General features: G+C 37.5%; 5 protein-coding genes and 2 pseudogenes across 6 annotated transcripts in view; 4 read left to right on the forward strand and 3 right to left on the reverse strand.

Annotated features, from left to right (window-relative positions):
* Positions 1–1,748: 1,748 nt before the first annotated feature.
* On the forward strand, positions 1,749–3,118 carry LOC143612087 (putative F-box/LRR-repeat protein 23). Its single transcript, XM_077086153.1, has 2 exons — positions 1,749–1,999; positions 2,461–3,118. Exons 1-2 carry the CDS (start codon positions 1,749–1,751, stop codon positions 3,116–3,118), a joined length of 909 nt encoding a protein of 302 aa, XP_076942268.1.
* Positions 3,119–8,999: 5,881 nt separating this feature from the next.
* Positions 9,000–10,565, forward strand: LOC143612094 (floral homeotic protein PMADS 2-like). The gene is made up of 7 exons (XM_077086158.1): positions 9,000–9,286; positions 9,370–9,436; positions 9,826–9,887; positions 9,969–10,068; positions 10,170–10,199; positions 10,302–10,346; positions 10,432–10,565. The coding sequence occupies exons 1-7, from the start codon at positions 9,099–9,101 to the stop codon at positions 10,528–10,530; spliced, it is 591 nt and encodes a 196-aa protein (XP_076942273.1). The 5' UTR covers positions 9,000–9,098; the 3' UTR covers positions 10,531–10,565.
* An 11,111-nt stretch (positions 10,566–21,676) lies between these two features.
* On the forward strand, positions 21,677–24,474 carry LOC143612093 (PLASTID TRANSCRIPTIONALLY ACTIVE protein 6, chloroplastic-like). Its single transcript, XM_077086157.1, has 6 exons — positions 21,677–22,227; positions 23,039–23,107; positions 23,220–23,324; positions 23,690–23,809; positions 24,173–24,262; positions 24,346–24,474. Exons 1-5 carry the CDS (start codon positions 21,748–21,750, stop codon positions 24,203–24,205), a joined length of 807 nt encoding a protein of 268 aa, XP_076942272.1. The 5' UTR covers positions 21,677–21,747; the 3' UTR covers positions 24,206–24,262; positions 24,346–24,474.
* A 2,859-nt stretch (positions 24,475–27,333) lies between these two features.
* LOC143612088 (F-box/FBD/LRR-repeat protein At1g13570-like) lies at positions 27,334–28,751 on the reverse strand. Its single transcript, XM_077086154.1, has 4 exons — positions 28,146–28,751; positions 27,956–28,069; positions 27,719–27,874; positions 27,334–27,645 (listed from the first exon to the last, which is right to left on the reverse strand). Exons 1-4 carry the CDS (start codon positions 28,749–28,751, stop codon positions 27,334–27,336), a joined length of 1,188 nt encoding a protein of 395 aa, XP_076942269.1.
* Positions 28,752–30,885: 2,134 nt separating this feature from the next.
* Positions 30,886–32,344, reverse strand: LOC143612090 (F-box/FBD/LRR-repeat protein At1g13570-like; annotated as a pseudogene).
* A 36,298-nt stretch (positions 32,345–68,642) lies between these two features.
* On the forward strand, positions 68,643–70,634 carry LOC143612089 (BTB/POZ domain-containing protein At4g08455 pseudogene; annotated as a pseudogene). The gene is made up of 2 exons (XR_013149892.1): positions 68,643–68,921; positions 70,113–70,634. The product of XR_013149892.1 is annotated as a BTB/POZ domain-containing protein At4g08455 pseudogene (transcript).
* A 336-nt stretch (positions 70,635–70,970) lies between these two features.
* The window catches only part of LOC143612095 (TPR repeat-containing thioredoxin TTL4-like), a 3,601-nt gene continuing 2,482 nt past the window's right edge, over positions 70,971–72,089 (reverse strand). The window contains exon 5 of the mRNA XM_077086159.1: positions 70,971–71,281. Within this exon, the coding sequence (XP_076942274.1) occupies positions 71,150–71,281 (132 nt within the window). The 3' untranslated portion in view covers positions 70,971–71,149. The remainder of the gene's footprint in view (positions 71,282–72,089) is intronic.

Below are 72,089 nucleotides of genomic sequence, written 5' to 3' on the forward strand. Positions count from 1 at the left end.
ATAATGGTCCAAAGCAGTTGAAGATCTTAATCATCTATGAAAATCAAATTCGTCAATTATACACAGTTACGTATCATCAATAATCATCAATCAAATCATAACATCTTATATCATGTGTAATCAATGAAATCAAAAACAAGTAATAATCGAAGATCAGATTTCATACCTTTACTTTTACTACTTTTAGATCACGAAATCTGCTTAAAGAAACGTATAGAATTAGAAGCCTGTTAGTTTGGATTGATAATTAATAAGACGATGAAGGAAGGCGGGAAAACAAAATATATATATATAGGGAGGTTATTTAGGTAACTAAAAACCCTAAAAGGTTATAGATTTTTCTAAACGCTACTACGAAGAGCGCTTTAGTACGGAGCTTTTTCTCCAAACCTAGCTACTCCAACCAAACAATCCCTGCAATAAACCAAACAAAATTAAGGGTTTTTTATACCCAAAACGGCTAAACGGTTTCCAAAATCATTTTTTAATATATATACAGTTTTTTAAAGCCGTCCTCCCCAATTCTAATTCTAAACTTGAAGTCGCCGGAGTTCCATTTCTCAGCCCAAAATTTCAGGTAGGTTCATTAACGCATACTAAATAATGAGGGTTGTACTTCCATTACTTGCTACTACAGCTTAAGTGATATGATTTCTCTAGCTACAATGTGGCTAGACGGTCGATAATCATTTTATAACAGTATAAACAATTATTCTTTTCCATCTGTTGGATTGTTGTAGCAAAACCGAGCCCAACGGGTATACCCGAAACATTCTGGACATGTATACCCGAAACCCAATAGGTATTAGGTCGGGTATGAGTTGGTTTTATAAATTTTCATGCGTATGGGACATGTACGGGATTAGGTGATACCCACCCGATTACCCGAAAGTCGAAACCATATACTGTTTAGCTGGACAAAATCCCAGATTAAAGACCCAAAAAGTTGTAATATTTATATTTAGTTTTCCTTAACGTCTGTCTGGTATGCTTCATTTTAAATTCTGTAGATATAAAAAGTTAGTTGTTCTCTTGGGATATGTATTGAATGATATTATCTATATATTGTATGTTGTAAAATATATACATAAAATTATAATAAATATTATATATTTATGATAACTCTTATACGTATGTAATGTATCTTATTTTAATTTGTAATGGTTTTAATATAAATTAAAGGTATACAGTAATTATAATGGTATAAAAAATGAAATGTACTCGGAAATCTCAGCTAATATATTGCTAACAATTAACGGGTATACCCAATACCCGCGGGCATATGGGTAATTAAGCGACAAATACCCGACGGGCGACGGGTATTGGGCTGGGTATGTGACACAATTTTACAACCGGGTATGAGATTGAGATTACCGGTACATGGCCCAAACCCGGTATATTGCCATCCCTAAGCTAGTCACTAGTCGAAAACGCCAATTTGTTCGTAAAATTTGAACTCCTGCATCGCCTCCTACGAGTTCAGTGTATTGTGAATTCATCTTTGTCATCTATTCCTTTATATAAATCTGTCACATGTTAGGCGTTTGAACTTCATATACTGTATCTGTATGTATGCATATCAGTTGTGTGGTTAATGTTTCATTTGCATTGTGAATGTTAAAGTGACAATGCCATCGAAACCGAAATCAAAATCATAACGGCTAAAAAGCAAGAAGTTCAAATTTGTTCCAAAATCCAAAAAGCAATGGCAACCAACAAGGAACTGGTTGGAGCTTCCATCAGATTTAATGCTGAATATCCTCCAAAGAATTGGTGTGGTTGACCGACTCGAGAATGCCCAGTTAGTGTGCACTGCGTGGCGTGAAATCTGCAAGGACCCTGCCATGTGGAGGGTCATTCATATGGAAGGATATTCAGAGTATCCATTTAGATGGGCCAAGATGTGTAAGGTTGCTGTGGATAGAAGCCAAGGCCAATTGCTTGATTTAACCCTCATCCGGTGTTGCGATTCTAAGCTTCTTCAGTATGTTGCTGATAGGTATGACTTGTTACTGCAAATATATGCTCTGTAATCTGCATTAGTGTTTTTTTTAATCAATTTCATATATGGTGCTTAATTGTTTACTTTTTTTCAAAAGTTTCTTTTGTTTCTGTTTAAAGTCCAAGAGAGGTTAAATACAATGATTATATAATTTCACAAAAGTATCCAATTACAATAGAGAGGCATGTAGGCGGGCACAAGTTGCGCTTTCTTTTGTTAAACATATAAAAGGAAAAACGTAATGGAAGTTCCAATGGTCATATATCTATTGTATAAATCTTCACGTATGTTCTATTATGGTTTTCCATCTTTTCTAATTAGTATTGCAGACCTATGATGGTCGTTTGATTAGCCCGTTAATGGCTTTTTAGTGCTTTAATCCAACTTGGTTGATGTTATAATTTATATATCTATCTGTTAGTGGTGTAGCAGTTTATGTTCCTTATTTCTATTAACAGATCAAGTCAGCTTAGACGTCTAGAAATCGTATACAACTTTGATGAAGATGACATAATGATCAGTAAAGCTTTCAATAAATTATCATTATTAGAGGAACTCAGCTTTGTGGGAATATGCGTCATGGAAGATGATATTGAAGTTGTTGGCCGCTATTGCCCCTTGCTAAAAACACTCAAAATGAACCAAAATTCATTTATGCATTGGAAGGATGATGTTGATTATAATGGTGATGATGTGTACACGAGTGCTTTCGATGAGATAGCCAAAGCAATTGGGAAACACTTACCGAACTTAACTCACCTTGAACTCATTGGGAACTGCTTGAATAACATTGGGTTACAAGCCATTTTGGATGGCTGCTGTCACCTTGAATTACTCGACCTGCGTCAATGCTATTACCTTGATCTAAAGACAGACTTAGGGAAAAGACGTCATAGACAGATTAAAAATCTAAAACTTCCTCATCATTCTCTCGAAGGCTATCTGCGTGCTTATGATATTGTAGATGACTCTGATGATGAATATGAAGGATGCTCTGAGTGTGATTACACAGACTATGATAATGACGATGACGACGACGACAGCGATGATGATGATGATGATGCTGATTTTATGATCTTGAACGAGATGATGGCATTCATGAAAATGTTTGGATAATTTGCTATGCAGAAAGGTAAGTTGTTGTATAGATGTTACCTAAACCTTTATAAATGTATCATTATGTATTATTATTACAAGATACTAACCGTGGTTGATGTATTTCTTTTGAAGGTGTAGGTAGTTGCTGTCTGCGACTGCAAGAACAATACAGTCTTCTTTTTGGCCATTTTGAGGAAAGGTAATTTGTTTAACTAATATCCTGCTGGTGGCATCTTTAATTTTTGGAAACTTTGTTGACTTAGTTCTTTGTTTGGATTTGTTAACGGCTCTGGAAAGAATTTCATTGATGGTTGTAGAACTTTTTTAATCGGTCTTACCAACTATGAAAACATTTATTGTTTTGTTTATCTATTCATCGTCACTCAAACCACCCTCACCGCCTCACGCATAGCATGTTTGCGTATATAGGCTTGAAGGTTATCGGTACCCCAAAGCTCTAATTAGACTAAAAAACATCTCTCATTAAAACTTAACCTCTCTTGGAATTCAAAATGATAAAGAACCTTTCTATCCATTTTAAGCTCCTGGATCCTGCCAGATCTTGCCCTACGCCTCTGTAGGCTTCGCTCTCGCTTTTGAACAATGTATGGATTTGTCTATGTAGCGATCGACCATCTAGAAATTTTATTAGAAGCAAAGCAGCTAGTCGGTTTCCAAATGCCTGTTGCCTTACTATTGATTTTACCAAATATGAGTAACTGCATATGATATATATGCCTTTCAAATTTGATTACTGATCGGGTACAAAATCAGTTTATTTTATTGAGTCTTTGGGTGATTACTGATTAGGTGTGACCGGTTTGTTGGCTTTTCTAATTCTTAGATAAATTAAATTTAGGCTTTATATAACTAGTTGGAAATATGTTATTGAATGTGTGTTGGAATTAACTAATTGATTTTAATTAATGCATAACTAGATGGTGGACTTAACACATGTTTAACGTTACTAAATTTGTTTGCTTGCATCGGTCAATCAGGAGTAAGGGGGTTTAATCGGTAGTAATACTTTGCCACTTAGACTAGCCGTTATGGGATAGGTGAAAGAATCAAATCGTGACACATAAGTGATATGGGGTTAAATGTGCTTTCTCCTTTCACATTCATTAGAGAGTGTTATGGAAGGGGTGAGAGAAATAGACAAAATAAGGAAAATTGGATTTTAATAATCTAGACTATTATCTAGTGACCAATAATAATCCCAATTACCAACCTAACTAGCGGCAATCCTAACCTTCAACTTTGTTACCAATAACGATCCCTCACTGACGAATGGTTAACTCCGTTTATTTTTAATTACACAAATAGCCCCTCAAGTTTACACATATTATCTATCTAGTACACAAAAAAACCATTGGATCTTCATGTTACTATTCGTTAATGTAGGATCGTTATTGGTAGCAAAGTTGAAAGTTTGGATTGCCACTAATTAGGTTGATAATTGGGATTATTATTGGTCAATAGGTAATAGTTTGGATTATTAAAATCCAATTTTTCAAATAATAATTACATGGAGTGAGTAGGAGACTTGGGACTAGTTTGATAATAAATTGAAAATTAAAATAATAATAATAATAATAATAATAATAGTAATAATGATAATAACAACAATTGAAAAGCACGCTGATGGAGTGAAAACTGAAAAGCATTCATTAGAGAGTATTACGGTGATTGTGCTATGGTGGTGGAGTGAAAAGTGAAAAGCATGCTGAGCTGGCTTGGCGGTGGGATTTCATGACTCACAACGGGCAATCTTAAAGCTTAAAGTTTTGTAGCGGTTGGAGAAAAAATGTCACTAAAAGGCTTTAGTATGTAGCGTTTCTAGCAGCACTATTTGTATGCCACTAAATGACTTTTTCGTAATGAAAAAGAGCCACATTGGCAATTATGATGACAGGTTTAGATCTTAAAGCGAAATTCTCTGGCTTAGAGTCTAGGGTCATATTGCCAACTGTTAATATATTGACGAAATTCGTCAATGACATCTAATGCGAATTACACCATTTGTGCACGCAGTTTGCTGTGGCTTTTCACCTTTGGTTGTTTTACTCCCAAAAATGCCTGTATGTGACTCGTTTTTGTCCTTCATGTTGCTGGCGGATTGTGTACGTTTTGGTACGTTAAATTGGTTAATATTTATAAGTGGAAAACCAAAATGAATGGTTATTTTATAACACTTTACAATTTGAATTGTTTATTTCGATTAATTTCCTAGAAATAATATGGTAAAAATCATATGTAACAAAAGAAAAGAAAATATGCCATCAATGTTTGGATCTTGAATATCTTTCAGTATTCTCAACAAACATATGGTTTAACTTGATATGGGATCTTGAAAAGATTTAACTTGATATGGGATCTTGAAAAGAATATTATACAATGTTTGGATTCTGCAATTTAATTATAAAAGTTCATTAATTAATGATTTTCAAACAAATGGATGAGAAATGGTACAACCGGTTCTACCCGATAGTTCAACCAATCGACTAGCTAACCTTATAATTCCATAAAAATACAACATCTTAAAACTTAATCAAAAAGTACATAATTCCATGGTATAGAAAAGGCCGCTATCTTTAAACTGAACAGTTTGATAGTGCTGGAAAGACCGCTAGGTTAAAAATTTTAGTCAAAGGTAAATATGGGCCACTTTGTCTTTGGTATAAAGTTTAAACAATAAAACTTAGCTTGGTCTTAACAATATCACCGGTAATACTAGCGGTTCAAATTATAAACCGTTCGCTCAATTTACCGAGATAAAACGTACCCATCACTTGCCTAGCATCCGGTTTAACCAGTATAAACCAGTTTTTAAAACATTAGTCCCACAAGAAAAGGTGGGTTTCTCTTTTTTCTTTTTAAACCTTTGTGCCTCTTGCTTTTTCCTTGAATGATCTGGTTAATTGGGAGTTCTCACAGTGGGTTTGACATGGGCTCTTTGTTTGCCAAAACGACGTTGAATTCTACGGCAGATCCACATAGGAATGAGATGTCACATCAATGAACAGTCTGGTAATAACTGATGTTCTCTAAACATCCTTATTTGCAAAAACCTATGATATCTAGCCTTTTATGCTTTATTTGAAATGCATAGGAACTGAAATATACAATCAATCCACCTTTGACATGTAGGTTTAATGCATCTTCTCTTTTTTTCCTAATTTTTTATATCATGGGTGGATTAAGTCAACTCGTAAGCCAAACCATTAACAATAAACTTTTACATTTTAACCAAAGTTTGAACATATGTACATAAAAAAATACATATGGTTAAGTTAACTCGTAAACCAAACCATTAGCAATAAACCGTGACCGGAGAGATTTGTGGCCGGTTTATAAGTAATGTCCCACCTCAATATCATCAACGTGTTTTGGGCCGAGCTAGATGTGGAGCAGAACGATACTTCACAGTTAAATATGTTTATGTGGGAGTACTATCAGGATAGATGGCCACCCGAAAAATCTCCACCAGACAGTGGCGGATTCAGAAAATTTTCTTGCAGGGGTCGGTAAACTTTTGGGTCATTACTCAGTTGCTTATCGCTATATAAATTTTTCTTCGGTCTGGTCCGGTTGTACGGGTCGGGTCAAATCGGTATATAATTTCTTTTTCGATCCGCTTTGGTTGTTTAAGTCGGGTTAAATTGGGCTGGGTCATATGAAAAAAGATAATCAAACAACATATCATATTACCATATAACCAAAAAAAAAAATACATGATACGTCATTAGTTATGCATAATTAAAAATTTAAAATACAATATATTTATAGTTGTTTTCTACGAGTTTAAATTTTTTGGTATCTAATCATAACATCATTCGTTCGATATTCATATATTAAAAAAAAATATAAAAGCAAAACAAATGCTTATTAAAAGTTAAAAGGTTAATTAATCATATACGAAATAAATGGGTAAGTGATTTTGGGCAAAAGAGCATACTGACTTTTATTTTATATTATGTTATAAGTAAACTAACTCAGAAATAACTAAATGTTTTGTTGACATTATCTTTATTTTCACATGTCCTATTAAATTTTGGTAAAATAATGGGCTGTGAAAGAGAGTTAATAAAGACGCATTACATCCTTAAAATGTTAAATTAGGTCACCTTCTTTTTTTTCTTCTTTAACTGTAATATGAGAATACTTCTTTGTGCTGGCTGCCGGAAAATATGGTAGGTTTACTCTTTTCTTTTTTCATCTCAAGTTCTCTCTGTTGGTGGTCGTTCTCAAATCCATAGGGATCAGTGTCAAAATTTCATAGGGGTCAACCAGATTTTAACACATATATACCACTAAAAATTTTTTTCTCACAGGGGTCGGTCGACCCCCTAGCACTAAGGTAGCTACGCCACTGCCACCAAAGCAACCAAAACAAAATCATGAATTTGTGGATGGCAAATAAAAAATATATGTAGTATGAGAGGCCGGATGTTACAAGTTTTAAAAACAGTTTACAAACAAAATTACTATTTTCAATCAAAGAAAATTTTAATAAAACATATTCTTTCCCTTTTAGTTTTATATATATTTCCAGTTTCCACCTTCGATTGAAAATAAAGGTTTATTTATTTATTTATTGTAAACAAAAATTTGAAACTTATATAAAAACCAAAGATGTTAATCTTTATGAGATTATTGAAAATGGTGATGATAAAGAAAAGGTTACAATACCACCCTCATAAAATACATTGACATTTGATGAAAAGATAATGGTTTTCAAAAACTTTGAAGCTAAGCTTATTCTTTAAAACTCATTTCCTAAACAAGAGCATAAAGAGTTTTTGTGTTAAAACTGTTAATGATATTTGGAAAACCCATGTTATAACTCATCATGGTGAGCCTCAAGCAATAGACAACAATAATGAGCTATTTGTTGTGCTTGTTCAGGACTTGCGGATTCGTCGGATTGACCGGCTAGAGGACATACTGATGCAGCTGGTTGAGTGCGAGTCTGTGAGGTCATACGCTGCCGGTATCGAGCCTCCACCCTGCCAGCCCCACAACAGTATCCAGATCCTCGCCAGACACATCAAGATTCTGGTCGGCGGATCCCGATCCTGGCCAGACAGATCAGGGTGCTGCCCGACGTAGTCTAGGTCATTCAGTTGTATTTATTGTTATGTATGTACAAATTGATGTTGTATATATACACAGTTTCAGTTATTCACATATGCAATGTTTTTGGTTGTGTGTTTGCATTATAGTTTTGTTTCAATTAAATAACAAATTTATTACTTTATAAAACTCGCTAAAACGATAAATATTTTATAAAAATGTTTCTAATTAAAAGTGATGATTACTGTGCCTTGTGGGAGTTAAACTCCACAGGCAAAGACACATCAACACAATTATGGGCGTTAAACCAAACGAGCGTGTCAAAGTTGGACGCCATTTCAAACCAACCAACCAATCATATTTTTTTTTCTTTTATTTACTTTTTTAGTTAATCCATGATAAGCTTTGTTAAAGAATAGATTAGTTAAAGCTTACTGTCTATATAACATTGAGTTATGCAACTTTTAGTTAAATTACAACACATATACCCTTACGGTAATAGCTAATTAAAGCTAACATTGAGTTATGCTACTTTTAGTTAAATTACAACACATATACCCTTACGGTAATAGCTAATTAAAGCTATTAAGTGGGTAAGAAAAACTTTAATTAATTACCTGTGGAAGATTTTATAGAGGGTTACATTAGATGAAATAGACCAAAGGATATTGAGAAGTGTCATGCATCTAATCACAGGAACTAATTAAATAAGATTAAATGAATAGAGAAGTACAAGAGATAATATGAAGTTGTCTTGGGCATGTCAAAGCCCCACAAGGAAAGAAACTCTTATTCACTCTTTTGGAAAGTCTCTTGTTTCCCAGCCCTTAATAGAAATCTCTCTCTCTCATATTCTGTGGTTCATTAAATCTCTTCATTGTTAACAGAGTTCCTGAAAGCAATTTGAGAGAGATCTAGAATAATGGGGAGAGGAAAGATAGAGATCAAGAGGATAGAGAACACAAGTAACAGGCAAGTCACTTATTCAAAAAGAAAGAATGGAATCATCAAGAAAGCTAAAGAGATTACTGTTCTTTGTGATGCTAATGTCTCTCTTGTCGTCTATGGCTCTTCTGGCAAGATGTATGAGTACTGCAGCCCCAAAACCAAGTATAGATCCTTCATCTTTTACTCTTATCATTTTAGGGTTTTCTTTCTTTTTATGGGTTGATGCTAATTTTAATATTTTATAGCTTGATTGACATGCTGGATCGATATCAAAGGCTTTCTGGAAATAAGTTGTGGGATGCTAAACATGAGGTAGGCTTTTGTAACTCTTTTGTGTTTTCATGGGATTTAAGATCTGGTTGTTCTTTGTATGCCAAAAAGATGTTAAGTAGCTTGATACATGAGTTCTACGGCCAGATCTATAAATAGGTTAAGATCCAGGACTTTATTTTAACAAGGGTGTATGAGATGTTACATCTATCAACAGATCTGGAAATAAACTGGTGTTCTCTCACTTCCCTTTACTTGCAAAAACCTGAGATATCAGCTAGTGCTTTATGCTTGATTTGAAATGTATAGGAAGTGAATATATTATTATCCACTGACATCTAGGTTTATAATATGTCTTTACTTTATCAAAGAATTTCTTGAATGGTGATTGATGTCTTTTCTTGATGATCGATCTTGGCAAATATTTATAGAATCTGCAGAATGAAATTGACAGAATCAAGAAAGAAAATGAGAGCATGCAAATTGAGCTTAGGTAATCAATAATCTCTCTCTCTCTCTCTCTATATATATATATATAAATAAATAAAATTTGTTCATAAATGTTTTGTTTCAGGCACCTAAAGGGGGAAGATATAACATCTTTGAACTATGAAGAACTAATTGGATATGAAGATGCACTTGAAAATGGACTTACTAACATCCGTGAGAAAAAGGCAAGCTTATTCAAAGATAACTTAAACTAAACATACACTAATTTTGGTGCATATGTTTCAATATATGTTCTGATGACTTGTATTTTCTAAAACCTGAACAGGATGAAATCCCCAAAATCATGAGAGAACGTGTAAGTTTTGGTGTTATTACAATTTACTAGTTTCAATCACATTATTTAAAAAGTACTTTACTTAGTTTAAAGTAAGCTAAATTTCTGTACCATGTGCGTTAGGAACAAGCTCTAGAAGAGGAGAATAAGCATCTCATGTATATGGTGGTAAGTTCAGCGATCGCGCATCTAACAACTCTATTATCGTGTCTATCGATCATGTTTTTTATTTTTTATATTTATGTATATGCAGCAACAAAGTGAAATGGCAGCCATGGGAGATTACCAATCAAATGAACCCTTTTCCTTCAGGCTCCAACCAATGCAGCCTAACTTGCATGAGAGGATGTAGTAATATTATATTTCCTTGGATGCAAGCCTATATATCTAAACTTATGGAAGCTATAATGTGTTACTATTAAGGTTTGTAACACGTTAACTATGTATGTGTTTTGTAAGGTTTGCTGTCAATAATGGTACACTCCTATGAGTGGGATGTTTGTTGTAACTTTGTGTTTTAAACTCATGATGATGGTCATCATTAAACTAGTACCTATATAACCAGCTACCAAGTTTGTAATTTTTGGGAGAAGTTGCAAGGTGCAGAGTTCAGGCTTATAAGCACATAGATTGGTCGTGATATTTGGTAAGAAAAGCTTACTATGTTGTTTTTGTTATGTTATAATTGTCGAATATGTAGTTAAATATATATTTTACTTATAGGCTTGGCGATGTAGGGGTTGTTTGGCCTAACTTTTATTTTTGGCTTATGCTTATATTTTAAAACAACTTATAGCTTATTTTCTATTATTTGATAAGTTCTTCTTAAGTGTTTAGATTAGCTTATATTCTACAAGTTGATAATAAGTTAAATCCAATATTCTTTAGTTTGTTAGAGTAATAAGTTGCTTCAATAATTATTAATTCATTACCATTTGAAGGCAAATGAGTAACTTACACCCTTACACAAATAAGCTTTTTCAAATTAGCTTATATAAACTTATAAGCATAAGCTTAAAAGGCTAAATCAAACACCAAATTAAGCTTATTTTAGCTAAAAAATCTATAAGCTTTGTTAAAAAAGCTAGGCCAAACACCCCGTAGTCATGTATATTAAGTGGGATATCAGTGGGGTGTGCATTAAGAGATGTAAATATATATGACAAAATTTATCGTATGATTTGAGCCCAAACTAACATTATAAAATAAAAATGAAAAACAAGATTGATACATAATTATTTAATCTTTGTCGGTTTTGTATATTCCACATATGACTTAGACAGCCTTCTGAATAGTGTTTGGAACTTTCAAATTTAAGTTTTTTGCATATAAGAAAATCATTATTGGAAAAGACAGGAAGTGATTTCTCCAAATAATAAGTGTTTACCAAATGATCCCTTTATATAGGTATGGAACCAACACTTGGATTGGGGTGAAACATAGTAACGTTTACTAAATAGTTATTGGTGTAACTGTTGCATTTACATTGGTATATATCAAGAACTCCACTCAATAGCAAACTCTGTAGCTATGGAAGTTCAATAATCCTAGTGAACTACAAGATGTATCACAATTTTGTTGCTATTAAGAACACTCTCATTTATAACCCGAAATATTTCATTAAAAACAAACCAATTTCTGCCTCTCAATCATCTAAAAGTCAACCGAACTCATTTTTTTAAACCAAAGACCAATTAATTAGTCCAACGGTAGCCTCGTGACTTCTCTTACGGGAGGTCATAGGTATGAGTTTCTCCTAGAGCAAATTGTTTAAGGTGGAGCTAAGGGGGTTATGTGAGTTGCGGATTTCCTCCTAGGTGGGTGTGTGGGTCGGGTGATCACATTTGGTTCTTCAGACGAAAGGTTGATCCATTTTTTTCAACATGACCCTGCTTGTCTGGGCATTTCTTGTAAAAAAAAGGTAAAAACACCCTTGTTTATACTTATTAGTAATCCAACCTAAACAAACCTTTTTATTAAATACATGAGATTTATGGTCATTTATTTATTGTTTAAAAGTTATTATAGATATTTAAAATAATTATTTTATTTTAAATATAAAACTGAATTGATGATAGAAAATACGAGATGGAAAGAAGTTAGAAACTGAGAATCTAGAATAGATAAAAAAACCATGTCAACGTTATACACTATAAATTTATCTATCTATAATTGTTGGTGCATTTTGTGACCGTCGCTATGCAATTCTGACCAGCGGAACGCCACAGGCGAAGTTAGCACAACTTCGCCTGTGGCGAAGTTAGAACAACTTCGCCAACGGCGAAGTTGTACAACTTCTGCCTTAGGCGAAGTTATCACAACTTCGCCTTAGGCGAAGTTAGCACAACTTCGCCTACTGAAGCCCAGGCCCGTGAATGTTTGTCTATATATAGTTGTGTCTTGTTTAGTTTTAGGTATCTAGAAATCAGTGTGTGTTTGAGCAGCTTGTTTATTGAGAGAGAGTAAGAGACTAGAGTCGTGTGAGACGACCCGAGGTAGAGCTCACCTCGGGTCAGTCGTGTTTCTGTTTTTGTTACGGTATGTAACGTGATTATTTTATATATGAATCTGCAGATTTGTTTATGCCGTTCTAGTATTTGTTTGTGTATTTGATCGTGTACGTGTTTGTGTTATTCGTCTTGTACACCATTAACGAGTCTAGGAGGATTCCGCACTCCTAGACCTCGTGCGGATCTCGTATCGATCGGCGACGCCCCAGCGGGGACCTACAAGTGGTATCAGAGCCTTAGGCTCTTACGCTATGGTTCGAGATCTGCGTTTTGGTGTTTTTGGCACGTTTCTGTGCGTTTCTGGCCGAACAGTTCTTCAGGCGAAGTTATTGTTTATCAGGCGAAGTTGCCGTCACTGTTCGTAGGGTTTCAGCGAAGATATAAGGTCCGGCGAAGTTATGAACAGGCGAAGTTGACTTTAGGCGAAGTTGACTTCTCGGCGAAGTTATAGCCAGGCGAAGTTATAGCCTGGCGAAGTTATAGCCCGGCGAAGTTATAGCCAGGCGATGTTAACTTTCGGCGAAGTTAACGAGATTAAAAAAAAAAGAAAAGTATTTTGGAGTTTTCCGTCTGTATGGCCAGGTGTACACGATTATTGTGAGACCGAAGATGTTGTTCCGTCAACGAGTGATCTTGTTATCTTTTGGTTTTACGTGTGAACAAATACGTGTCAACTCTGATTTGGAGTTGAGGTTGTGAATGGGTTATTGTTTGAAACTGGATAGTGACACATATTCGGGTGTTTGTGGGAAAGGAAATTGTTGTTGTTCGTGGTGACCAACCGAAGAAAGTCAAATTGAACTGAAGGTTTTTCGTCATTACTGGATTGCGGTCAGAGCATATTATTTATGTTATTTTCAAGGCGTTCGAGAATTGGATCCTGAAACGTGATGCTTATTTATTAGAGTGAAGATTCTGGAACAAGTTGGATTTAACCGGGAATTAAAGTGTTTATGTTCCTGATCGTTATCCCTGGTGATTGAAGATGCTTCAGATTTTTTAATGGTCATGTGTTAGATTCTGTCAGGGTGGTTTTGTGATGAAATTGATCACTTGATGTTGAGTAGTTGAAGATTAAACCTTATCGTATGCCGACGAGTTGGTGAAGTTGTGGAGGAAGCCCAACTTCATGTGTTGGTGAAGTCAGATGGACTCACGTGATTGGTTGAGATGATCTATTGGCACGGGGATGCATGCATTACAAAGACCTCAATCGTTATAGTCGGAGAAGCTTACACTGAAGGGGAGATCTGATATGGAAGACGCTGGGTGATTGGTAGATTTGTGAAGCTACAGGACAGTTTCAGACACGGCTGGTTGACTGCAAACAGAAGATCATCAGTTAAGAGGGAGTCTGTTGGTGCATGTTTTGTAACAGATGATCTTTCGTGTTTTGTTAGAATTGAGAGCAACGGTCAAAGGGGAGACTGTTGGTGCATTTTGTGACCGTCGCTATGCAATTCTGACCAGCGGAACGCCACAGGCGAAGTTAGCACAACTTCGCCTTAGGCGAAGTTAGAACAACTTCGCCAACGGCGAAGTTGTACAACTTCTGCCAACGGCGAAGTTATCACAACTTCGCCTTAGGCGAAGTTAGCACAACTTCGCCTACTGAAGCCCAGGCCCGTGAATGTTTGTCTATATATAGTTGTGTCTTGTTTAGTTTTAGGTATCTAGAAATCAGTGTGTGTTTGAGCAGCTTGTTTATTGAGAGAGAGTAAGAGACTAGAGTCGTGTGAGACGACCCGAGGTAGAGCTCACCTCGGGTCAGTCGTGTTTCTGTTTTTGTTACGGTATGTAACGTGATTATTTTATATATGAATCTGCAGATTTGTTTATGTCGTTCTAGTATTTGTTTGTGTATTTGATCGTGTACGTGTTTGTGTTATTCGTCTTGTACACCATTAACGAGTCTAGGAGGATTCCGCACTCCTAGACCTCGTGCGGATCTCGTATCGATCGGCGACGCCCCAGCGGGGACCTACAATAATCTATATCTATATCTATCTATCTATAATATATATAAACGAAAACCCAAAAATCTTATGTGTCGTGATGTGGTCGCTCTTACTTTTATGGAACCCACCAGATTTCTTGATTTTTAAATTGAGGTCTCTCATTGATTTAACCTAAATTTATGGGTATGGGTCTTATCAAACTAGATAGCTCTTAAACGGGTTATAACATCTCATGAAATTAAAAACTAATCTTACCAATTATTTGATATGAAAATCCTACAAAATAGGAATATACTAAAATTTAATATCCAATTTAAAAAGAAAAATATATTATTTATAATTAATAAACAATTTTATAGTAAAAAACATAAGCGGGTCATGGGTCACCAAATCCAGATAGCTTTTAAACGGGTTATAACATTTTATTTATTTATGAAAGTCTTTCATCATCAAACCCTAAATATATTATTAACTTTCTTACAATAAAGAAAATTAAAATCCAAAAAATAAATATTAAAAAACAAAAAATGTAAAACAACCATTCTCTCAAGCCATCATTGCTTTATTTGTAAATGAAGGTTTCTCACGCATTTGACCCGAATTCACGGGTAAAGGTCTCACCAAACCCAGATAGCTCTTAAACGAGTTATAACATCTCATCATATTAAAAAATAATCTCATCAAATATTTGATATGAAAATCCTATAAAATAGGAATATACTAAAAACTAATATTCTATTTTATTTTAAAAAAAGATATTATTTATAATTAATAAACAATTTTATAATAAAGAAAATAAACAAGTAATGTGTATCACCAAATCCAGATAGCTTTTAAACCAGATTATAACATATCATTTATTTGTGAAACCATTTTATCATCAAACCTCAAGTATATTAATTATTAATTTTCTTACAATAAATAAAACTAAAATCCAAATATACATATATAAATATTAAAAACTAATAATGTAAAACAACCCCGTAATACGGGGGATAATATCTAGTAATATATATATATATATATATATATATATATATATGAAACCCCTAAAATCCTACGTGTCGCGATGTGGTCGCTCCCCCTTTCATGGAAGCAACCAGATTGCTTGATTTTTAAATGGAGGTCTCTCATTGATTTAACCCGAATTCATGTGTATGGGTCTTACCAAACCAAATAGCTCTTAAACGGGTTCTCATTAAATTAAAAATTAATCTTACCAATTATTTGATATGAAAATCCTATATAAAAGGGATATAATAAAATTTAATATCCAATTTAAAAAGAAAAAGATATTATTTATAATTAATAAACATTTTTTTTAGTAAAACACATAAGCGGGTCATGGGTCACCAAATCCAGATAGCTTTTAAACGGGTTATAACATATCATTTATTTATGAAACCTTTTCATCATCAAACCCTAAGTATATTATTAACTTTCTTATAATAAAGAAAATTAAAATCCAAAAAAAAAATATTAAAAAACAATAAATGTAAAACAACCATTCTCTCAAGCCATCAGATTGCTTTATTTGTAAACAAATAAAGGCTTCTCACGCATTTGACCCGAATTCACGGGTAAAGATCTCACCAAACTCAGATAGCTCTTAAAAGAGTTATAACATCTCATTATATTAAAAATTAATCTCATCAAATATTGATATGAAAATCCTATAAAATAGGGATATACTAAAAGTTAATATCCTTATTTATTAAAAAAAAGATATTATTTATAATTAAGAAACCATTTTATAATAAAGAAAATAAACGGGTAATGGGTATCACCAAGCCCAGATAGCTTTTAAACCGGATTATAATATATCATTTATTTGTGAAACCATTTTATCATCAAACCTCAAGTATATTAATTATTAACTTTCTTACAATAAATAAAATTAAAATCCAAATATATATATATATATAAATATTAAAAACGAATAATGTAAACAACCCCTATAATACGGGGATAAAATCTAGTACTATATATAGCATGAGTGAGGGACCTCTACTACTTTTATTAGTGACCTCTTAGGAGGTCATGACACTATTTAAGGAATAAATAAAAAGATTAAATCCTTTTCACACTACAACCCGGGTTGCAACCCCAACCTAGGTCACAACCCACTTTTTAATTAAATATTATTTTGTTTTTTACTTTTAAACAACTTGTTTTTTATATAATTTGAGTTTTATTTAATAATTCATATTGTTTGACTTATATCAAAAATCTAAAAACATAGTCTTGTTTAGTTTATTTTTATGAATATTTTGATAACAATTTTATTAGAACGGAGCACTTTTAAAATATATTTTTAATATTATTATATATAAAATTTTGTTTTTTAATAGTTGTAAAAATTCAAGGTTTTTTTAATAGAATTATGATATTATCTTTTTTTAATGATTTTTATACTTAAAATAATATTGTTTAAAACATAAACATTTTTATTAATTTTACTAAATTTTATAGAATAAATTAAAAACTAATAAGATATATGTATTAAAATAATTTGTTTGGGTTGGGTTGGGTTGGGTTGGGTTATGAATAAAAGTGAACAGTTGGGTTGGGTTGGATTGTGTAGGTGGAAGAGAGGGAAATTAATTTTTTATTAAAAAGTTGAGTTGGGTTGGGTTGTGAATAAAAGTAGTCTTAAATTTTTTAAGGAGTACCAAACTTATTACTTTAAATACAAACCATAATGCATAAGTTTAAGACATTTTAAGGGCAATTTTGTCTTTTAACAGTTTTATCTTTTAGCAAAACCATGTACACTGATTTAATTTATTAAATAATAATTATAAGTTTGGTCCATTAATTTTAATCACATTTTGCAAATTTATTGAATAGTTACATATATAGCCCTTATTTTAAACCAACTACACCGTTTATAATTTTTCACACGTTAATATTTTTTAAAAAAACATTATACAATAGAAAATGAGTATTTTATTCTTTTTAATTTGAGTATGCTATTGCAATACTTTTCTTATTTAAAAACTTAATGTATTACATGATTACCGTTAGGAACCGTCAAACGGGTTGGGCGGGTTCCGTCGTTTGGGTCATGGGTCGAAAAGGTTAAGGTTGGAATGGGTCGATACGAAAAATGTTAATTTGGTTTGTGACGGGTTCAGGTCGAATGGGGTCAAGCCAAAATAGATTTCGGGTTAAAACAGTGTCAGGCGGAATGGATTGCGGGTCAAGACGCGATCATTTTAGCTTTACATGCACACCGACACCTAATTGCGCGCCTACAGTCATTGTGTGACGTAATTACTAATACTGGTTAAGCTTCTAATGCCACATTACGTGCATACTATCGTCGGGTTACGCGCGCACTGTTGTGAAGTCACGCACATACTGAAACGTGTAACACCAGTTACACATTCGATGTCATGTTTGTGTGCATACCTCATCGCATCGCATGGGCACCCAAGTTGTAGTCTATAATTCGTAACTTTTTATTTCTCTATTTATAGTATACATAGAGGGAAAAAAGTAAAGAATTTTGATAATTTTTAAAAAAAAAACTAATCAGATTGTACACCCCGACTCAGGGCCTGGGTGCGACACCCGTTAGTTAGTATCTGTTTAGATAATATATCAGAGTTGCGGGTTATTAGCAGAAGTTTTTAAGATATATTATTCATTTATAAAATATCGGGTTAGAATACCCGTTTGGATATTGTAAAATATCATATCAGTGGAAGTCTTTTCAGAAAAACATTATTATATTGAAATTTTGGGAGTTGAACACCCGTTTGATAATTTAAATACATATCTTTTGAAAATATTATTCTTTATAATATTCTGAATAAAATATCTGAGCCATCAGATCACCTCTAATGACTTTGTCTCCAATCTTCTATCAGTCTTGCCTGTCAATTCTATTCTTTACAATTTTCCCTGAAATATGGGGGGAAAATACGTCAGCACATAGCCGGTGAATAACGTTGACTCAATAATACCATTGTGTAAACAATAACAATATCTTTGTGACAATACTCATTAGGCACCCAACTCAATTGGGTTACAATTACCCTAAATACGTGTACAATTAATCATATACACAGTATCATTTCTCTTATTAGTCCTGTAGACTACCAGAGACATGTTTGATGATATGCATGGCCTCGGGGAAATCCGAGTCACCATGTATGTATGGATCCAGACAAACGTATACTATTAATTTGAGTATGCTCGTTTCTCATTATTGTAACACAAAGTTTTAAGGATTCGTAAATCCTATGTAAACAGTTTAGACTCTAAAAGAGTTGTAAAAGTTTAGGGCGCATTCACCTTTTTGATGATTGTAATCAGTTTCTGACACTGATTCCTGTATATTTGTTCAGTTTCGGTTGCTGACCCCTGTCTGTAAATCAGTTTCTGTTACTGATTCTTGTTTCTGTTTTCAGCTTTCTGTTTGATTGATTGACTGTTATCTCGGACCTAAAGTACGAGTATAACATTTATATAAATGTCTAGATCAATGATCTAGCTTCAGACCTCGTAGTCTGTTTTGCATAGCTGTAACCTCGACAAATCGTCTGTTTGTACAAAACATGTGGACCTTTAGTCCCTTTGTTTATTTATTAATTATATATCAGGTTTCTTTTTCAGGAAGAAACATTTATACCAGGTTTCTTCTTCAAGAAGAAACATTACTTTGTCTATAATCTGTGAATGAATAGTATATTTCTTAATCATTAAGAAATACTATTTAATTATACCTTTTGCATGAAAATGATTACGTTTCTTAATCATGAAGAAACTATAATTAACTATAACTTTTGCTTATGAAAATCTATATTATATTTAACAGTGATCAAGGTTTGGGCTATACCCCCGACTATGGTCTAAGCTATTAAAATAATAACTTAATCAGAACCCTACCTCGTACGGGTATTTGGAGTTAAATACTTATGATTGATCGAGCGGCACTTCTACTCTATATCGCGTAACAGAGCTTACACCGTCAGAGCTTCGGAGCTTGGCACGCTTCACGAGGTCGGTACGCCTTTCGAGGTCGGCACGAAAAACGATGCAAAACGTGTGAAAAGTGAAGTGGTTGGTGTGAGTTGGAATGTGCCGAACACCCCTCTATTTATAGCTGAAATCGTGCATCTTCGCGTATCGCGAAGCTGCTTCGCGTATCGCGAAGGTGCACTAGCTTCGCTGAGTCATCAGTAGGGTTGCCACGTGTCACGCGGTGCTACTACGTGTCACGCATGCAGAAATGCCACTTCGTGTATCGCGAAGATGCCTGGTTTTGCTTCTTCGTGTATCGCGAAGATGCTCCAAAGTCGGTTCAAGTCTTTTGTCTTTCGCGTATCGCGAAGATGTTGAGGCTTGATCCTTCGCGTATCGCGAAGAATGAACTTTTCATATTTTCATTTCCAGTCCTTGTACTTGTCCAAAAAATACTAAAGCGGCCCTTATGCGGCTTGCGACGATGCGAGCGTGCGAAGTGCCAAGTGCACCATCAAAATGCCACATTACGCCCATTGCCCGAGCACGAGATTGTGCGCGTGCGCGTGACTATAGAGAGTGGTTAGCCACATTAAAACATTTTTATGGAAGCTTGCTTCCTTATAAAGAGCTTCAATTTCTTTGTTTGTTTCCATGTGAGATGAAAATATCTTTTCCTTATTTATACTCATGTGAAATGCTTTCCATTTCTTCCATCTTTCCATGTGGGATGGATTTTTCTTATTTCCATGCTTATTTTTTTTTCTTATCTCATTTTTCTCATTGCTTTCCTTTAAGATTATTTTTAATCCTTCAACTTTCAAAGTTGGCAATTTTAACCCAAAATAAATATGAGTTTTTCCTAGATGTTACACAGATAGTGCTACTTTGTTAAGATAAAACCTTTTAGGTTATTAGTTAAATAAACTATTTATTTTCCTTTTACTTTGTTTTATTTGTATGAACAAGTTGTGTTGTTATTTTATGTTGAATGAAATGAATGAGTTGTTTAAATATTGTTGAGCAATCATAGTCGTGCCCCTACATGCTCCGCCGCTTTTGGTCGGGGTGTGACATATATTTCCTATACCATCACTGTTACTCACCTTCAAAGCAAACTCCACCGTAAGCCATCATCGTCTCCCCTTTGTAAAGCAGCCACCGTGAAATAGAAAGGGTCAATCTCATCCATTTTTACTTACATACTAATGGCATCGTTGGTTTCTGACCGCCAAACGCCACCCTTTTCTGTCAGAGTTGACTAAAACCAACCGCCGCCGGTGCTGTCGGTTTGAATCACCATGAGGTGTATGCTACCTGATGTTCTTTTTCCGGCTAGGTGTTTTCCAATTTAAAGTAAGGTTTGGGATTGTTTTGAGGTGTGCCGGCGAAGGGTCTGCAAGTGGGTTTGAGTGTGTGATTGCTTTTACGATTATGTGTGCAGACATGTGTGGGTATATATTTGATTTCAAAAAATAAAAAGATAATAAGAGTAAAATAGTAACTTAAAAAGAAATTTTAACGAGATGAGTAAATATGTAATACGTATAGTTTAGAAAGGAGAAATATGTAATTGAGTTTTAAGAGTTTGATAAATATACGTAATAAATAGATATGGGAGAAAGTTATTGTACAAATTAAATTAACGTGCTAACTGTGCGAATCAATTAGTGTAATTATATTTACAATTAGTGTAATTATATATTACACCGTATTGTAATTATGCTACATTATAATTGCGCTATGTTGATTGTTGTATATATAATACACTACTTGATTCTTATAATTAGCACATTAATTTAATTTGTATTTGATTCAAACCCAAAATGACAATAAAATAAAATAATAATAATAATAATAATAATAATAATAATAGCAATAATTGAGTTAATAAAGACAAACTTTGAAGCCAGCGTGGGTCCGGTTAAGACAAAATAGTCTGGTCAGAATAGGGCATTGGGGCTCTCCAAATTTAGAGATTACGGTAGTATAAATACAAGAAATTAGCGGTCCTAACAAAAAAAAAAGTTAATAAAGACAACTCTAGCAAATGGTTTACTGTTTCCCTCCGCCCAAAATCTAAACTCCCAAAAACCTTATCTTAAACCCTGAGTCCACCGGACCACCACCATGAGCACCACCGTCTTCTTCCTCCCACCACCACCACTCCGCACCTTCCCAATTAAAACCCAAATCCCCTCACTACCCACCATTCGTACTCTCGCCTTCACCTCCATAACCCTCAACCCATTTCCAAAACTACCAAAACGGAGCTTCAAAATCTTCTCCGACGACGGAGACGCCGGCGGCGACGCTGACGGCGACGCAGAGGGCGGCGGAGAAGCCGATCACGACGACATGGACGAGGAAGAGGTGGACGAGGGGGATAATAAGAGAGACTATGATGTTGAGTACGAGGTTGTTGGCGGTGAGGATGGGATTACGGCGGTGAGTAGTAAGAGCTTTGTGTCGACTCAGGGGTGGAACTCGGAGGAGGTGGTGGATTATCGGATTAATGAAGAGGAGTTTCATAAGATTAGTTTGATGGATTGCGATTTCTTTATTCGCAAGCCGCCCGACCCCGATAATGATGTTTATGATTTTAGAGAGGTATGGCATTAGTTTATAGATGAATTGGTTTTGTGTTTTGATTTTGAATCAATTTGACTAATTTTGGATGTTAGACTCTAGTTTTGATTAACTTTGACCAATTTTGACTTATTAAACTAAGATTTTGGGGTGTCTGGAGATGATTTTGTTGGATAAAGTTATTATAATTTTTTTGCAAAAGCTCTTGATCAATTTTATGCACATTAAAATTCCTCTTGCGTATTAATTCAAACAAAATTGTGATTTTTAAAAGAACTTGGAACCGATACGATACATCCTGTTGTTTTGCTTGCATTTTTATTTATTTTTTCTTTCATGGTTTATATTTTTATATTTTCTTTCTTTTAATACAATTTGGATGTGCCGATTTCAACCTGTTTTGTTCAGATTTACCTTGTAGAGTGACTTTAATGTGTGGAAATTTGTTGAGGGACTTTCATGCGTAAAAACTGAGAGTATATTGTTTTTTTTATTATTTTTTTTTATGATATTTACTCATTTAAGAACAATTGATGACTTTTCGGGTATTTGGGGTCTGGTGAGTTTTCGGGTAATGGATTTGCATACCTTAAGGCTTAAAAAACCAAGGTGTTGGATAGTTGGAGTACTAATTTGGATGTAAATTGAGTTTTGAGGTCTGTTTGACCAAACTGTTGACTTGAAAGTTGATACAAGGTAATAAAAGGTTATGAATTGGTAATGGTAGATAATTAGTGTTGTCAAATTGGTCTTAAAGCTGGAAAATCTTATTATTGCTATTATTTTGTGTTTGTGGAAGACTTTAACAAAACATTTTGGTTTGGTGTTGCAGATGTATGTGACCGAACCCGATACTGATATCTATGCGATTCCAAGAGTTCTTGCGCCCATGCCCGAAAAGGTTAGTCCTAGTTTAATTTTTATGCGTATAAACGATTCCTTTTAATAGTCAAACTTACAGTTTTACCATTTTTTAAAAATAATTGAGTGGATAATAATACTTTCGATTGCAGTATATTAGATGTGCAAAGAGTGATTGGGGTACCTATAACGTCACAGAACCACCAATTGATGCACTTCGAGATCCCATGTACAAATCCGAATGGGAGGTTATGAAGGTGAGAAACTCATATATTAAATCTCCTAAACTATCTTTTTTAGAGTTATCGGAATTATGGGTTTTTGTAATCGTATTTGATACATTAGAAGTTTATAAAAGTTATATATTTTGGGCAAAAACTGTTTCGGGTCAACCTAATCTGGATCAGTGGATCCACTCACTTTATTACCTCTATTACCATTATATAAATTGTATTTTCTACCATGGTAGGATATTTTGACATTTTTATTTTTAAAATAATAATTTATACATTACATATGGTTATTAAACTATATATTTACCATTAGTGCTCAGTATGTACTTTTATAAGTTTATTTCATTTTCTATATGTTGCAATGTAGTAACCCTGTTTTCTTGTTGAAGGTGTTTTTGACGAAGCACTACCGGAACCGACGGTTGGATGATCCTGACTTTGTGCTTGACTTTGAAGAGATTTATGTTATAGATTCAAAAACAAAATCGATAACTCGGGCCAAAGTCTTGGTTAGTACAAATAGTTCTTTGAATTATATCTTCACTCCCGTTTAAAAAAATTTCTATAGAATCATACATTATTAATTTTTGCACTTCCGGAAAAAGAATACCGTTATCAACTAGTGTAGTAAGAAAACAGAAATAATTTTAAAAGTACACATTAACTGCATTTTCCAAACCCGAGAAAGTAAACAGAAATAAAAGTCCCGGTTTGGTTTACAGTGTCGCTACCAGGTTCCGAATCGTGAACTGAACTGTACGTGAAGCATAACCCAAACCAACCCGTTCATGCATAAATGGGTCAGAACATGCACGTTTTCTTGCAATTCAAATTCTCGGTTTCTTTAATGGGATTATCATTATGTATTACAGGTGACAGTTCCTGAAGGACGAAACAGGGATTGAAAGAATGATTTTCTGGTTATTCGGGATAATGCAACATCATTCAAAATAATTCCCTCGGTGATGATCTTGTTTTGTAAATTTTTTTTCGTTCAAGAATGTTGGATGTTGTCTAACGCTCTTAGCACGATACCTTTTTGTAGGGGGAGAGAGATGATCCGACGACTGTTGTTCATCGCGAAGAATGGGACAAGGACCGAAAGGATATGGAAAGACATCTCAGCAAGCTAAGGGACTTCAATGTTTCAAATTGGTTCTAGATTTTGTTAGTTGTCAACGAGTATGACTGTTTTGCTAGTATTTATATTTAGTTTATTATTATTTTGTCAAAAGTAATATTTTAGCTATTTTTTTATTTTTAAAATATGTATTTCATCTTGGGAAGCCGCATTCATGGTCGAAGTCTACAAGCCCATTCTTTATTTAATGATATATTGGTTTTTATTAATATGAACTATTATTTTTTTTTCGTTATCGGTCCTAATTAGCGAATTTGGTCGTTATCGGTCCCAACTAACGAATTGGCTGATAACGATCCCATATTTTATCATATTTGTTCCCAACAGTCCATGTCGTTAGTTTTAGGTCTCCAGAAAAACGTTTTTGGTCAGAAAACTCAACATTTTTGTCTTAAACATTTTTGTAACCTATTCGTCATTTAGAAACCTTTAATAAGTAAAAGCCCCAATTATTGTCTCCGGAACCCTAGAACCATCGTCGGAATTGGTTGGTGGTGCTCAAGTGGTGGTGGCTGATTATGTTGAGTCAGTCGGTGGTGGTGGTTTTCAGGTGATGTTTAGGTTGAGTTTTCTGACAAAAAATGTGACTTTTTCGGTAAAAAGCGTTTCCGGCGACCTACAACTAACAATGTTAGCATTCTGTTAGTCGCAGGCCGTTGGGAGCAAATATGATAATAGGTTGGATCGTGATCAAGCAATTCGTTAGTTAAGATCGGCAGTGACCAAACGCTGATATTTGAGATTAACAAAAACTAATACACCTTTAAATAAAATAAAGAATCATTTGGGCTTGTGGACTTGGACCATAATATAAAATTATTAACTAGTATTTTACCCGGCGCGTTGCGCTGAGGCAGGTCAGTCAAACTTGGGTGAAGGCGAAACCCAAGCATTGTCGGTCCCAAGTGAAAATGCGATAAGTCGACACGAATTAAGTCGGTTTCAGTTGCGTGTGTTATGTACTGGGACTAAAACCAAAAAATGAACTATATATATATATATATAAATGAAGGTGGACCAATGGGTAGCGTCGGTCGGTAAAACTCGAACGTTGATAAAGCGCGACTGTTGTTGTTCTCGGGCGTTGAGGCGGTGAGTCTATGGATATTCGGTTGGTTTCCGTCACATTCATGCGTACCGGAACTAAAAGAAATTAAGGTTGGTAAACCCGTTGTTTGTAAAACCCTAGCGTTATCGATCCCGAATATGGAACGGTGAGTCGACACAAATAATTATTAATTTAAAGAAAACAAAAAAAAGTAAATTACTTGGCCCAATCACACGCTGTCAAGTGGACCAATCATCCCGAGCATTGGTAAATCCCGAACGATGTCGGTCTCGAGCTTGTGGTGTCGAGGCGAATTAACTCGGTTTCAGATACGTCCGTTACAATAATGGAACTAATATAAAAAGGTCGGTAAAACTCACCTGGTCGCTCGTAAAACCCAAGTGTTGGTCCCGAACGTGATAGCGGTTAGTCAACGCGTATAACCATTTTAAGTATCTCTTTAAAAACAAAAAACAAACAAACAAAACAAAAAATAATAATAATAAATTACCTGACCAAAAATCAAATTTTTACCAAGTAAACCAATCGTTGAAGAGCTCACCAAAGTTCTTAATACTATATAATAACTAGGAAGCTTGTAGGAGCTATTATCATTAGAGAAACTCAGTTCTTTCACACAATTTCTCATAGTAAGATAACTGGCAAACACAAATTCCATATGAAGAAAACTAACCAAACATTTGAACTCTAGTATCGTGCAATAACAAAACATGATAGATGGCTTTCGCAAGCTCACACTTCAACTCCGTACAGCCAGAAGTTGATAGTAATCTGGCCATCTTGTGTGTAAATGTAAGTTTGGGCATGCCCGGCCAGCTATACCACCATTTCTTTGACAAAACGCTCGTTCTTACGCTCATTGTTATTATTATTATTATTATTATCTTTTTGTATAATCGGTTTGGTTAGGTTAATTTTGATTAACCGAGGTAGAAAAAATGACCAATAAAATTTTTCGGTTAACCTCGGTTCAGTTTCGTGGATTTTTGGTTAATGGTTCGGTTATTGCTCACCCCTATTTTGTGGAACTCTAGAACGGAGGCCTTTTTAAAATAGCAATTTTTTCTTCAAAAAAAATCTCTAATCTTGCATTTGCAATGATTTGAACCACCGCCTCGTTTACGAAGGGACCAGCATTATATAACCAGACCATTATTTCATGGATATAATGAACACCTATTAATACTCAACTTTCCTACTCTTTATATTTTTTATATATTTTTATTCACGCCGTGCCTAAAAAAGAGAGAAACTTGTTCATGACACGGAAGCTCGGGTCTAGTTTATAATCCTCTCCATTTAAATGAATCATTTCAGTTCAAGCTAATTTTAATTATATCAATTTTGACCTCAACCAAAATGATAATTTTCATCTCGGGCTGAATTCATTTTCACTCAAACGTGTTTTAACCCAAACCAAAGCGACCTGAATATGTCATGCCCCAACATCCAACCCAACCTATTTGATCGGATACCAAATGCAAGCTAAAAGAAGTCACATTTTCAAAAGTCGTAAACACACTTATCTAAACATATAAGATTTACTTGTGTTTGTTAGCATATGTATAACTCAATTTTGCAAAGCCTTGTAAGAATGCCACATTAGTCTTTAAAGCTAATTAATACTCACTTAGGTTCAAAACCAAGATAATTTACTTTTAGACTTGTTACAAAACATAAAGTGATATTTTAACACAAAACTGAATCATCAAAACACATACAAGATAGTTCATTAAAGCATTACACAAAACAGAATCATCAAAACACATACAAGACAGTTCATAAAAACATTACGCAATGACAATCCTTAGTGCTAACATTCATCAACGAGTTGGTGTGTGCACAAAAGTTAACTTTGCAGAAGGTGATGCCCGTGGAAACGGGAGCAGTAACATGTCACTAAGCATCTTCGGTTCTTCATCAGCAGAAATATCGTTGCTAAGCTCGAGATGTACTTTCTTTAGCATTGGAGACTTGGCCATGATGAGCTTCACAAATTCCTTCTCAAGAGGTAAGTTACTAAACAACCCGATCCCTAATGTCTCAAGATGATCCAACTTCAAATCTGGGTAGTTTTCCGAATCAAGAAAGTGGTTGGGAGTTTGCTGAACAGGCAACTTCTCATTATCATACATCTAATTAGAAATCATGTTAAAAATGTCAATAAAAGTGTAAAAGAAACTCCCATAAATAATAATAATATATTACCCGAAAAACAATTCTCTTCAACACAGGGGAGCTCCTGACCATACAAAGGGCAAACAAAATCTGGTTTTGTACCATCAAGCACAAGTCCAAATGCAGATATTTGAGATGGACTAGTGAAGTTGGAAGATTGTGTGGCGAGCGACCTGCACACAAGCACTATAATCGAACACAAAGGTCAAAATTAGCTAACACATTATTATTATGTAAATTGTAATTAATATTTAACCGAAATATTACCTTCATATAATACTTGGAGATATACAAACCCTTTATCAAAGGCACCAACGCTAAAAGATCAGCAAACGCAAACTTTTTTCCTCCTGCTGCAAAGTCATTTTCTTTGCTTTCCCGCTGCATTCATTAAAATGACTTTGTAACATCATATACTCCGTAATTAGTTAAAGGAACTTCATAAATGGTTGATTACCAATACGAGATGCTCAAGCAGCGGGCACTTGGAGAGGAACCGTTCAAGAGCTTGAGTGGTAACAACAACATTTAAAAACGCAATTCTTTTCAACCGACTAAATACATTAAATGTCGATGGTGGTTCAAAGGTACAGTTTTGGATATGTATACGTTCTAGTCCTTGCAACGAAAAGAAAGAAATGGGAAGCTTGTAGGATCTAATATCATTAGCGAATATCAATTCTTTCAAACTATTTCTCATAGCAAGATAACGTATCATCTGTGCAAACTCGGATTCCATATGAAGAAGACCAACCCGAAAGTTGAACTCTACTATTTGCGGACCTTTGTGGAATAACAAAACATGGAAGATGGCTTTGGCAAGGTTACACCACTCCGTGCAACCAGAATTTAACGATGACTTGACCAGCTTCCTTGTAAATACAAGTTTGGGCACGCTCCGCCAACAATATTGCCATTTCTTTGATAAAACACTTGTTCTCACTGCATCTCGGAGTGGCATAAGACATAGAATACTTTCGGTTATGTTTTGAGGAAGGTTGCTGATGATATCTGAATTTAGGCATTGAGTTCTTTTACCGCTTATTGGGTTTTGTTCTTCCATAACGAACTGCTTAAAGGTAGAATGCAAAACAAAATCAAAACATTGTAATCACGCATAGGTGCTAATTTATCGCTAGTCCGTACCCCACCGACTGTTTGACAAAGTTGAAAACTTTGGTGTGTGTATCTATGCATATTTGACAAATTACATAAAAATTTCAATGCAGTTAATCGCAATTAACCGCTAGTCTATACCACGCCAAACAAGTTCTACAACACTGCCTAAATCCAAAACTTCTTGCTTGATAATAATTACATAACTAAAGATCATCATCATAAGTGGCTAGCTTACCCAAATTAAATGATATTATTTTATCAAATACTTAACTGATGTTAATAACAAATTAAGATCGTTGATGTGACAACAAATCAAATATAAATTTTTTATGAAATTACGTACCTCTTGTATGTGGTTTAGACCAGAGTTGTAACGAATGATAACTTTGTAGAATGAGAAATAATCTCCTCGTACAAAAATGAGAACGGACGTGAAATGCTTTACAAACTCAATTTAACTATTTCAAACACCCATGGAGCATAACCATGTGCTATCTTACCTATTGTGGAACTCTTGAATAGGCATTGGACACTTACATATAATTTCCCTACTCTTTCTATACTACTACTACTACTATTATAAGAATATATGCCATATGGGGATTGGTATATCATATTATATTATATTATATTATATTAGTTAGTTTTAGTTAAAATATCGTTTTAACTTTGATACTTAGAAGCATGTTTTTGTGTTTCAAGTCATTAGATGCTAAGAATGCTTATTGATGTTAAATACAAGCTTGGATTGATGATTTAGAAGGGCCGAATTGATCAACACGCGTTTTGATGCATCAAACAAGCTAATAGCCAAAAATTCCTTGCCAAAAAGGCCCTTCGCACTATGTGACGGGTGGAGGAGTGATTCTTCGCGTTACGCGAAGAATCTGCAAAGAAGGCCGATTATTTTCTCCTTCGCGCTACATGAAGGACCAAGGGAGAAGACTTCCGTGCTACGCAAAGAAGCTTAAATACAGGAAAAATAACCTAAATCTTATAAAAACACTTTTCTGACTCCATTCGTGTTATCTTTTGTTCCAGCAGCCATAGACGAGCTATATCATCAGAGAGGTTAGCTAACCAAAAGTGTTGTTACGTCAGTGCTACGTGTATGGAAGGGATTTCACTAAATAACCTCTCAACAGTTCAAAAGTGTGTAATGATTTAACTAACCACTTTATTAAAATAATGCTTAGTTTAAATAAATAAAAACTAAAATAAAACAAAAGGTGTGATTGGACCAATAAAGAGGATAAAAAAATATGGAATGATTGTGATTTTGCCGTTATTAGTGCAATGATGATGGAGGGGTGACCCGATCCCGAGTTGAGTTAGAGCTACACTAGGCTCTAGCTCAACTCGTTTTGACTTACAAGAACTCAAGCTTGGCTCATTAGTTGTTTTTTCAAACTCGGGTTTAGCTCAGGCTTGACTCGTTTATTTTGTTTTAATTAATTTATAAAAGTATTTTAATTGTTTTTATATATTTTGAGGAAAAACTTAAACGAGGCTAAGCTTGTCTCGAGCTTATGTGGCACCTCAAACGAGCCAAAGCTCGGCTCGAGCTCACTATGCAGTATAAAATTAATACATAAAAGTTCAAAACTGGTCAAACATAAAAATACACAAGAATCGTTAAGTCTCAACGAGCCTAAACGAGCTTTATTTGAGGCTCGGGTTCAGCTCGAGCTCAATCAAACCTCAGCTTATTTAAAGTTATCGACTCGAGCTCGAGTAGCTACTAGCTTCATAATGGTTCATGGAAGTTTGTGATGTTCAGTTTTTTACTGTAATTCATCTATAGAAAAAGCAAAATAGTTCTGCCTGAGTGAAAAACGCACAAGAATCATATTCCTAAAGGTAATAACAATATCTATTAAAGCTAATTAATAGACTCACTTTGGCTCAAAACCAAGATAATTTACTTTTAATGAAAGCTTTAGACTTGTTACAAAACATAAACTATTTCAACATTAAACAGCATCATAAAAACACATACTAGATAGTTCATAAAAGCATTACGTAACGACAATCCATAAACCTAACCTAGGGAAATTTAATTAAAACAACAGCTTTCATCAAGAAGTTTTTGGGCGTACAATGGTTAACTTAGCAGAAGGTGATTCCCGCGGAAGTGGGAGTAGCAGCAGCATGTCTTTAAGTATCTTTAGTTCTTCATCAACAGAAACATTGGCATCAAGCTTAATTTGTACTTTCTTCAGCACAGGCGACTTGGTCATGATGAGCTTCGCAAGTTCCATCTCAACAGGTAAGTTACTAAACGATCTTATCTCTAATGTCTCAAGACGATCCAGCTTCAAATCTTTGTGGTTTTCCAAATCAAGAAATTTGGTGGGAGTTTGCCGAACATGCAACTTCTCATTATCATACATCTAATTAGAATTCATGTTAAAAATGTTAGAAAAATTGTAAAGAAACACTACCATAAATAATAATAATAATAATAATAATAATAATAATAATAATACTTTACCCGGTAAACAAATCTCTTCAACACAGGGGAGCTCCTGATCATACAAAGGGCAGAAGAAATCTGGTTTTGTTCGGTCAAGCACACTTCAAAATACAGAAAATTGAGATGGGCTAGTGAAGTTGGGAGACTATGTGGCAAGCCGCCTGCACACAAGTACTTTAACCAAATACAAAAGTCATAATTCGCTAAAACAATATTCTTATGTTATATGTAATTAATCTTTAACGTAAAGATTACCTACTTTCATATAATACTTTGAGATAGCCAAAGCCTCTATCAGAGGCGCACACGGTAAAAGATCAACAAACGTAAACTTGTTTCCTCCTGTTGAAAAGTCATTTTCTTGACTTCCTCTCTGCATTCGTTAAAATATCTTTATAACATCATATAACGAATTAGTTAAAGGAACTTCATAAATGGTTGGTTACCAAACCGAGATGCTTAAGCAGCAGACACTTGGAGAGGAACCGTTTAAGCGCTTGAGCAGAAACCACAACATTCCAAAATGCTATTCTCTTCAACCGACTAAATACGTTAAATGCCAATGGTGGGTCAAAAGTACAGTTTTGGAGATGGATGCGTTCTAGTCCATCCAATGAATAGAAAGAAAGAGGAAGCTTGTAGGAACGATTATCATTAGCGAAACTCAGTTCTTTCACATTATTTCCCATAGCAAGATAACTTATCATCTGGGAAAACTCGGGTTCCATACGAAGAAGACCAACCCGAAAGTTGAACTCTACTATTTGTGGACCCTTGTGGAACAACAAAACATGGAAGATGGCACTCGCAAGCTTACACTTCAACCACATGCAACTAGAATGTGATGATGAATCGACTAGTTTCCTTGTAAATACAAGTTTGGGCACACCCTGCCAACGATATTGCCACTTCTTTGACAAAACGCTCGTTCTCACAGCATCTTGGAGTGGCATAAGACATAGAATACGTTCGATTATGTTTTGAGGAAGGCTGCTGATGATATCCGAATTTAGGGATTGAGTACTTTTACCCCTTGTTGGGTTTTGATCTTCCATAATGATACCGCTTAAAGATAGAATGCAAAACAAAATCAAAACACAGTAAATATGCAACACCAAAATCCATGGTTGTAAAAATCGCGCGATTAATCGTTATTTGGTCTAAATAGGTCAAAATGAAAATTTTAGATATAGAATTTTATATATGCATATTTGACAGATTACATATAAGTTTCACATGTAAATATCAATCCCATTAATCCCGATTCCGATTAATCATGCTATTCCCTACCCCACCGCCCGACTAGCGCCTAGGGAGTTCTACAACACAGCCTAAACACAAAACTTCCTACTTGATAATAATTAATAACATATAACTCTAAAAATCATGATAATTGGCCAGCTTACTATACTTGAGGGTTCAAAAATCTTAACTCCCTAACAGATTTATGATAAACAATGGAAGACTGGGAGATTTGATTAACAACAAATATTTATTTACTCAAATCAAATATAAGTTTTATCAAATAGTGAACTGATGTTTATAATAAACAACGTTGATGATGACAGCAAATCAAATATAATATGATTAAATTTACGTACCTCTTGTATGTGGTTGTAGAATGATAACTTGTAGATCATTAATCTTTCTTGTACAAAAGTAAGAACGGACGTGAAATGCTTTACAAACTCAATTTAAGTATTTCAAACACCCATGGAGCACAACCATGTGCCATCTTACCTTTTATTGAACTCTTGAATACACATTAGCGGTACAGGGCACTACCCAGATGAGCTCATCACGGGAATCGAAAGTACCGGTACCAAAAATTCTCAAAATCAGATATAAGTACCGAAAATACTTAGCATGTTACCGATATTAAAGGCAAAAATTACAAAAATACCGTTACCATACCGATTACTTTTTACTTTATTTTTCATTAAACGATAGGATGGCTCATATTGACATGTTATTATTCATTTTCTTTCAAAATTCATAGATAACCAACATTAAGAGCATGTTTGGGATTGAGTTTAAAAACTGCTTATTGGCTTATTCAAAAAGCTATTTTGAAAAGCCAGGATTTGAGGCTTTTGAATACTTTCAAAAGGCTAAAATAAAAACGATTTTCGTGATTGCCAAACACATTTTAACTTATTTGCTTTTTGAAAACACCAATAAGTCAATAACGTGTTTTCAAACTCAATCCCAAACATGCTCTAAATGTAGTTCTTAACTTATTATCATTATCATTTATTAAAATACTTTGTTTAAACAATAAGATGCCTTTTACTTAAGAGATTGAGAACCTACTTGAACGAAATCACATTGATTTTATGTATGATCACTTGAGTCGAGACCTCGAGTAGCAGTAGCATGTAGCTGTATTCCAGCCCATAAGACTTTTTATGGCCCAAATTAGAGGTGTACAAAACCGGTTTTAAACCCAAACAGAACCGGTTTATAAACCGAACCGGTTTGGTCAATGGCTGGTCAAAACCGGTTTGACTCAAACCGGTTCGGTTTATAAACTGGTTTAGACACAAAATAGGTCGACCTGGTCATGTCGGTTCGGTTCGGTTTATAAACCGGTTTTAAACCAGTTTTAACCGGTTTTAAAACCGGTTTGGTCAATCTTAAGGGGAACCGGACATGAAACTGGCGGTTTGGGTCGGTGTGGGAACCGGTTTGGGTGAAACCGGTTTTAAACCCAAACCGGTTCGGTTCGGTTTGCCTAAAACCGGTCCCAAACCGGTTTTTTTGTACACCTCTAGCCCCAATGAACAACTTGGTTGCCCTCTTTTGGAGTGGGGTAACGATTAGTGAAGTTTTGTAATCTTTACTTCCAACTAGAGGTGTACAAAAAAACCGGTTTGGGACCGGTTTTAGGCAAACCGAACCGAACCGGTTTGGGTTTAAAACCGGTGTCACTCAAACCGGTTCTCAAACCGACCCAAACCGCCAGTTTCTTGACAGGTTCCCCTTAAAATCGACCAAACCGGTTTTAAAACCGAACCGGTTTGAGAAAAACCGGTTTAAAACCGGCTAAAACTGGTTTAAAACCGGTTAAACCGGTTTATAAACCGAACCAACGTGACCAGGTCGACCTATCTTGTGTCTAAACCGGTTTATAAACCGAACCGGTTTGAGTCAAACTGGTTTTGACCAGCTGTTGACCAAACCGGTTCGGTTTAAAACCGGTTTTGTGCACCTCTACTTCCAACAACTAGTGGTATTAATTACCTTGCGCAACGCGCAGGGGCAGGTTGGTAAAACCCAAGCCCACGGTTTCCTAACCTAAACTTGTCACCCAGGCGTTGAGGTGGTAAGTCGACGCGAATTCGGTCGGTTTTGATTACGTTTATTACGATACCGGAACCAAAACAAAAAACAAAACTGGCATTCGTATGGTTTTCGTTATGTATGTTAGTTGACAGTGACAGATCCAGGATTTTTTATGAGCGGGGGCAAAAATAGGCATGGTCAAAAGAAGCCGGGTTGGATTACAATGGGTCGTTAAACTTATTTGCTTAACGATATTATGAAACTTTCATACTTATTTGCTTGATAATATTATTATGATTTTGTTTAAAATTTTTTGGTCAAATCAAACAAATAATAAAGACTATAATAAAACAAAAATTGATACGATTTTTAACTAGATAAGAAAATGAAAGGAGGCTGTAAACCAAAAATACAAAACAATTATTAATCTATTCAATTTAATTAGATTTGATTAATAATTAATATAAACTAGTAATTAGATCCCACGCGTTGTGACGGGGTGAAACCATGAAAATCACATTACATGAGCTCAAGTTGTGCAGTTCGTTAATTAAGCTTTGGATGATGTTCTAGACGTCATATACGATGAATATATCATAGCATTCCCAGCCCGTTCCCCATCTCCATCTTTATAATTAGACTAAAAAATCACTACATTTATCTCTTCTGTTCAATTAAATAATACTTTTTTATACATTTATCATTACATTTTTCTTTCTTCACCCTATAATTTAAAAAAAAAATCACTACTTTTTCCCCAAATTTACAAAAAATCACTACCTTTTTCTCTCTCCACCCTATAATTTACACTTACAACCCCACCCTATAATTTACAAACTCTCCTCACATATTTTTAGGGGATGGGTTGGGAATGTTCTCACATTAAAGTTTTTTAGAGGACCAAATAGAAGTTTTACAATACATATAGCATGATATTCGTGTCCTATCCTTCTTCAAACAACATGCTTAATTTCCTAACAGCAACTAAAATAAAAACCAACATTGCTTATATCTGACTCGTTGAGTAGAACTTTGTTCCGGCTTTGACCAGGCGGCCTGTTGGACCAATGGCACAGAATGCTAAGCCCATTAATGTGATTCGTTGGTTTGGTCTTTTTCGATAGCTTGAGAAGAACTTACAATAGTTGATCTTGGTTTCTTTGTAGATGCCTTGTCCCTATTATTAGAGCATATATAACGTTGAATTAAAATGCCATTAGGTTTAATGTTTTTATCTCTAGCAATTGACATAGAAACATCATAACAGATTCTTAAATCTTACCTTGTCGAAATATAATTTAAGATGGTAGCTTTGCTACCTTGCCCGCAAATTTGCTAACAAAGTATGAGATAAATTACCTTTTGTTTACTCGTTTTTGGAGCAGAAGAGAAATTTTGTTTACACCATTCACTCATGAAGACCCCTACAGATTAAAACAAATGGCAATATCCATTGTTAGAATTGATTAAAATGTATAAATAAAAGGGGTGCCCAGGAAACAGAGCCACTCTACCTTAAGTTTTGGGTAACAATTATATATGTTCTGATTAACATTAACCTACAAAGATTATGCAATTTCAGTATAACTTCACACGTGGGAATGGCCTGAGACACCCTTGTGGGTCTTCTTTCAGGGTTGACCCAGTGAGCCTTGCCTCCGGCAGCAGCTTGACTATTGATTTACAATCTACTAATTCAATCAACATAATTTAAATTAAATTGCATACCCTTTATTTGAGGAAAATATATAAATGGATAGCAAAAGTTGTCAACACGTACTTCAGTCATAATTTCAAAATGGTCAAATATAAAAAATGAAAATTTGTATTTTATACATTCAGCTTTACCTGCATTTATTAAATCGAACTTGACCAATAAAGTTGTATTCTGTAAATATATTAAATTGAATTTGACCGACAACAATAGAAGACTGATTATATAAAAATGATTTAAATTACATGAATTGTGTAACATACACAAATAAATAATCATAACTTAACATCCATTGTTGTACAAAAACAAATCCATTTTTTTTGCAGCAAATACTCCGTTGAAATTAGCTATTCTACCAAGTTGGGCGGCCATAAGCTGAAATGAAAAAATAAAAACATATATTTTGGTTTAGTAACAATTATCAATGGATGTAACCGGAATAATTAATAGAATAAATTCAATTACAATTGTAATCACAACCTAAATAAACCACTCATCGTATGGAAGATAGAGCAGTGCCGCCATAAGCTGAAATCATTAAAATTAAATTAACGTTGCATAATATATTCTTTCGGCTAAATTAAAAAATATAAAGTATATTTTGGTTTAGTAAAAATTACCAATAGATGTAACCGGAATGATTGTATGGAAGATAGAGCAAGTAGATAAACTTCAACATTTTAAATGAATCTTGGATGTTGATGTACAACCTAAATAGATTATATGAAAATCATATAATAATTAAAAACAATACAAACAAAAAACATCAAAGAAAATGAATTGACAATGACAATAATGAATAATATATGAGAATCGACCATTAGAGTATAAAAACTACCTTAGCGGAAAAATGGAACAGACGATCGGTAGAGGGAAATTAAAAATGATTATTAGGTTTTTTAATGTTAAGGCTTAAATATTTATTGGTTGATTAAAATTAAAACCGGTTACCAAAACTTGTGAAAGGAAAGTTGTTATGGTCAATTATTAGATTAAATTTAAATGGCTAATATGTGGAAATTAGATTTATGAAAAGTTGATGACATGGAAGACTATGTGGACAAGTTAGGTGAATGACATGTGTATAAAATTGTGTTACTTTAATAGATTAGTAAGATATCTATTTTAGAGTATGACTTACTTGTAACATAAGATAAATCATTATTAACCTAATTAATTGTTTTAGCCTTTTGAATTATTTTATGTTACAAGTAATTCATACTCTACAATAGATATCTTACTAATCTATTAAAATAACACAATTTTGTACACATGTCATTCACCTAGCTTGTCCACATAGTCTTCCATGTCATCAACTTTTCATAAATCTAATTTCCACATATTAGCCATTTAATTTTAATCTAATAATTGACCATAACAACTTTCCTTTCACAAGTTTTGGTAACCGATTTTAATTTTAATCAACCAACAAATATTTAAACCTTAACATTAAAAACCGATTATATAAACCTTAACATTAAAAACCCTAATAATCATTTTTAATTTCTGTCTCTCTTTCTTGGGGATTACCCGCCTCTGCCGATCGTCTGTTCCATTTTTTCGCTAAGGTTGTTTTTATACTCTAATGGCCGATTCTCATATATTATTCATTATTGTCATTGTCAATTCATTTTCTTTGATGTTTTTTGTTTGTATTGTTTTTAATTATTATATGATTTTCATATAATCTATTTAGATTGTACATCGAAATCCAAGATTCATTGAAAATGTTGAAGTTTATCTACTTGCTCTATCTTCCATACAATTATTCTGTTAATTATTCCGGTTACATCTATTGGTAATTTTTACTAAACCAAAATATACTTTATATTTTTTAATTTAACCGAAATAATATATTATGTAACATTAATTTAATTTTAATGATTTCAGCTTGTGGCGGCACTGCTCTATCTTCCATACAATGAGTGGTTTATTTAGGTTGTGATTACAATTGCTATCGAATTTGTTCAGTTAATTATTCCGGTTACATCCATTGATAATTGTTACTAAACCAAAATATATGTTTTTATTTTTTCATTTCTGCTTATAGCCACCCAACTTGGTAGAATAGCTAATTTCAACGAAAATGGATTTGTTTTTTTAACGACTATTAAAAGTAATTATTTTTCAAAATACTTGCCTGATTGGACTATTGGTGATGGCAAGGTTGAATGAACGTGCGGTTGCTGTTGAGGAGTGGATCCCCAACCTGGAGGGAAGCCTTCATTATCTAGTGCATGTTGTTTATCTTCCTCATTCTTAATGTCTAAAAAGTCAACAAATTGGTCAAAGTTGAGAAAATAAGAAGAAAAATTAATCAATTTAAATAATTCTATGACTGATGGACCTGATGTAGGAGGAGTTGGACATGTCACGTGTAAATTGGGTTCTGGCTGACATTTTGAGGTGGAGGCCCATCGTCTTCTGAGTCCTGTTCGTCCACTTTTATATCTGAGTTCTCACATATAGATATCTCAGTTATTAAAATAATAACAAAAAGAAAGTCGAAAGAAATTAAAGCAATAACAAAAGGATTCAACCTGATGGAGCTACGTACTAATGTGATTGTGAAGAAACACTAAGTGAACCCTGGGCAGATTATAGATAATCTGGGGGTTAAGTAATGTTTCCCACGAGGATAAGGTTCAGCAGAGAAGATTGTTCTTCAGATGACCTGCAAAACAGACACCGTAAGCTCGTCACTGAGAAGGGGGGGTTCCTCCTTGTGACCACCCTCCGGCGTGAGAATCAGACTAGATTGCTCTGAATACAAGTGTATATTAAGAGATTGCTAGATAAGATGAGATATCAGATGATGTCCTTACCATTCCAAGGTGTTGGAGTATTTATAGCCGAAGGTAGGTTTCCCAGAAGGTACAGCCGGCTGAATAGTATTCATGTTCCACCAACAGTGGACTACGCACAGGCCATGCTGGTTGGTGGATAGGCTACGGCCAACAGTAAAGGTCGGCTGTACACTGTTCCTTTACTGCCGGCTACGCACTGTTCCACCAACTGTAGGCTACGCACGTCCCATCGTAAGGGTTGGTGAGTAGGCAGCGGCTAATAGTGACAAACAGTACTAGAGGGTGCTCCTCCTCGTATTGTTGTCGGTGAGCTGTCACCCTGTGATTGGTTCATGGGCTGTTCTGGTCAAATTGTCTGTTCCGCCCATACCTTAGTAGGTATAGTACGAAAGATCTTCCAGAAGCATACGGACTGGCTCATTTAGGCGGGAGTATTCCTGCCTTGCTCATTCCTTCATGTGACTACTGAAGTAGCTAATGCCTTGTGCGTGTAGCCTTGCTGTTAGTGCGGGTAGCCTTCCCTGATGGCTTGTATCCGCAGCTGCGGGAACAGGCGGGGTACTTCACCATTGGGAGGCTTTCCCTGCGGGTACAGCTGGCGTACTGCGCGTAAGGTTCTCTGAGCATGGTGGGTCCTGCTGGAGCAGTTGGTCGTTGCGCAGACGTCCCTGTTCAAGGTGAGTCTTGCGGGTCCAACTGAGCTCTGCTGGGACCTACCTCTTCAAGTCCCCCCAGTCCAATGTTCTTCTCATGAATTATTAATAAGTGAGGTGAACTTTTGGACTTAGCAAGGGGTTTTGAAAAGGGTTTAGTTTTTAGGTTTTCCGTGGTGATTCTCCCCGCGGTTTTCCTGATGTCACGCAGAAATTCCCGACTTTTCTGCTTGATCTTAGGGTATGAAGCGGGTAGGTTTGTAACCTTCTCGCAAGTCAGGAGCGTTGAGTCCCACTTGTGTGGATTCTCCATGGGGTTTTGATAGTTTTCAACATAGTGATCAATTATGCTAAAACCACCAATTCCATCTTGGAGTTTCAAACAATATAGTTCTCGACGTTCCCGTCATGCGGGGATGTTATTCCAGTTTCCGCAAGCATGGCCCAGAAGATCCTTCTTGGTTTGAATTCCCTGCAGAGTGCTAAGTATGTGAAGGGTTTTGCCTTGACACTGTACCCGCACTCGTCTTACGGTTACTTTATTCCCAAGGTATTCCTGGTGTCAATTCCCTGCGGGTGCTAAGTATGTGAAGGGTTTTGCCTTGACACTGTACCCGCACTCGTCTTACGGTTACTTTATTCCCAAGGTATTCCTGGTGTCAATTCCCTGCGGGTGCTAAGTATGTGAAGGGTTTTGCCTTGACACTGTACCCGCACCCGTCTTATGGTTACTTGGTTACCAAGGTAAGGGGTATTTTCCCGCCTACTTTTGAATCTTTTTTGAATTTTTTTGAAATTCGAAGAGTTGGTGAAAGGATAAGAACAGTCCAAACCTCTGAAACGTCGTGCGACGGTTTCTTCTGACTGTGTCAGGACGTGCAGGAAGTTATGGTGACGTGACAGTACATGGTCATTCCAGACGTTTTTTCAGGCGCGTGGGCGCGATTTTTCGGGCGCGTGGCCGCGAAATTAATGGTACGCGTCCTTTCAACAGCTGTTGCCAGCTTGCTTTTTGCCACGTGTCATAGTTTCATTGCACCTTCGATTTCTCTCTCCTCCGCATTAAATTCATCGCATTAATTGCGATTAGTATATAAAGGGGGAGAGGGTTCTTTGTAATTCACACTTTCACTTTTCTCTTCATCTTCAGAACGATTTCCGGCGAATACTCACCTTTTCATGCAAGCATTCTCTTGAAATCGTTTTCTTCTTTCTACTGTAAGATGTCTTCTCATGATCTCGAATCTACAGCCGATGACAAGAGTACTGCTGGCGAGTGCCAGTGCGCTCTGCCTGGCGATCTGTATCAGTACATCGTCAGGAAGTTCATGCTCGAGTCTCTCGAGCCTGAGTTTCCTGAACCCCACCAGACGGTGTATGATGCCCCCAGAGGCAAGATCGGGGTTTATGCTGCATTCTTTGTTTATGGGAATCTTAGGTTCCCATTGACAAAGTTTGTTTTCCGTGTCCTGGAGAGGCACGGTGTGCACCTGACCGAGGTGCACCCGATGGCGATTGCCAAGATTCGGCACTTCGAGTGGGTGTGCCGGATTCTGGGCATTGAGCCCTATGTTGACCGCCTGATGACCTTCTACACTTGGAGGTGCATCCAGGGGTGGTATACGTTGATAACCCGGATTAAGGGTTTGAAGATTTGCGCAACCGAGCGCAGTCTTCGCTCGTGGAAGCGGGAGTTCTTCTACATCTCCGCTCGCGCCATCCCCCTTGCCATGAAATTCAAGAACGGGCAAGCACTTACCAGCCTTCACGCCTCCAACTACGAGGAGGCGGAATGGTTTTCGAAGATATCCCGAGTCCAATCTCCGGTTTACCGGTTTGCGAAGTCCGGGATGGTGATGCTGGGGATGAGCCGGGTGTGGAAGGAGGCTGATGCGCAAAAGATCCCAATCGTCCTTGAATACGGTTCGAACTCTGTTCCTTACGGTATGCTCTGTTTCTTTTTGTTGATTTAGAATCTCTTCTAACTTTTTTCCTGTTTATTTCAGAGGGGAACGACTTGCAGTCGCTCCTGAACCCGCGGGAGGCTGACGGTCCCGCTCGGATGGGTACTCGTGCTCTAGACGAGAACGAGTTGCCCATCCTAGAACAAACGGCGGATCGGTTCGTGGAGGTCTACCCGCTAGGCCACGAGATCCTTAGCGCCAGGCGGCCAGGTAAGGCGCTATTCAACCCTCGACCCCTCAATGAAACCTCTGCTGGAATTCCTTTAATCGTATGTTCTGATGAGGAATCCGCAGATGGTCCTCCGTTGGTGCGGAAGAAGAAGGCTGCCGGCGGGAAGGGGAAGGAGAAGGTGGCCTCCACTGCCGATCCGGCGCCTCGGTCTGATTCGGAGACCGAGAGCGAAGAGGTGGCGGGGAATCCCGGTGGTGATAAGACCACCGCTCCGGAGGCTGCGACTGTCACCTCCGGAGAGCCCAAGAAGACGACGGTGAGCGGCGCAAAAAGGCCGGCTCCATCGGGTTCGTCCCCGCCTCTCCGTACCTTTAGGCTCAAGAAAACCCGTAAGTACAAACTTCCTTTATATTTAACTTCATAGTTTTCCATCATTAATACTTATCTTCTTTACGCAGGCGTGGATGTTGACGCATTCCAGGGTGGAGCGCAGAGGAGTACCTCTCCGCCAATGACGGTGGCTTGGTCAGCCTACCTGAGGCGACGACCCAGGCGCCTGCGCCTGCTTCCGCTGGTTCAGTTGCTCACTCCTTTGAGCCGACTGTTCCAGCTGTGATGACGTCACCGCCGGCTGTGAGTGCTGTTTTTACCGCATCTTTCACCGAGCCGGCGGTTACTTTTGCTGCGGATTCCGCGGCGGCGACCGCGGCGGCTTCTACCATGCCTCCGTCATCGGCAACGACGGCCGAACCTTCAGGTATGCATGGGGCTTACCGCCAACCTCTGCCTCCTTCCCATCTGCCTGACCTCTTTGATGGATTTCCCTTGGGTTCAGGTGATGGGTTTGGCGGCTATCGGCCTGTTATTGACCCTACAGGTGCGTAGGGTTCTTTTGGCCCCTTTTATATATTTTTTTGTCATCTTTTCCTAACCGCTTTATGTTTTTTGCAGTGTCGGATTCCAATGAAGTGTATGTTCCACGATGGAACATTCGCCGAGGAACAACCCTTCGCACCCCTGTGGAGTGCGTGGAGTGGGCTCGTCACGCTGCTCCCAGTGGTGCGTTGGGGGAAGCCATGGCTAGCTACCAGGAGGGTAGGCTAACCAATGAGCTTCGGGTTCTCCTGGCCCGGATGCAGCCGCGCGTCGAGCTGCTTTGTCGTGAAAACGACAAGTTAAAAGCAGCTCGTCTTAAAGAAGTAGCTCAGGCGCGGGCTGTCCGGGAGGAGAACCAAAGGCTTACCGCAGTGGCTGCGGAAAAGGAGAAGGCCTTTAAGGCCCTCGAGGTTGAAGTTCAGGCCCGGCTCGAGGCCCGTTCCAAGGCTGCCCAAGCTGTTAATGAACAGCTTCGGCTGGCTAAGGAAACTGCAAGGAACGCAACCGAGAGGGCCACCAAGGCTGAAGCTGTTGCTGAGCCTCTACGCGTGGAGAATGAAGAGCTTAAAGCCAAATTAGAGGCTCTCCAGCAGGCTCATGATGCCTTGGCGATGGAAGACGCCAAAAAGCTCCAGGAGATCTTGGACCAGAGGGGGGTGCTTGACCATACTGAGCGGAAGCTAAAGGGCGTCGAAGAGGCTGCGGCTAAAGAAGTGTTGCTTGCCAACCTCAACAAGAGTGAAGCCGAACGCGCCCGTAACGAAGCTCAAGCTGCCCTCCAAGAAGCTCTGGTTTCCAAGGAATGGCTTCTTCGAGAAGCGTTGTCTCAGGTATGCTTTTCATGTCTTTACGCTTTTCTTTGTAAATAGAAAAGGTTCTGATACTTGTATATTTTCTTTGTAGGTTGTGCATCGGGTCTTCTCAGAGACGTCTTATGACGATGCTATGAGCGCAGCCCTCAACGCTTCTCATGAGGATGGGGAAAAGGCCGGCTTCCTGCTTGGTCTAGGGTTCGTTGAGAAAGGCATCCCGCCTTCCAACTTCCCTTTGTATAATGTTGATACTGAAGCTGTTTACGACCAGGCAGTGAATCAGTATGCCGCCTTCCCGCATCCGGTGGTGGAGAAGGTGAATGAAGTCGCTGGTGCTGATGATGGGCTAGCTATCCTTAAAGCTTTCCTTGAACCACCACGCTCTACTGATGGAGCGGGTCCAAGTGGAAGTGGTCCTGAAGCTTGATTCTGAAGATCCCTTTCCACCATTAGCGTAGATTTTTGTTTTTGTATAGCTATCTTTGTAATATTTGAATTTGATGGAATAAAGATTGTGTTAGTTCTTGGCCTTGTTCATTTTACGCCTGTTTTGATCTAACTTAGCAACTTCTTTAGTACTTAGATAAGTTAACTTTTTAACGTGGTAAATTATAAGTTTGTTTCGCTTCCTCTTTTATGATTGTGCGGGTATGACCGTCACTTACACTTAGTAGGATGGCTTAACTTTACTTATATCTGACCTGCGTGGAAGTTTTCCTCACCTTTTCCTTTGAAATTTTCTAAGTGTTCAGAATAAGTTAACCTTTGAACGTGGTAGATGATAGGTTGAAGTTTTGCTTCCTTGTTCGTGATTGTGCGGGTAGGACCGTCACTTGCACTTACAAGGATGGCTAAACTTTACTTACATCTGACCTACGTATAGGTTTTCCTTAACTTTGAGATTTTTAGCGTTGTGTTTATGCGGGTTTTGCCGCCTTCCACACGTAACGACTTACTTCTTCCCCCATTTATGCGGTGAATACCGGCACATCAGTGTGGGAAGTTCATAAGTATAAAGGTAAGGCTATCAACACATTGTGAAAGGAGAATCATTTCCATTAGAAGTGGCTCTAGGCCTTTTCTTTACAAGTTTGGAATTGATCTACATATAACATTTGCGTAATTGAGCTCCATTCCATGTTCTTGGGATGGGAGTGCCATCGAGCCTTTCAAGCCGGTATGCGCCCTTTCCCAGGACTTCTTTGATAATGTATGGCCCTTCCCAGACCGGGGCCAGCTTTCCTGGGCGTTCTTGGTTCGAAGCCTCGTTGTTACGCAGTATGTAGTCTCCTACATTGAAGTTGCAGAGTTTTACCCGCGTGTTGTAGTACTTTTGCATTTGTCGCTTGTAGTTCTCTTCACGCACTGCGGCTAAGTCTCTGCGTTCCTCGGTTAGCATAAGGTCCAACCGTCTTTCCGCATCATTGTCTTCTGGCTGAATCAAGACCCTTGGTGAGGGTAAACCAATTTCGACCGGGACCATGGCTTCAGTGCCATAAGTGAGGCTGAACGGGGTTTCTCCCGTACTAGCCTTCTTCAGTGTTCTGTTTGCCCAAAGGACGTGCGGAAGCTCGTCCACCCAGCCGGATCTGTGTTCCAAGAGTCTTTTCTTTATGCCTTCGACGATGCTCTTATTTGCTCTTTCCACCTCACCATTACCTTGCGGGTGTGCCACTGATGTAAAGGTGTGGGTGATTTGAAGTTCTTTCAGCCACTGTTGTAGCTTCTTGTCAGCAAAGTTGGTGCCGTTATCGCTCACCAAATTCTGTGGAAGTCCAAAACGACAAATAATAAATTCCCAAATAAATTTTTTGATATGTTTCGCGGTTGTTTGGGCTAAGGGTTTTGCTTCTATCCACTTGGTGAAGTAGTCGATGGCTACCACTAGGAACTGAACATTTCCTGCTGCTGTAGGAAATGGGCCTGTCACATCGATGGCCCACTTCTGAAATGGCCATGAAGAGGTGACTGGAACAAGTTCATTCTTCGGGCGGTGCGTGTTGGGTGCGTAAAGCTGGCAAGACCTGCATTTTCTGATGTATGCCAGCGCATCCGTATGCATCCCCGGCCAAAAGTATCCCGCGTTGTTTAGCTTAGCTACAACAGCGCGGGGACCTGCGTGTACTCCACAGATGCCTTCGTGTACTTCCCGTAGGAGGTAGTCAGCATCTTGGTTGTCCACGCATCTTAAGAGTGGGCCAAGAAAGTTACGCCTGTAAAGGATGTCATCGATGAGTTGATAATTCAGTGCTTTACAGCGTAGTTTTCTTGCCTGTGTTTTTGACTCTGGTAGTGTACCTGCCGCAAGGTATTTTATTATTGGTGTCATCCATGTTTCTGTGCCGGTTTGGATGATACAAATTTCCTTGTGCGGGACCGAAGGTGTCTCGAGGAGTTCAATGCGGATATCCTTTCCTAAGTGGGTGAAGGCTAATGATGCAAGCTTGCTTAACGCATCCGCAAATTTGTTTTCACTTCGCTTGACGTGTGTGACTTTGCAGTCGTTGAAATCGCGCATAAGGGATTTTGCTTGTGCGAGGTACAGGGCCATTGTGTCGTTCACGGCCGTGTACGTCCCGTTGATTTGATTGGCTACTAACATGGAATCCACGTGGGCTTCCAAGTTTTTCACTCCCATCTTACGCGCAATTCTCAGCCCAGCCAAGAATGCCTCGTACTCGGCCTCGTTATTCGTACTTGGAAAGTCCAGTCGAATAGCGTAAGTGTATTCTTGGCCTGCTGGGTTGGTTAGTTTCAGTCCTGCGCCTGAACCATCGTTACTGGCTGCTCCATCAGTGTAGAGTCGCCAGACATCATTGATGTCTTGTGCTGGAGAGGGTTGAGCCTCTTCCTGGCACTCTTTTTCCCGCGATGCAGGCACTTCTGCAATGAAGTCGGCCAAAACCTGGCCTTTTATGGCTGGTCTTGGCTTATACTTTATCGCGTACTCCCCCAACTCAATTGCCCATTTGGCTAGGCGTCCCGATAACTCGGGTTTGCCTAGAACGTTTGCAAGTTTGAAGTTGGAGAGAATGGTGATTGGGTGACCCTGAAAATATCGTCTTAACCTGCGTGAAGCGTGTATAAGTGCTAAGACTAATTTTTCGAGGGTAGAGTACCGGGTTTCTACGTCTGTTAGGATACGACTGACATAATAGATTGGCATCTGGATGCCTTTTCGCTCTACTAGCAGGACTGCCCCGGTTGCTCTATCTGTTGCGGAAAGGTATAGGATTAACTCCTCTCCCGCTTTTGGTGCTATGAGCGTTGGGAGTTCGATCAAGCGTGACCGAATCTCCTGAAAAGCTGCTTCCGCTTCTGGTGTCCAGCGGAAGTGCGTTTTCTTTAAACAGTTTCTCAACGTTGACACGAAGGGAAACGACCTATCCGCGTGGTTTGCCAAAAAGCGATTAAGCGCCACTAGTCGTCCATTCAGTGTCTGAGCCTGTTTGATGGTAGTAGGTGATTCCATTTTGATAATGGCTTCGACCTTTTCAGGGTTCGCTCTGAAGCCATCTTTAGTAACGATGACCCCCAAGAACTTCCCTTCTTCCATTCCAAAGGCACACTTGCTCGGGTTGAGCTTCATGTTTATCTTCCTGAGCGTGTTGAAAGTTTCTTCGATGTCTTTCAACATCGCTTCTGGGTCAGGGCTTTTGATGACCAAGTCATCCATGTAGACTTCCAAGTTCCTCCCAATTTGGGCATGAAACTGGTTGTCCATCAGGCGTTGGTATGTGGACCCGGCATTCTTAAGTCCGAATGGCATCATTTGATAACAAAATGTGCCATCGGGCGCCCGAAAAGCGGTTTTGTCCTGATCATCAACGGCCATGTGGATTTGATGGTACCCCTTATACGCGTCCAGGAAGCATTTAAGGCGGAACGGTGCCAACGAATCCACCTTAAGATCAATTTCAGGTAACGGATAACAATCTTTGGGGCATGCTTTGTTCAAGTCCTTGAAATCTATGCACATGCGCCATTGTTTGTTATTCTTCGGTACCATAACGGGATTTGCAACCCAAGTTTGATATCTACTAACGCGTACGATGCCTGCGTCAAGGAGTTCCTTGACTTGGGTTCTACACGCGTTAGTTTGTTCTGGCCCCATTACTCTGCGCTTTTGTACGATTGGCGTAACAGCCGGATCGCATTTGAGCTTATGCTCTGCCTTACTTCGGGGTACACCAGTCATGTCAGCTGGTGTCCACGCGAAGATGTCAGCGTTTTTCTGTAACAAGCGCTTGAGTAAGGTGCGTGTGGGATCAACAACTGTTGGGCCAATGGAAACGGCCTGGTCAGGGTACTTGCCGTTGAGGGCCCATCTTTCTGGCTCGGTGATGGTTGGTTTAGCCATCTTTGGTTTGGGTTTAGATGAGACAGATGCGATGCATACCTGGGGAATGCCGGTGATCATCGCTACACCCTCAGCTGTTGGCCATCCCATCATGCCGTGGACTGAGGATACCACGGCGTTGAATCTTGCCATCCCGTCTCTTCCGAAGAGAATGTCGTATGTGTGGTGTGGCTTCCTCATTACGACAAAATCCACGTCTTCTGTGCGTGAGTGATTCCCGTCCGTAAGAGTGACGGGGAAAGATAGGATGCCCAGGGGGGTGTTTGTGCTGCCATCGAACCCTTCCATCGAGGCGCAGATCGTTTCCAGGCGCTCTTTGTCTTCGTCATCTAGCTTGTCGAAGAACTGCCTGTACATCACCGTTGACGAGGCGCCGTTGTCAGCAAGAGTGCGAGAAGTGATGTAGTGCCCCAGCTGGCTTTCGATGACGATAGGGCCTTCTTTGCTGGGTCCTCCTGGCACTCGCGGGAAGCGCACCTCAGCTTCCTTCCACGCACATGGTTCTGTCGTTCGCCTTTTTCTTCCTCTGATCTTGCCATGAACCATGTTGATGCTGATGTCAACGGGCTTTCGTCCGTTGCCTCGGTACCGATTGTCGTTCCTTCCTCCCTTCTTGATTGATGCCACCAGGTGTGCCAGTCTTCCATCCTTGACGAATGCTTCAACAATATCCTTCAAGGATGTACACTCTTCCGTACTATGACCTTTTGTCCCGTGGAAGTCACAGGATTTGCTCTGATCCACATTAGGTCGCTGCCGGATCATTGGAGCTTTTGGCCATGGTAGCTTTTCAGTGGCAAATATCTCCGTGACGCTTTTGGTGAGTGGCGTCCACCGGTGTTTTTGGCTTGAAGGGTGTGTGTGATTTCTTCCGCCAACAAGAGGGTGAGAGCTGGATGAGGTGTCAAAGTTTACCCTTGACTGCCAGATACCTAACTTCCTCTTTTTGTTCTGCCGGGCGATCCGAACATTGTTTTCTCTAGTCCTCTGCGTGTAGAGGTGTGTACTCTGGGAAGATCCCTTCCCAGCTGCTTCTCCGTCTCGGCAAAGCGCTTGGCCGCCGTCATGATGGCATCCCATGTTGATGGCATGCCATCCTTACCCGTCAATGTGCGGATAAGCTCTGGGTATTCGGCGCCCTGGATGAAAGCGGCGCGAACAAGATCTTCACTTATGTTGCCGAGACTTAGCTTTTTGGAGTTGAAGCGAGTGATGAAGTCTAGTAAAGATTCATCCTCCTCTCTAACGCAGTTGAGGATCGTCCACTGTTCTTCAGTATATTTCCTCTGCTGGCTGAAGTGCTGGCTGAACTTGTTCTGAAAGTCCGCCCAATCATAAATGTGGTGGACCGTTGGTGGTAACATCGTTGGTGGTAAGGCATTCCTCCACCGCTGCTTCTCCGTCTCGGCAAAGCGGTTAGCGAAAGTAACATCGTTGGTGGTAAGGCATTCCTCCACCGCTGCTGGAGACGAAACCAGCAACGCTTTACGGGTGCCAAATTGAAGCATGAGAATTGGACCATAGCGGTTGGATAGTTTGCCTAATGCTCGGTAGAGAGGGCTTTTCACTAGGTAAAGATGGCCAAGTATGGGTAAGCATGGGAATGGGCTTGGTGGTAAATTCCTATTCCTTACAAAGGCAAATTTTGTAATCCATATAGTAGCAATGATAGAGAGGATCACAATATATATTATTTCCATATTAAGCGTTTGTGTTATGAGTTTTGTTAATAAGATTACAACATATTTATACGAGTACGTACTTGCATTCAAGTTGTCCAAATTTTCTATGTTCCCAAGCCGGTCAAATGAGTTTACAAGTTGCATAAGTAGTTATTATATGTTTTTTAGAGAATGTCAGCCACTTTAAATCATTATTGTTATCGGATATGCAAAGTTGACTTTGTGTTATAAGAAAATGGGCAATTTGGTAAGCCTCATTTATTATTACGTGATATGTTGTCACAAAGTTGGCCGAATTTTTTAAAAGTCAAATGTGAGTATCTTTAAATTGCAAGATTCCGAGTTAATGGTAGTCGGGTATTAAACCCGAACACGTTACGCCGCTTTTAGGCATGAAGAAATTAATGTCCATTCCTCCTAAAAATTTCGTAGAAATTCAAAATCTTTATGCAAACATATCATTAGAAAATTCATATAATGAAGGGTGAGGTATTGTAAGTTTTTAAGGTCCATATACAACATTCAAAACTAACTTTTAAAACCGATTTATGTATACAATTTTAATGACTGGTAATATAAGTTCTTAAATGATAATTTATACATACGTTATTATAACGCATAACATACAACTTCGTTTTAAATAAAACTTATATCAAAAATTGTGGATAAAATAAGCATATTGTAATGATATATCCAGAATTTTCTAACGTATCATATTTTAAAAGTTATATAAAAAGAAGAGTATCTTATGAGTAAGATACGTTTCAGCTTGTGGTTATCTAGAAAAAAGACTATGAAAACATTTGGAAAGTGTCGGTCGTATTGTAAGTTTAAGGCTTAAGTGTAACATAGTGAAGGAAATTATAAGTTTTTCCATTTATGCATCATATTGTTGGTATCTTGAGTTTCAAAACTTGTATCAAGTACAAATAAAAACCCAACTTACTCCCATTCAAAGTTATAGGATCGCTTGTGAGGGAAAGAAAGAAAAGAAAACCTACTATGGACACGGATCAAGCTAAATTACATATATATGGTCCTTGATATATTTTCACTCTCTTCTCTTTATCTTCCGGATTGGAGAAATATAAACCACATGAAGTACCGGAAGCCGGATCTAAACTAAATTTTCAGAGGGAACGTTCCAATTTTATTTTTTTACCGTACTTCATAAAATGTAAACAAAATAAAAATAGAAACACGATAATAAATAATTTTAAGCACATACCTAATAGATTTACCCTCTTCGGTTTTGAAAGCTTGAAATTGAGTTATTACATCGTCTTTTTTTACTTAATCAAAAGTTTTTATTTCGACCGCACAAACTAAAGGCTTGCTCAAATACTCCTCACCCATTCAATTGCGCAAATCCATCTTGATAAACTTCATTTTAGAAAAATCATCTTTCAACGGTTACGGTTGCAACCGGTAAAACCAAATATAGCTTCAATATTCGATAAGCCAACGCTAGCTGTCACACCCCGACCAATGAAGGCGGAAACGTCGAGGCGCGACATGATTGCTCATTGCACAATGACACTATAAAGTTACAATATTTAAACAACTCATTTAAATCCATATCATCATAAATAACACAACAGTTGTTCATACAAAATGCCAAATAGATAGATAAACAAATAACTTGTTCTTTTATTTTCTAATATCCTAAAGTCAAGATAATAAGTTTCTTCAAGTAATCCAATCAAACTAACATCAAACCTGTAACATTGCATAAAATAGAGTTTGTCAATACGAAGGTTGGTGAGCAATTTTCATAGTTTTGGACAATAAGTATATAGTATGAAATCCACAACTAGTATATGAAAACAATAAATAATAGCAACAATTTAGATAATAAAACCGTCAATAAGAATACATTGACGACAATAATGAAATCGTCAATAAGAATACATTGACGACACCTTTCTATATGGGGATACCATATATACTCGGAATTAACGTATGTTCATACTTTGATGAGGCTACCCGCCTTAGCATTCAAGAGGCTACCCGCCTTAGCATTCAAGAATTTGCACATAATTATGTAAAACATATAACACCAAATCGAGCATTTATTTAAGTAAACATATACAATACGTGTTGTGGTTTAAGACTCAAGTATAAATCATTTGAATTTGAATAAGTATGCAATGCCACCCCAAAACGAAAGATGGAAAACGGGGGATGAAAAAGTACTCACATTAACAAGTAACTTGAAAGATAGTGTAGTGAATAATCGGAGAGATCGGTTTAACGAGCAAGACCTATATTAAACGGGTCTTGTGTTAGTAGGTAGTCTTGGAAGGGTTTAAAATACAATACATGACAAATAAAGTAAATAAATAAAGTTTAGGATTTAAAATGTAAATATTTGAGAAATTAAATAAACGAGTTTTGTAAAATAAGTTTACTCGAAACCGGGTCTCGATATTCTATTCATTAGTTTTTTTTCTTTTTTTTTACTCAACCTATGTTAAGTAATAATGTGGGTTAAAATGCGATATTGCAAAATCCTTGGTTATAAGAATACCAAAACGAGGTTTAAACGAGTGTTCGGGTTTGTCGGTTCGAGACTTGATAATTGACCAAGCTCACAGTTAACTTCCCAAAATAATAAATGTTATGAGATAACTCAATAAAATCAAAATAGACTTAACCAAGTATGTAGTTCTATTGTGAAGAACCTTAACGTTCGTTAAGCGAGTATACGACCTTATCGGTTCAAACTTGTTATAAGATCAAGTTGGTTACCGACATGCCAAGTATGTTTAGAAATTAACTAAAATTGATTTAGAATATAATCTTGAAGAAAAATATGAGTTTTGGTGGTTAAAAACACACTTGTGTGTCTTAAGCGAGTGAACTCGGTTTAGTTCGGTTTTTGGTTCGGTCCTTGACTCGGAATAAGACCGAGGATGGTTACCACATACCCAATTACCATGGAACTTGTAAAATAACTTATAAATAATAATACTCAAGTTTTACATTCAAAAAGTTAACAATAAAGCTTTTAAACAAAAGTTCGGTTTTTGGTTCGGTCCTTGACTCGGAATAAGACCGAGGATGGTTACCACATACCCAATTACCATAGAACTTGTAAAATAACTTATAAATAATAATACTCAAGTTTTACATTCAAAAAGTTAACAATAATGCTTTTAAACAAAAGTTCGGTTTTTGGTTCGGTTCTTAACTCGGGATGAAACCGACGCTAGTGACCACATACCCAATACCATGGAACTTGACAAATATGAACAATAAACTAAAATATGTAGAAGTTAAACAAGTATAACAAGTTATATGGTTAGATTTGTTAAATATATAAACAAGGACTACAAAGTCCTCCATGTAACCTTGCCTTACTAGCCCGACATTTCAACCGGCCGAGACCGGAGAAATGAAAGACCGAAGGTAAACAAGGAGTGTATATTATATATATGTTGTAACATCAAGCTTTAAGTATTGAGAAGTTAATTAAAATGAAAGATTAGCTTATGAAGAACAACCTTAGAATTCAAGAATTTGAGAGAGAAATGAAGAAATGAGCAAGCACAAATGAAGAAGATGGGTGTGTATATATAGGGTAAGTTGAATGGGTCTTTCATAAAGGGTGTTTCATGAAAATGGGTTGGTTATAGACCCAAGAAAGCACAAACTACAAATGGGTCCTTCAAGTCTCCATTTTGGTAGTTTTAGTCCCTGGAGTTCGTTTTGAGCGTTTTCGGGGAATTTTAAGAACCGAAAATGGTGTTTTTTTTATCCAACAACTATAAAACAAATATTTAACATACAATTCATCATTTTGATAATATCGAAAGGTTCGGGATACAAAACGGGTCGGGTTTACATTAAGAATACAAGTATAAAATAACCCGAAATTGACAAATGTCACACTAGCTTTGATATTCACTATCACTATCAATATTTGAACTTGGACCAGATATCTTCATTTTCTTGCATATCATCATCAATATTTGAACTTGGAGTTGGACCGTCATCATTTTCTTGGAAATTTCGTTTAAAAAGATTGCTAATAAGACTTTGTATTTTTATCTTTCAAGTTCTCTAATTTTAAAAGAAACAAAATTTAAACCATAAATCCATAATCAATTCAATTTTTCACATAACCTTGAATCTCTAATCAATTTCAATTTACACATAAATCGTAAATCCCTAATCAATTTCAATTTCCACAACTCCACATAAACTAATATCCAAACAGCCAATGTAAACCATAATCAATCATTCAATTGTCTACAAATAATTTCAGATAAACAATTTATATAAGCAAATAAACAATTACAATTTTTGAATAGAAATGGAAGAACACCTAAATTGTAACAAGTAGAAGTGGAGAAGGGTGTGTGCGGACTTTGGAGTGTTGGAGGCTGGTGCAGCAACTGGTCTGCTGGACGGTTGCAACGGTTGACGTTGATGGACAGAAGAAGGTGTGTGTGTGCGTCGATGATCTTCTAATAGTGGAGGTCGCTGCTGTATTGCTTTGATTGTCATATCTTCAAAATAACAAAGAACACATGGTGTGGCATTGAATTTTTGAATTAGTTTGGCCTTTTGCTTAATGCAGGTGTGGGCTTTTAATTAGTTTAGGCTTTTAATATTGTTAGGCTTTTAATTAAACTTTGAGAGTATAAGGTGTTAGAGTGTCACACCCCAACCTAAGGCGGAATATGTCGGGGCGCGACATAATTGTATCATAGCTTAAAAGACACTAAAGTAAATGCACGTGTCAATATCTAAATTATTTATTTCATATAATTCAAATACGCAAAAACACAAACATTGTCTCGAATTTATATAAACATTACAACTTAAATAAATAAGAACAAAATCCGTCTTTATTACTCATGCAACCTAAAGTCCAATCTACTTTTTAATCTCTTGCTTCATCCAATATAGCTACATGCGCCATGCGTGAAAATACATAATTTGTCAACATAAAGTTGAGCAAGTAATCACGATTTTTAAATACATATAATATTGAAAATGACAATTCCTTGCGATAAATACGAACTACTACAACTAGCATAATAATAAATATAAAAATTGTCTTTTCACTCGAATCACATAGATAACGAGCTACTCCGACGGCGTATGATCATACTAATGAGGATGAGGATGAGATATTAACCACCATAACTTAAAAGTAAACACATAATCACATCAACGTATAACCAATTGAGCAATATCATATAAACGCAAATAATAAAATTGTAGTGTAAAATAAAATAATTGAGTTTGTGAACGCATAATGCCCACAAAATATAAAACGGTAAAAAAGGGGGATGTGAATTACTTACCTTATAGGTGGATTAATGAGGATGAGATAATAATAAAAAGTGAGGGATGAACACGTTCAAGCCTTCGAGATACGTCAACAAGGATGCCCTAATTGTTTAACGATAGTATTAAATGAGGAAAAGAATTAATAACAATTTGAGATTTCATGAGATGTTATTAGTTTCAACGTCATTATTGTATTTTAATCGGTTTGAAATATTTGGGAGTCGTTTAGGGTTTAGATGCATTATTTATTGTTATTATAATTAAGATTATTATTATTATTTGTGCTAATACTATTATTTTTATTATTATTATTATTTTTGTGTTAATACTATTATTTGGTAAGCGATATGTATTTTATCCATATTTATATTTTCAAGTAATTGAATTTTATTAATAACTACCCGATATTAAGTATTAATAACATTATATATATGTTTAAATGAAACATTAATTTAAAAACAAATTCATATATATATAAACATGGGAGAGTTTATTCGGACCTTTGAACTAGATCGGTTTAGTACTATAAATGAATGAATAAATAAATAAATAAAATAATATTTGTTTTATAGTATTATATGTATATATATGTATGTTTATGTGTATACATACTTAGGACGCAAAGCCATGGCCAAAATAACACTTTCTAGTTTCGGTTTAGCTAAAATAATGTTTCTTTATTATTTTCATTATTGTGAAACAAAAGAAAAACAAGGAATTTTAATAAAATAAAATAAACAAACAAAACCGGGTTCATTGGGTTCGAACCCGCGCCTGGAACGGTTCCAGACTTATCATACACACACACCAGCCATCGAGCTGGTGCGTTAGTTTGTGAGAAATAACCTGCAGATTAATATATAACCAATTTCGAGTTTAACCCCAAATCCACTTTAAAACCCTAGAATTTAAATCCGATGATTTGGTTGTTGTTCGTTCAAATTAGTTTAGGGTTATTGATTAGCATACATAAACGATTCATAAGCATGTTTCAATTACCTATGGTGGTCGCGGATTGAGGGTTAACGAGCAGCAGGTGGGTCTCGGCTGAACTTCAGATTGTTAATGGTATTGACTGTAACATCTGCCCGAATCCGACCCGACCCAGGTACCCGTTTCTCTGACCCGATCTCTTTCTTTTATGATTTAATATTTATTTATACTTATATTTTACTTTTAATAATAATATATATTTTTCCTTCCCGCCTCTTTCCCTCTCTTTCTTTCCGCCGTCCCATCCCTCTTCTTCTCTCTTTCCGCCTTCTTTTCCCTCTTGTCGCCGTCCCGCCCTTAAGCCTTGTTTCCCTCTCTTTGCTTGTCCTTTGTTCCTTCCTGCCTAAGGTTGTCTGCGCAGCTCCACGCGCCAGACTCCTTTCAAGGAAGCCTGCGTGAAGACCATCTGTTCCAGCGATACGCGAGACGAACTCTTCTCGCAGCGCGCTAAGAATTGTAATTCTTCTCGCAGCGCGCGAAGAACGGTAGTTCTTCCCGCGACGCGCTAAGGATTTGTAGTTCTTCTCGCAGCGCGCTAAGAATCGTAGTTCATCCCTCGACGCGCGAAGAATTTTAGTTCTTCCCGCGGCGCGCTAGGAATTGTAATTCCTCCCGCGGCGCGCTAAGAAATGTGATTCTTCCCGCGGCGCGCCTTAGCCTTCTCGCGCTAAACCCTTTGAGTTTTCTTCTGTTTAATCTAGCCGTTTGCTTTTGTGATGTCTTATCTTCTGAGTTGTTGACCTGACCTATCTTATGTCTGAAAAGCCACTTTTGGCGCAGCATGCGCACCAACCCCATTGGTTGGCAGAAAAAGTGACTGACATTATCTTTTGAGATCTGCTTTTTCCATGCTTGACCAGTACCTTTATCTGACCCGCCCATGCCTGTTACTGTTCCCTGTCAGCTTTTCTCTTGTCCCCTGCAGCTGCCATATCTTTTGATATCTTTTGCTTTTGGAATCTTTTGCTTTTTGAGATCTTTTCCCCCTTTTCTAGGGATTGTGTTCCCTAGGGTTTCTCTATAAATAATAATAATATTTTCCTAACACTACACACACAAAACACTTAATCTCTCCCGTTCTCTCTTGCTCCTTGCTCTCTCTGCCGTCTTCCTCTCTGCCTCCGTCTTCCTCCCTGTTCTGCCCTGCTTTTCCGGTAATATATATTATATATAATAATTTACTTATTAATTATGCTAACTTATAATCAAGACTTAAAACAAATCGTTAAAACAATAATCTTATTTATAGGTTAACTTGTGCTTGTTTAAAGTTGGTTCTTGCTTTATCTTACACCGCATCGCTTATCAAGTGAGTAATCTCGTACCTAATCCCTTTTTATTTTTAATGTTTTGGGATGTTCATGTGTTCATACAAACTTAGAGTCTTAAACTTGTTTATGAACTTTAGTCGCGCAGTATCCCATGTGTTGAGGACGTTTACTTGGCTGTTTATTTGTATGTGTGTATCATTAACCGCTTTGTTCGGCCTATTCCGAAGTTTTCATGGATCCATTAGATGAACACGGGAGACCTATCGTTTACGGTTTTCTTTGTTTACACTTGCACAAATGTTTTCTCGTTTTTGTGCTCATTTGGGAGCACGGATTGAACTATGAACTATGAGCTATGATCTATTTAGGCTTGATCACAATCTGATTGCACCCTTGTTAAACACCAGACATACACGTGTTGCGCGCAGATTTATTGTTATCTATTATTATCTATTAAACTTGATTTCTCACCAACACGCAAGTGTTTGACGTTTATTTTAACACATGTTCAGGTTTGCAGTAGCTGTTTTGGAGCTTGTGGACACGTAGGAAGTTTTCTTTATTTTGGACCTAGATTAAAATGTATCAAGACAAGTCTTTGCTGTTCGAATATTATGATTTATAGTATATTGATTTATGATGATTTACGTTATCTTGTTTACTTTGCGCGTGCGCGAATGAATATATTTATTAAATATTGACACCCAATAGTGTCACGAGTAATGAAACAATATGTGGCGCCCCGATGTATAATCCGCCTTTGGTCGGGGTGTTACAGATTGGTATCAGAGCTCGTTGACTTTAGGATAGGTGGTTAGACGTAACGGCCTAGAATACCTAAGAGTCCCTTCTCGCGCATGAGAGAAATCTCATGTTTGCGCGCTTATTGTTAATTACTCGTTATTTATGAATATGCTCGCGCTTGCGCAGTATATGATTTTATGTTTTATTTCCCGATATTTCGATTTTTGTTGAATTTCGATTTTTATTGGTTTTACTTACATATTCGTTTGTTGGATTTGGAAATCTGAAAAGTCATGGTGATACATGAATAGTCGATTTTCAATTTCTATTTACGATTATGTTCTGAGGTTGGAGACTTGAAAAGTCATGGTGATACATGAATTGTCAACCTCCAATACTCATTTTCTTGTATATTTTATATTGAGGATTGAAAAGTCATGGTGATACATGAATCGTCAATCTCCAATACTCGTTTGTTCGTATATTTTAAATTGGGAATTCGGAAAGTCATGGTGATACATGAATTGTCGATTCTTGATTCGAATTTGTTACCTTTATTAAGTCTGCATTTAGGGTCATTTATTTTACTTTAACTTTTGATAGTATCTAACTCCGCGAAACCAAGCTTTATAAGGTTATACTTTGCGATAAAACCAAGATATTAACTAAAATTAAAACTTTTATAGAATGCCTCCGCTATCAGCTCGCCATCTTAGGAAGAAAGAAGCCACGCGCAGACGTTCGCTGCAACGTTCCCAGGAAATGGCTGCCGCAATAGCCCAAGCCTTAAACCAAAACAATGCTAACACCTCTGGTTACAACATTAAGTCCTTTAATGCGGGTAACCCTCCAAAATTCACAGGGCTTGAAGGAGCCACCGTGATGCTCCAATGGCTTGAGAAAATAGAAAACACTTTCCTCCACACCCAATGCCCCTCAGACAGACGAACCCTATATGCTTCCAGTGTCTTGGAATCTAGAGCGCTTATATGGTGGAATGGAGTAGCTCATGCGCGTGGCGCAGAAACTGCTTCTAGCATGACATGGGAGGAATTCAAGGAAATTCTGACGCGAGAATTCTGCCCTCCCAACGAAGTTAAGCGCCTGGAAGAAGAATTTTGGAATCTTAAGCAGTACAGTGGCGAAGCGCGCGAGTACGCGACGCGCTTCCATGAACTAAGTTTGCTTGTCCCTCACCTTGTTACCCCTTCCCGCCGAGCCATAGAGAAATTCCTTGGGGGTCTCCCCATGGAAATTCAAGATTCTGTATGGGCCAGAAACCCAGTAACCCTCTCTGACGCCATCGAGTTGGCCGTTGTGCTCAGCGACAACCATGTCAGAGCAGGAACCCTGTTCCTGGGGGATCTGAAAAGACCAAACTCACCAAAACTGTCTCTGAACCCGCAGAAACCAAACCAGAACCCTCACACCATAACAACCCGAAACGTAGGCGCAGACAAGTCTACGCGCTTACCAACCCGCCCATTGTCCAGCAACCCATCTACCAACCCCCAGTTTACACGCCTAACCCACTGACAGCCTACCCAACACCTCCTGTAGTCCATAACTATGCCTTAACCAATCCCGCACTCCCTGCCCCGCCACTTAAGAAACCTTACACAGGAAATCAACCCTTTTGCCTAACCTGTAGACTTCACCACCCAACCCAAACCCCGTGTCGACAATGTAACCGATGTGGCCGCGTTGGTCACTCTGCCGAATACTGTAGAGTCCCTCCCGCCAATCCAATTGCGCCAACACCACCAGTCTACCCGCAGAACCCTCAACCAACATACCCAAACCCACGACCCAGATCGTGCTATAACTGCGGTGATCCCAGTCATTTCCGGAACGCGTGCCCAAGGCTACAAGTTCAGATTACGCAAGCGAATCCGGTGAACCAGATTTCGAACCAAGTGACGCGTGGACGAGCTTTTAACATAACCGCGCACCAAGCGCAAGCGAATAATGACGTGGTTAATGGTACATTTTTGCTTAACGGATTTTATGCTTCTGTACTTTTTGATACTGGCGCCGATCGAAGCTTTATTTCTCGCGCGTTTGAGCAGAAGCTTCCGCGACCGCACAACGATTTAAAAGAGAATTTTTCAGTTGAATTGGCTAATGGCGAAACTGTTTTAATTAACTCCGTGATTAAAGATTGCACGCTTAACCTTAACGAAAACGATTTTCTGATCGACCTCATCCCCATGCCTCTTGGAAGCTTTGATGTTATCATTGGTATGGACTGGCTCTCGAATAATCGCGCCGAAGTTATTTGCGCCAAGAAGATGATTCGCATACCTCGAGAAAATGGTGATCTTCATATCTACGGCGAAAAACCCTCCAGTGGTCTTAAACTTATGTCTTGCGCCGAAGCCCGAAGACTCATGCGGAAGAGATGTATTGCATTCTTAGCCCATGTGGTTAAACCTGCTGAAGAAAAGAAGCTTCGCGATATCCCTGTTGTGCGTGATTTCCCTGAAGTTTTTCCTGATGATCTTCCTGGTATCCCTCCCGCTCGTGAAGTCGAGTTCCGTATTGATCTTGTCCCTGGTGCTTCCCCCGTAGCCAAATCTCCTTACCGTCTTGCGCCCGCTGAGATGCAAGAATTGGCAAGCCAACTTCAAGAGTTGACTGCTAAAGGATTTATTCGCCCTAGCTCTTCGCCCTGGGGTGCTCCGGTGTTGTTCGTTAAAAAGAAAGATGGATCGTTTCGCATGTGTATTGATTACCGCGAGTTGAACAAACTCACCATTAAAAACCGGTATCCCTTACCGCGTATTGACGACCTCTTTGATCAACTCCAAGGTGCCTCTTGTTTCTCGAAGATTGATCTCCGTTCTGGCTATCACCAGTTGCGCATCCGCGATGAAGATGTTCCGAAGACTGCTTTTCGAACTCGTTATGGCCATTTTGAATTCTTGGTCATGTCCTTCGGTTTAACCAACGCACCCGCCGTTTTCATGGATCTAATGAATCGGGTGTGTAGGCCTTTCTTGGATAAATTCGTGATTGTGTTTATCGATGACGTTCTGATTTATTCTAAGACCAAGGCCGAGCATGAGCAACATCTCCGATTGGTATTGCAAAAGCTTAGAACCGAGCAGCTCTTTGCCAAGCTCTCCAAGTGTGAATTCTGGTCTGATGAAGTACAGTTTCTTGGTCATGTTGTAAACAAGATGGGTATTCATGTCGACCCATCCAAAATTGAAGCAATCAAGAACTGGATTACGCCGACCACTCCTTATGAGATCCGTTCCTTTCTGGGCTTAGCTGGTTATTACCGGCGCTTCATTTCGAACTTCTCGAAGATCGCTTTGCCTTTAACAGCTTTAACGCACAAAGGTAAACCGTATATTTGGGGCTCGAAGCAAGAAGAAGCCTTTCTAACGCTCAAGCGATTGTTGTGTGAAGCTCCTGTTCTTGCGCTACCTGAGGGTAATGATGATTTTGTCGTGTACTGCGATGCCTCTAACCAAGGTCTCGGTTGTGTTCTTATGCAACGAGGCAAGGTTATCGCTTACGCATCGAGGCAACTCAAGGTTCATGAAAAGAATTATACAACTCACGACCTCGAGCTTGGTGCAGTTGTTTTTGCCTTGAAGATCTGGAGACACTACCTTTATGGTACTAAGTGTATCCTCTACACTGACCATAAAAGCCTTCAGCATATCTTTGATCAAAAGGAACTTAACATGAGGCAACGCCGATGGAACGAACTCATCAGCGATTACGATTGTGAGATCCGGTATCATCCTGGTAAGGCTAATGTGGTAGCCGATGCGCTCAGCCGAAAACCCAGCCAGCTTAACTGTATCTTGCCGCGCACGCAGCTTCACTTCGCGCCGATCCAAAGCAACCTTGAATCGCGCATTCGTGACGCGCAGCGCGCATCCATCAGTAATGGTAACCTTCGCGCCGAGTTAGCGTGTGGCGCGGAAGCACATTTTGTCCCTAATATGAGTGGAATTCTCTGCTATCTCAATCGCATCTGGATTCCCTTTGATGAGAATCTTCGCGCTGATATCCTGTGTGAAGCGCATAAATCTCGGTATTCTATTCATCCCGGCGCTGATAAGATGTACAAGGATTTGCGCATTACTTATTGGTGGCCCGGTATGAAAAAGGATATTGCTGTGTTCGTAGCTAAATGCCTGACTTGTTCTAAGGTAAAAGCTGAACACCAACGCCCATCTGGTTTGCTCGAACAACCAGAAATTCCTACGTGGAAATGGGAATGTATAGCGATGGACTTCATTACCAAGTTACCTTTGACAGCAAGCAAACATGATAGCATTTGGGTAATAGTGGATCGTTTGACTAAGTCTGCTCACTTTCTGTCCATTCGTGAAAACTACCGTGTTGGGCATCTCGCGCAGCTTTATGTCAAGGAAATTGTCTGCCGCCATGGTACTCCTTTGAGTATCATATCCGATCGCGATGGCCGTTTTATATCCCACTTTTGGAAATCTCTCCAATCTGCGCTAGGAACTCGCTTGGACATGAGTACGGCATATCATCCTCAGACTGACGGACAGTCTGAGCGAACTATTCAAACTCTTGAGGATATGCTCCGATCTTGTGTTCTTGATTTTGGAGGTAATTGGGATTCGCACCTGCCTTTGATTGAGTTCTCTTATAATAACAGCTATCATTCCAGTATCGGTATGGCCCCATTTGAAGCACTTTACGGTCGTAAGTGCCGCTCCCCGATTTGTTGGAGCGAAGTGGGAGAAGCTCAAATCACAGGACCCGAACTTGTTCAAGAGACAACCGATAAAATCGCCAAGATCCGTGATCATCTGCTGACTGCCAGAAGCCGACAGAAGAGTTACGCAGATCGTAGGCGGAAGCCTCTCGAATTTCAAGTTGGTGATCTTGTTCTCCTCAAAGTGTCGCCCTGGAAGGGTGTTGTCCGCTTTGGGAAGAAAGGTAAGCTTGCTCCTCGATATGTTGGACCATTTAAGATTCTCGCGCGTGTAGGAAAAGTTGCCTACAGACTTGACCTGCCGCCCGCGCTCAGTAATGTGCATCCAACGTTCCATGTATCCAATCTCAAGAAGTGTTTAGCTGACGAGAACCTTCACATTCCACTTGATGAAGTTCAAGTTGATGAATCTATGCATTTCGTTGAGAAGCCTGTTGAGATTACGGATCGCGAGGTTAAGCAAACCAAGCGCAGTCGCATCCCTATCGTGAAAGTTCGCTGGGAGTCCAAGCGCGGAGCCGAGTTTACATGGGAAAGGGAAGATCAAATGAAGATCAAGTACCCGCACCTGTTCTCTGCGCAACCTACTTCGAGATAAATTTCGGGACGAAATTTCTTAAAGTAGGGGAGACTGTAACATCTGCCCGAATCCGACCCGACCCAGGTACCCGTTTCTCTGACCCGATCTCTTTCTTTTATGATTTAATATTTATTTATACTTATATTTTACTTTTAATAATAATATATATTTTTCCTTCCCGCCTCTTTCCCTCTCTTTCTTTCCGCCGTCCCATCCCTCTTCTTCTCTCTTTCCGCCTTCTTTTCCCTCTTGTCGCCGTCCCGCCCTTAAGCCTTGTTTCCCTCTCTTTGCTTGTCCTTTGTTCCTTCCCGCCTAAGGTTGTCTGCGCAGCTCCACGCGCCAGACTCCTTTCAAGGAAGCCTGCGTGAAGACCATCTGTTCCAGCGATACGCGAGACGAACTCTTCTCGCAGCGCGCTAAGAATTGTAATTCTTCTCGCAGCGCGCGAAGAACGGTAGTTCTTCCCGCGACGCGCTAAGGATTTGTAGTTCTTCTCGCAGCGCGCTAAGAATCGTAGTTCATCCCTCGACGCGCGAAGAATTTTAGTTCTTCCCGCGGCGCGCTAGGAATTGTAATTCCTCCCGCGGCGCGCTAAGAAATGTGATTCTTCCCGCGGCGCGCCTTAGCCTTCTCGCGCTAAACCCTTTGAGTTTTCTTCTGTTTAATCTAGCCGTTTGCTTTTGTGATGTCTTATCTTCTGAGTTGTTGACCTGACCTATCTTATGTCTGAAAAGCCACTTTTGGCGCAGCATGCGCACCAACCCCATTGGTTGGCAGAAAAAGTGACTGACATTATCTTTTGAGATCTGCTTTTTCCATGCTTGACCAGTACCTTTATCTGACCCGCCCATGCCTGTTACTGTTCCCTGTCAGCTTTTCTCTTGTCCCCTGCAGCTGCCATATCTTTTGATATCTTTTGCTTTTGGAATCTTTTGCTTTTTGAGATCTTTTCCCCCTTTTCTAGGGATTGTGTTCCCTAGGGTTTCTCTATAAATAATAATAATATTTTCCTAACACTACACACACAAAACACTTAATCTCTCCCGTTCTCTCTTGCTCCTTGCTCTCTCTGCCGTCTTCCTCTCTGCCTCCGTCTTCCTCCCTGTTCTGCCCTGCTTTTCCGGTAATATATATTATATATAATAATTTACTTATTAATTATGCTAACTTATAATCAAGACTTAAAACAAATCGTTAAAACAATAATCTTATTTATAGGTTAACTTGTGCTTGTTTAAAGTTGGTTCTTGCTTTATCTTACACCGCATCGCTTATCAAGTGAGTAATCTCGTACCTAATCCCTTTTTATTTTTAATGTTTTGGGATGTTCATGTGTTCATACAAACTTAGAGTCTTAAACTTGTTTATGAACTTTAGTCGCGCAGTATCCCATGTGTTGAGGACGTTTACTTGGCTGTTTATTTGTATGTGTGTATCATTAACCGCTTTGTTCGGCCTATTCCGAAGTTTTCATGGATCCATTAGATGAACACGGGAGACCTATCGTTTACGGTTTTCTTTGTTTACACTTGCACAGATGTTTTCTCGTTTTTGTGCTCATTTGGGAGCACGGATTGAACTATGAACTATGAGCTATGATCTATTTAGGCTTGATCACAATCTGATTGCACCCTTGTTAAACACCAGACATACACGTGTTGCGCGCAGATTTATTGTTATCTATTATTATCTATTAAACTTGATTTCTCACCAACACGCAAGTGTTTGATGTTTATTTTAACACATGTTCAGGTTTGCAGTAGCTGTTTTGGAGCTTGTGGACACGTAGGAAGTTTTCTTTATTTTGGACCTAGATTAAAATGTATCAAGACAAGTCTTTGCTGTTCGAATATTATGATTTATAGTATATTGATTTATGATGATTTACGTTATCTTGTTTACTTTGCGCGTGCGCGAATGAATATATTTATTAAATATTGACACCCAATAGTGTCATGAGTAATGAAACAATATGTGGCGCCCCGATGTATAATCCGCCTTTGGTCGGGGTGTTACATTGACGGCTTCGAAAAATGTAATTAGATTGGGGTTTAGGTTCGTGATGTTGTAGGGATTGTGTGGTGTAATTTAATTGCATTATGACTGTGTTTATATAGCGTTTTAATCCTAGGTTAACCGCGGCTTGCTTAACACGAATTCGCTGTCAAATTAAGATCGTTTCCTTCAATAGAACTGTCGGTGGAATCCTTTGTGATCAAGAAAGGATTTTGTACGATCAATTTTGCAATTACACTCGTTAATTCGGCTCAAGCAAGGTGGGGTTAGTGTCGGTGACGGGATGAGAGGAAAGAAAATCAGATTTTGAATAATTTTGCAACTTGGTCCTTAAGCTTTGGTTGTGGATGCAAAGTTGGATTAAGGTTTAGTCTAGGGGTTATTTTTGTATAACTTTTGATACTTAGAATAATAACCGAAACTAAGTCGGTGTCGAGAAATAAATGATCAATAAATTTATTAATTTGGTCTAATAAAATAGAACGAAAAATAAAATTTTATACGGGTCGGGTTTTAGAATCCGAAATCTAACAAATGTTACATAGAGCATTCTCAATCTATCTCTCATCCCTATCTCTATAATTATATTAAAAACACTACATTTCTAACTCCTATTCAATTTTTAATATTTTTTTTATACTTTTATCATTGCAGTTTTCCCTCTCCTCTACACACAACCAATTCAACAAATATTAAAAATCAATATGGGCAAACTTTGTTTCTCCAAATTTACAAAAAATCATTATCTTTTTTTCTCTCTCTCCTATAATTTACACTTACAAACACTCAAACCCCCATCCTATAATTTGCAAACATCCCTCACGTAATTTTGAGGGATAGGATGAGAATGCTCTTAGGCTATTGAGCAGGGGAAGCCGGTTATTAAATGTTCAAAACTAAACTATCTTCTTGGAAAGCAAAAGTCCCCTCATTTGGTGGTTGTGTTACAACACTTATCAAGTCCGTTTTAAGTAGTCTACCATTATACTTTTTCAACTTTACAAGACACCAATCCATGTTATCGGAGATAATTATAACGCGTTTCGTTTGGATTGATAGTGAAGACCACAAGAAATTTCATAGGGCATATTGAGTTTGATTATAGCCTCAAAAAAAAAAAAATTTGACGTCTTGGGTATTGGCTCACTTCGAGCATCAAACCTTGCTCTTCTTTCGAAATGGAGATGGAAAGCGAAAATAGAGTCAAATACACTTTGGTTTAAATCTGTCTTGGCTATTCATCACGGCACACGTAGGTCTACTTTCCTTCCCTTGTAGTCTAGTATCACTAGTATTTGGAAAAATATATGATTCATTGAACACGAGTTGCGAAATATGTTAATTGACTTAATCATACTAGACACATCCGCCTCGAAACATCTCGGATATGCCAAGTTATCGAGACTTTTGATTCTCCTGTTCCGATTGAGATTTTCACTTGGAACAACATCGCTCTAATTAAGGTTAACTTCTTTTGTTGGCATGCATCATTCAACTAAATTACTATTAGAGATTCTTTTGCTAAACGGGGTATCTCCATCAACTCCTTTCATGTCCGATGTGTGTGGTCTCTTTGATGAATCCGCCAAGCATTTGCTTATTCAATGCAACGTTGCAAATCAAGTTTGGACCCAACTGTACTCTTAGTGCAAGGTTCTTTTAGCCGCTGCTTCATGCATATATGGTTCCCTTGCACATGCCGCGTTTTTTCAAGGATCATCAACGAAAAGCAAGGTGATGTATGCTCTTCATCTCATTACTATTTGTGCATTTGGCGATCACGAAATGAATGGGTTTCTAATGGTAAATCCATTTGTCCATACAAAATTTTGGATGACATAAAGGTTTTGGGATCCTATGAATCATCTGACGTGAAAAGTTGTTTTCTATAGATAAAGTAAATGGTCTAATTTGAATTTCATGATGTTTTGGTGTCCTTTTTTGTAATGTGTAGCTTCTTGCTAGTCTTGGGTTAGTTATAGATCCAATTGTTGCTAAAAATAATTTAAGAGAACAAAAAAAAACTAAATAAATAAAAATAAGAGAGAAACAAACAAAACTTATTTATGGCTTATACAACAAGGAATAAAGAAAAGTTTTAAAACTTTACAAGAAAATAGAATGCTGAATGCATAGTAATAAATTAATAAATGCATAGGAAATTAAAATAGATGAGCATGAGGAAGATAAAGTGCAAACGCTTTCATATTCAAATGAAGAAAAAGCAGAATTTATAGATTGTACAACACTTTCAAATATTTGACAAATTCATAAATTTAAAGTCCTCATGCTGTATGACTCATATTCAAATTAATTTTAGGGATGATGACCAAAATGGTCTTTTTTATTAATATCACTAACTTTTGAACCCGTGTATTACACGGGATTTGTTAAACAATAAAAATAAATAAAATACGTTTTTTTTAAAGAAATGAACAAAATTAAAAGTAAGAAGAAAATAAAATATATACTACAAATAGTAAGATGTCTATAATCTTAAATTTAGAAATTAGAATGAGATGAACCATTATAAGGGTTTACAAAAATATACAATATTTGTTAAAATTGTTTTGACTCATTACTCATAGATAACTATAATAAATGAGGTGAGAGATTAGAACATTAAAAAGAAAATTATAACCCATTTGTCATTTGTTAAAATTGTTTTGACTCATTACTCATGAATAACTATAATGAATGAGGTGAGAGATTAGAAAATTAGAAAGAAAATTATAACCCATTTGTCAAAATTATTTTGACCCATTACCCATGGATATGAAGGATAAATAAGATGAGGAATTGGAAAATTATAAAGGAAATTATAACCCTTTTGCCAAAATTATTTTGACACATGACCCATGGATAGATATAAATGAAATGAAAGATTAGAAAGGAAATTATAACCCATTTAATAAAATGGTTTTGCCCATAACCCATTGATAGGCAGAGTGCCAAGTGGCAAATTTTAAATTGTTGTATTTAACATATTAGAATTGGCATCCGACGGATCTATCTGATACCCTTCTGTTTTTTAACCAACCACATGTAGACGCGTATAAACTTAAACGATCAGCCATAGATATGTTCTGTCGGGCTTCATAACTATTCTGTCGGAACTAAAGATATTTGGAGGCATTTAAGGACTTCGTACGGTTGGCTTGGGTCAGCTGGCAGTGACGTTATGCCATTGGATCACCTTGTACGGAGTACATAAGCAATTCTCCGTTTGTTTACGGTTAAAAAAAACACAATTTATAAGGAAAAAACAAGAACGAAATAATAGAGGGGTAAAGCTGGTAAAGAATCGTCGACAGATCCGAAAGCAAATAACACGTCACCAGCAGCAGCAGCAGCCGTCACTCGCCTTTAATCTCCGGCGAAAACTCCAACTACCTCTCAGACATCATCGGTGACAATGAAATGCGTGTCTTGCAAGGAAAACTACGACGCCAAAGACGCCGGAACGTGCAGAGAGTGTTACGAGGAGGCCAGCGAGACTGAAGAAGAACTGAAGCGTGAGATCGAAGAACTCAAAGCTAAAGTCAACTTCCTCCGATTCTGGGCCCCACGTCCTCATGACCATAACCGATCTACCACCCCCTGCTTTACTGACGTCGTTCTGGTGGCCGTTGATGTAGATTCCGGCGAACCGCTGGCCAATTCGGTTCCGGTTCCGGCTAATAAGGCTGTGCTTGTAAGTACCTGTTTCTTTGAAACATGTTAATATGGTGTTTGGGTTATTAGTGAGGTTGAAATTGGATTAGGTAGGTTAGTTAGTGGTTAGGGCTTGTTGGGTGAATAACAATTTCTAGTAACGAGTGTTGTAAAAATCGGGATTCATCGGTATGCGATTTCATGTGACCGGACCCAAAAATCGTTAGCACGAGTTGTAAGCATCGACCTGTTCGTTTTAAGCAACAACAGATGATCAAACAAGGGTCTGAAATGGTCAAAAGGGTTCAGTTGTACATATTTAAGTTTGAAAAAATGACAAAAATGTGCGTGTGTGCAAATATATATATGTTTACAAGTTTGCAAAATTACATATAAAAATTCCAATTCGATTAATCCCTAACACTTGCTAGTTGGTATCCCAATGCCTGACTAGCGCCTAGCACTTTTTACTACACTGGGTTTGACCTTGAGTTCTATGTTTTCTTGCATTTTTAAATCCATTGATATATCTGCCAAATGATAACTTCACCATGAATGATGTATTTTGAGCTGTTTGGGTTAAAACAGGCTGACACTCGTTTGGTCCAGTTTTTATAGATAATTGCGTGTTACAAAATCTTATATTGCCTACTTAATCCCGTTTATATCACAACACACATTTACGTCAAAACCTACCGAAAGTGGATGTAATCCCATTAATAAAACAATTACACATGTTATAAATAAAAATGATCAATTAATGTTCGTTGACAGTCGGAATTGTTAATTCTTTTGAAACCGGGCCAGATTTCCCTGCACATAACTTTGGATTTTTAGAACATGCAAATAATTAATAAATAAAAATGATTACAAAACTATATTATTATACTAATTTTGTAAATTCGTGAATATTTGAGTTCAAAAGTTTGTATGCATTTGTAAACTTGTAGACCTGAGTGCCCTGCATATAACTTTCTTTGATTTTTTAGAACATACAAATAATCAGTAGTTAAAAATGTTTACAAAAACGATACTATTACATTAATTTTGTAAATTCTGTAATATTTTAGTTCAAGAGGTTTGTATGCATTTGAAAACTTGTAGACCAGTTTAACATGTTTTTGTTTTAGCTATATATTTTTATTTGACTCATTCAACCGTTTAGAAAAATAACATTACCAAATTCGGCCTGTACACAAATTAATCCTAATTTATGTGTTTAAATGAACAGGCGAGCCGATCACCCGTGTTCAGAGCCATGCTGGAAACCGAAATGGAAGAAAGCCTAAGTGGCACAATCAAACTAAGTGATGTATGGTACGATGCCTTACGCGCGTTTGTCAACTATCTCTACACAGCCGAAGCATGTCTTGATGATGACATGGCATGCAGTCTTTTGATTTTGGCCGATAAATACGAAGTGAAGCATCTAAAAACATATTGTGAGAAATTCTTGATTTCAAAGCTCACATGGGAAACTTCACTTATAAGCTACTCGTTTGCTCATCAACACAATGCGAGTAACTTGCTAGATGCTGCATTATCGCTAATTTTGGATAATATGGATAAGTTAAGCAAGCGGGAAGAGTATTTGGAGCTTGTTGAGAAAGATCCTCGGCTTATTGTGGAGATTTATGAAGCTTATTTGTTTAAACAGGTTAATACCGCCGCTGCTGCTGCTGCTGCTAGTAGCCATGATGATAAGGTTAATATTGCTAGTGCTACTGGTTCTCGTGTTCCTTCTTTTTTATAGCATGGGTGCGGTTCGGGTTGTTTTTTTGTTGTTTTAGGTTTAGCTTTGTGAATGTTTTGTTTTTATTTGTGATGTGGTGTTTTTTTAAGAGGGTTGGTGCTGATTTAGGGGTTTTTAAATAAAAATCTATGACTTTCACTAGTGTTTTATTTTCTTTAGCAAGTACCACAATATCTTTTTTGGGTTTTTGTAATGAAAGTAAAGGATGAATGTTACAATTAAGTTGATCTAATTGCTATATAGAAACACAGTACAGTTGTTTTGGTTATATTTGACGGATTTTGATTTTTGCGCCAAAGATCATGAAAGCTATACCGATGGTAGAAGATAACCAACTTAACAAGACATTATAATAGTGTTTGATGAAATACATAGCGTTTTCACTTATAGCTTAACTAAGAGACATTAATTCGTAATCAGCACGTTTGATTTATACATGAGAAAAGATAAAAGCAAGAAGCTATGATGACAACATATGAGATGAATGAAAGATGTGTTAGTGAAAGCTTCTTCGATTACGGTTTGTTTTTGTCTCCAACAACATAGCGGTTTTCAGAGACGCTAAGGCCTGCAGTATGAAGCTGTTTTCGCTTCTTAACAAGATGTAGTGCAGTCTGCCTGTCCTCTTTTGCCTCTACACAATCAGCCTGCAAAATATGTTATTTCAACTTATGTTATCATATTTCCTGACACTAGTTATTTAATTGTAAATATCTGTAAAATCCATCACAAACATATATGTAACAGCTAAACCAAATAAATTTGGCCCATATCACAGAAACCGGGCCATCCATGTAATTTACTCTAGTGTTATAATTGAAAATATTATTATTCCAGAGACCAATTTTGAAAGCAAACAAGGTAGTTGAGGACAATATCTGAAATTTACAGATTAGGGACCAAATCTATATTTGGCCCAAATCACTGAAACCGGACCATCCGTGTAGCTTACTCAACTTTAACAATTGAAAATAATTATTAGACTATCACCAATAAGGAACTTTAAAAACATGCATAGTCAGCTGCGACGTCAGAAAAACACTCGTTCTTCAAAAACTTCAAAAACCTTCTCAATAAGGAAACTCAAAAACACCTAAAAACATTGCCACATCATCATCACCTTTTACATTTATTTTAATTATCAATCTTTTATTTTTATAAACTATATAGAATAATATTTATATGTTATTCGTTTTAAACAAAAGTTTAAAAGTTTAAATATATTTTTTTTCTGTTGGAGGGAAAAATTAAAACTTAAATATTTTTCGTTGGAGATAAAAATTAAAATTCATATACTTTCGCTTGAGATAAAATTTTAAATACCGAAGCTTGAACTTCAAACATTACATAAACTAAAAGTTACAATAGCTGAACGTTACATAAACAATACCTAAGAAGCATGTGTTCGTTGGTAAAAAAAAGTAATAAATTATGGTAAAATAATTGACTATTTAA

Source organism: Bidens hawaiensis, unplaced genomic scaffold (assembly GCF_021521415.1).
Source record: "Bidens hawaiensis isolate Kalapana, Puna unplaced genomic scaffold, B.hawaiensis_p1.1 tig00033205_1, whole genome shotgun sequence".
In the NCBI taxonomy this organism is placed as follows: Eukaryota; Viridiplantae; Streptophyta; class Magnoliopsida; order Asterales; family Asteraceae; genus Bidens; species Bidens hawaiensis.

Bases quoted from the DNA above. Each gene is read 5' to 3' on its own strand.
- LOC143612087 (XM_077086153.1), top strand. From the start codon at position 1,749: ATGCTGAATATCCTCCAAAGAATTGGTGTGGTTGACCGACTCGAGAAT. The intron at 2,000-2,460 runs GTATGACTTGTT...TTCTATTAACAG, and splicing joins CTTCAGTATGTTGCTGATAG to ATCAAGTCAGCTTAGACGTC.
- LOC143612094 (XM_077086158.1), top strand. From the start codon at position 9,099: ATGGGGAGAGGAAAGATAGAGATCAAGAGGATAGAGAACACAAGTAAC. The intron at 9,287-9,369 runs GTATAGATCCTT...AATATTTTATAG, and splicing joins TACTGCAGCCCCAAAACCAA to CTTGATTGACATGCTGGATC. The intron at 9,888-9,968 runs GTAATCAATAAT...GTTTTGTTTCAG, and splicing joins AGCATGCAAATTGAGCTTAG to GCACCTAAAGGGGGAAGATA.
- LOC143612093 (XM_077086157.1), top strand. From the start codon at position 21,748: ATGAGCACCACCGTCTTCTTCCTCCCACCACCACCACTCCGCACCTTC. The intron at 23,325-23,689 runs GTGAGAAACTCA...TTCTTGTTGAAG, and splicing joins CCGAATGGGAGGTTATGAAG to GTGTTTTTGACGAAGCACTA. The intron at 23,810-24,172 runs GTTAGTACAAAT...TATGTATTACAG, and splicing joins TAACTCGGGCCAAAGTCTTG to GTGACAGTTCCTGAAGGACG.
- LOC143612088 (XM_077086154.1), bottom strand. From the start codon at position 28,751: ATGGAAGAACAAAACCCAATAAGCGGTAAAAGAACTCAATGCCTAAAT. The intron at 27,875-27,955 runs GTAATATTTCGG...GTTCGATTATAG, and splicing joins TCTCCAAGTATTATATGAAG to TGCTTGTGTGCAGGTCGCTC. The intron at 27,646-27,718 runs GTAATATATTAT...ATTTCTAATTAG, and splicing joins TGAAGAGAATTGTTTTTCGG to ATGTATGATAATGAGAAGTT.